The sequence below is a fragment of the Molossus molossus genome, unplaced genomic scaffold (assembly GCF_014108415.1).
Source record: "Molossus molossus isolate mMolMol1 unplaced genomic scaffold, mMolMol1.p scaffold_m16_p_29, whole genome shotgun sequence".
NCBI lineage: Eukaryota > Metazoa > Chordata > Mammalia > Chiroptera > Molossidae > Molossus > Molossus molossus.
Genome location: NW_023425365.1, coordinates 53,464 through 124,686, shown reverse-complemented (window position 1 = coordinate 124,686; position 71,223 = coordinate 53,464). Strand labels below are relative to the sequence as shown.

The 71,223-nt window shown below is 52.6% G+C and overlaps 1 protein-coding gene across 1 annotated transcript; it reads right to left on the bottom strand.

The window, feature by feature from the left end:
• Positions 1-46,415: 46,415 nt before the first annotated feature.
• LOC118641337 (serine/threonine-protein kinase WNK2-like) lies at positions 46,416-66,422 on the bottom strand. The gene is made up of 14 exons (XM_036278468.1): positions 66,370-66,422; positions 64,707-64,926; positions 58,357-58,791; positions 58,211-58,298; positions 57,398-57,708; positions 55,188-55,319; positions 54,298-54,507; positions 49,527-49,946; positions 49,014-49,063; positions 48,139-48,307; positions 47,947-48,063; positions 47,491-47,661; positions 47,179-47,224; positions 46,416-46,738 (listed from the first exon to the last, which is right to left on the bottom strand). The coding sequence occupies exons 1-14, from the start codon at positions 66,420-66,422 to the stop codon at positions 46,416-46,418; spliced, it is 2,745 nt and encodes a 914-aa protein (XP_036134361.1).
• Positions 66,423-71,223: the final 4,801 nt, after the last annotated feature.

Below are 71,223 nucleotides of genomic sequence, written 5' to 3'. Positions count from 1 at the left end.
CCAACCAGGGGAGGAAGACGAGGAAGAGCATCACGCCACACACGATGACGAAGACGGTCTCAATCACCCAGGGAGGAGAGGTGTTCTGCCAGGTTGCAATAACTCTTTCCAGAGAGAAGAGAGGGTTCTCCATCCTCTGAATCACTCTGCTGCCCTCAGGGAACAGCCCTGGGAACAGCTTGTGGCCTGGAGGCCCAGGGTCGCATCACAGAGCTGTGGTCTGGTCACAAAGGGCTCCTGGGTGTGGGGAGGGGGCAGAGGGCGTGGGCTGGACCACAGCCCGTCCACCCACCCAGCCTAGCAAGCCTCCATCCCTCCACTCTGCTGGCCCTTGTACGCCTTTCTGTTTTCTGTTCATGTCTCTGGAAGCCAGGATTTCCCTGTTTCCTGTATCTCTCAGAGATCTTGGCTGGAACCCAACAATCTCCAGTTTCGTAGCTTTCAAAAGTCTGACATTCTCTCAGGAATTTCTGCTGTTTCCCAGGGATTGACTGACACTCTCAGAATCCCCTCTGTCCTCAACTCCTTTTATTTTTTCCCAGCACACGTTTTCTTTTATGTATTCTTCTGTGAGAACATTGAAGGTCCTCTCGGCAAGTTTCAGATACCCGCAGTGTGTCCCCTCTTCGGTCCTCGTTCTCACGGTGCAGCTGGAGGTGTGTAACCGGATCGCAGCCTCTGCTGTTCCCCAACCACCTTGCACTTTTTCTGTGGGGTCACCTTTGCTTTGGGGCTGTTTTGTTTTTTTTATTCTTGTACAAGTGACAATATGCAGTATTTTTCTTTCTGTCTGTCTTATTTCACTCCATGTAATACCCTCAGTTTCATCGACATTGTTGCAAATCTCAGCCTCTTTTTCCCACATAATAACACAGAAGTAAAACTTTTTAGACTTATTTAAACTTGACTGTTGAATGTCATTGTTTTCATCAACCTTTGCCATCTCACTCCAAACAAGAAGCACGACATTGAAATGAATGGGTTATCACTCAGAATCCACAAAATGTAATACGCTTAATAAAAATGCAAAAATTAAACCTCCAAATGAAATGTTTTATGTTAGCAGCTTTTATGCTTCTGAAGTTGAAAAAGCTTCATAGACACTTTGTGGAAATGCCGTATACACACATACACATATGCACACACACATTAAATTTTTTTTTCTTTATTGATTTTAGAGAGAGAAGAAGTGAGAAGGAGAGAGAAATAGAAACATCAATGAGAGAGAACATGGATGGGCCACCTCCTGCATGCCCCCACAGGGGATCAGGCCCACAACCTGGGCACGTGCCCTGACTGGGAATCGAACCAATGACCTCTTGGTGCAGGGTCAACGCCCAACCACTGAGCCACACGGGCTGGACCACACACACACTTTATTGAGTATTCTCACAGTAAATAATTGTTTCTTCCTTTTCTTTCAATCATTTATGGTTTGTCTTGGCCCTATCTGCTCTTCCTCTGCCCCAAATAGACATTCTTCTTCCTCCAGAGGCCAGAGACATGTGTGGTACCCCCAGAAGCCAGGAATGGGTCCGTGGAGCCCAAGTTCTGATCTTTGGAGTGGACACTGGGGCTGGGGACCGTGACTCGGGTTCGAGTGTCATCTGAAGTAGTCTTTTCTGATATTCCTAGAGCGTTCTAAACCTGTTCCCTTTTCTGGAACATTCCTACCTTCCCTACCTGTCCCCTGCAGACCTGTGGGACCTCAGTTCTCACCTGTACCTTACGGAGAGAGCAGTTGGAGTCCTGTAGGCAATTCCCTTGTGACATCACTGAACACACCTTTTGGAAGCAGGGACTGGGGACTTACTTAGGGATGGCACTTTTTCATCACTGCATGGTTAATTGTTCTTACTCCTTGAAATGTGGGCTTGAGAATAACATGTATTCTCTGTTGGGCATCGCGTTTCTTACAGCTTACGGGGAGTGGCGCCCCGCGTGGGTGTGCTGGACTGCCTGGCTGCGAGCTGCGGCGGTGTCGTCAGCGCCAGCTGTGCTTTCCTGTCTGCGGTCTCTTCACCCTTCGTGATGCTGTCGCTGGGGCCTGACAGTCCCCAGCGTGGACAGGCAGGATGCCTGGGGAGCACGGGGGCTCCCAATCGGGACAACAGACCAGGGCTGACCCTGATTCCCTCTACATTTTCAAGGTCTTATGATAACCATAATCCTGGACTTAGCCCTGACCCTAACAGATGCTTGTCATCATTTCAGTGTCTTCACTATTATGTAAGAATATTATCCTGAGAACAATGTTCTATTAAAAAATAGAGTAATAACTTCCTTTTTCCATATTATTTTTTTTGCCATTTAGAAAAACTGAAGTATGTGTATCATCACCGACAGACGGAATGATGTGTATGATTCAGCAAGACATTAACAATTGTTTGGAAGTAACTGCCCTTAATTCTAGTCCATAAACTAAAAACTCAATCATTTCTGTTACTAGTTTTCAGGTCACAAGGAAACAAATGATTGTCCTTCAACTGAATCTTAGAAAGCAATTTATATTTAAAATGTGATCGTTTCCTTTTATAAAATTAAAAATCCTTTTCGCTTACAGCCTACAATCAGAGATACACACAGGGAAAGCGAACACATCTGAAATCCCAATAATAAGATCAATGTTACAGGCTAATTAGAATCTGTAAATTATTTGGTAAAAAACATTGCATTTTGCTGCCCCGTAAGACAAATATTTTAAATGCAGAATGTCAAAAAAACAATAAAAACAAAATCCATAAATTTCCGCCAGTAATGAACATATTTTGCTTTTCTTTATGAATTCTCAAGTGTCGCCTCCAAGCTTCGTGCCAGCTTCTTTGCACTGTCCGGGGGTAATTCTCGGCCAACATGGGGTAAGTGGTCAGAAAACACCTGTGAAACCAAATTACGACTAGAAAAGTAATACTAAGCAGCAAGATGTTTCCTCCATTGCCGACCTCTTTTGGTTCTTGACAGACAAAGGCTGGAGATCATCATGTCTCCAGATTTCAGAATAAGCCATATTGGGCACAGCCCAAAATGTTCCCAATTTGCTGAATTTTTTTTTTTTTTTAATTTCACTTAGATACACTTCAGGATCATCTGTGATTAGAAGAGGCAAGATTATATACTCCAAAGATAGAAATTCAGAAAATTAAATCAACAAGAAAACATACCACAAAAGAGGAGGCAATGGGCAAAGTTCAGAGCATGTGTTCATTTAGGGGGGGGGGGGGAGTAAGATGTTGAGGAGAGGTTCTCATGTCCCACTGAGCACCCAGGAGTTCCAGACAGCCCTCCCCTGGGAGAGTGGGAGACCACTGGGCCCTCAGGACATTTGGTCACAGTGACAGCCAACAGTGGTTCAGTACACCCACCCTCATCAAGCTACGTTCCAAGGAACTGTCCCCAAGGAAACAGGTAAATGTCACTCACCCTCTCCTCTGGGTGGTGGCACTGTCTTGTGATTTGGGGGGGTTTTGTTTGTTTGTTTGTTGACAAGTATTGTTCTATTTGCCCAAGGTTGTCTTTGGGGGAATACTTTTCACTCCATCTATCTGTGCATTCTGTTTACTCTTGCACCCACTCCACCTGCATGACCTCTACACATGGTGAGTGTCCTCTGCCACACCTGCGATCCATCCAGGGATGAGTGCCTGACCCAAGGTGGGACCATCGGAATTCTTGCCTAGAAATGTGAGGTGGGATTAAAATGGTTCCCTGACCTCTCCCATCTGATTCAGCCCCTGAGCAAGTAACAGAAACTCAGGCAGGCACATTCTCAGAAGAATTAAGAAAGCTATTTCACCCAGAGGGACGGGAATACAGCACACTCGCAGAAGGACACTTTTGTGGCAAGACTACTACTGTGAGCATGGGGGGTTGGTGGATGAACGATTTGTAACCTTGTGATGTGCATTCTCACAACCTGGCCAGCCTAGGATCAAAGGTGTGTGGACAAACAGGTTTGACTGATAGGCAGGAAAACCACCTTGGATGCATATGAATGCTTCGTTCACATGTGTCTAAGATAAGATTTGCATGAAAGGCTGGAACACCACCTAGAGTGGACAAATGAGTTGTAGGACTCAAAAATATCTGGGTTTGTTATTTTTTAGCTTTAAAGTCTTTTACTGCCATAAAAAGCAAGAGACAAGGCTAGGCTGTATGGTTTCAAAGATGCTATCTCAAGGAAATAATTTACATAAATCCACATGTAACTTGGGGAACCAACCTGCAAATAAATTGGGCTGCATCCAGAGATCTGGAGCATTTGCTCCCTTGTAATGCTCCCTCTCACTCCTACCAGCATGTGCTTGTAGTTCATTGCATTGTGCTGACCCTGGCAGGCTGAGAGAGATAGCATATTACCTGACATGTTTCTAATACCAAGAGTATCATTGTAGTAAATGACCATTGGGCTTATCCCTCTTGTTGTAGGTAGAAGGTATTCACTTTAAGCTTAAAACTTAAACTGTGTTCTCTTGATCTAAATATTCAAGTCAATTTCATGCTGAGGCACACACTTTACTGCTATTGAGATGCTTACATGATTTATGCATGGAAGAACACAGCTCTCAGGGAATGAATGTTAGACAAATGCCACCCCTCTCAGATAACATTTTAAAAAGTCACATGATAGCACACCTTTTCTCAACAACTGAATGAGATTTTGCCTCCCTGCCCTGGCCAACTTGTATTTGATATATCATGTCAATAAGAAAGAACTTCAGTTGTTGAACATGGTATGATTTTTGGAGGGTTTTTTTTTTTTTCTACCCACAGCATAATCTTACCTCTCCTCACTGGCATACATATTTACTTAGTTTTATATATTTTTTACTTTTAATTACATAAAACTTGTTTTGTGGATATTTTGTATGCAAACATATAAAAGTGTGGCTTTCTATAGCTGTTTTAAATAAAATTTCATTTCATCACCACACAGTTACATAATGCAAAGTTGATTGGTTTTGTCTAGATATATATCTCAAGAAGAATTAAGAGCAAAATTATGGCCCAGCTGGTGTGGCTCAGTGGTTGAACATCGACCCATGCATGAAGAGGTCACCAGTTCAATTTCCAATCAGGACACATGCCCAGGTTGTGGGTCCCATCCCCAGCGTGGGGCATGTAGGAGGTGGCCAATCCATGTTCTCTCTCATCGATGTTTCTATCTCTCTTTTTTCTCCCTTTCTCTCTCTCTAAAAATCAATAAAGAAAAAAATAAAATAAAATAACTTATTTAGCTGCTTATTTCATGAAATGTTGAGAAAGGGCAGGTTAAATACAAACAGCCATACTGAGGCTACCAGTGTGATCTTAGACCTCGTGATAAGGTCTAATCTGAAGAGAAACAGATGAGAGGAGCCTGGAGCCCGCATTAGTGGGCCGAGATCACATAACCAGCGCGCACCTGAGATGCCACATGCAGCCGTCTTGCACCCCACAGGGCGACTCAGAGAAGCAGAAATGGAAGTGTGCACACCAATGAAGCACAGCACATTGGGAGGAAAAACTGGACTCAGGAAATAAAAGTAACACAAATTATTGAAAATCATTTCATTGTGAATAAACTTGCAGCTGAGATTCTTATTTTCTTTGAATAAATACCCAGAAGTGAAATTGCTGGGTCAGGTGGTAGTTCTATTTTTAATTTTCTGAGGAACCTCCATACTGTTTTCCATAGTGGCTGCACCAATTTACATTTTCACCAACAGTGTGCCAGAGTTCCCTGTTCTCCACATCCTTGCTGACACTTGTAATTTGTTGTCTCTTTGATAATAGCCCATCTGAGAGGTGTGAACTAGTATTTCATTATGGTTTTGATTTGCATTTTTCTGATGATCAGTGCATTCAGTTTCTTTCCTATTTTTTATTTTTATTTTTTCCTTTATTGATTTTAGAGAAAGGGGAAGAGAAAGAGAGTTAGAAACATTGATGAGAGAGAACACTGATTGGCTGCCTCCTGCATGCCCCCCCCATTGGGGATTTGGCCCACAACCTGGGCATGTGCCCTGACCAGGAATCAAAATTGTGACCTCTTGGTGCATGAGTTAATGCTCAACCACTGAGCCACACTGGCTAAAATATCTGGTACATTCTTAATCTCTCTTGTTTTGAATGACAACTTACTGGGTGGGGAATCCTTGGTTGTAAAATTTTTTTCTTTCAGCACTTTAGTATATCATGCCACTTCATTCTGTCCTGGAAAGTTTCTGGGGAAAATCTGCTAATAGCCATATGGGGTTTTCTTTATACCTGACAAATTATTTTTCTTTTGATGCTTGTGCTCTCTTTAATCCTTACCTGTTACCTTTTAAATTATAATGTTCCTTGATGTGGATCTCTGGATTCATCTTGTTTGGAAGTCTCTGATCTTTCTGAACCTAGATGTCTGTTTTCTTCTCCATGTTAGGAAAGTTTCAGCCATTATTTCTTCGATTATTTTTCTGGCCCTTCTCTCTTTCTGGGACCCCTATAATATAAATGTTGTTTCAAAGAACATATAATGTGTTTTTTTTTTTTTTTTGTTCTTGTTTCTCTCTCTCTCTCTCTTTCTTTCTTTCTTTAATTTCTTCTTTCTTCTTTCTTCCTTTCTTTTTTTCTTTCTTCTCTCTTTTTCTTTTGTAGAGAGAGAGGAATGGATAGGGAGAGAGAGATAGAAACATCAATGAAAGAGAACATTGATTGGCCACCTTCTGCATTCCCCCTATTGGAGATTGAGCCCACAACCTGGGCATATGCTCTGACGGGGAATCAAATCGGTGACCTCTTGGTGCTCGGGTCGACACTCAACCACTGAGCCACAGCGGCTGGGCTGTTTTAACTTTCTAAATTGTTTTCATATTTTGCTGCTTTCTGTGGTACTGTCATTGCTTTTTCCTCAGTTTGCTGCCTCATCTTTCTCCTCCAGTCTGCGCTGGGCCCCTGCGATGCGCTTTTCGTGCAGTTCTCTCTTGGCTTAGCACATTCTCATACTTTCTTCCTCTTTGTTGAGTTCTCTCTGGGTTCATCCATCCTTCTCCTGAGTCTTGTGAGCATTTCTATGGCCATTACTTTGAATTTTTTCTCACGTTTACTTATCTCTGTATTCTTAAGTTTTTCTTCTTCTTCTTTTTCTGGGGTTTTGTTTCCTTATCTCTTTCAGAACATATTTATCTATCTTCTTATTTTGCCTGATTCTGTTTGTTTCAATGTAGTAGACAAAATAGCTCCTTTTTCAGTCTTGAAGAAGTTGCCTTGTGATGATCCTTCTTATCCATCACCCTTGCCCTGGCTTGAACCTTTGTGATTATCTAGTCTGCCTGAGCTTTCCTTGACATGCCCCTATGGTTGAAGGTGGGCCAAGACTCATCCGTGTTCCTAGGGTGGAAATCTCATTTTACAATTAGTTGCAGACTGATTGGCAGCAGCTTCTATAGTGTGCAAGTTTACACAGCCCTCGGGCCATCATCATCATTGCTGCTGGACTTCTGAACAGATGCCTGGAGGTGTCCCCTCCATGGCCATTGCCCGAATCAGCACTCCAGTCAAGCGTCTGAGTGTTGTCAAGCTGGATGCACAGGGTGGGTCTCCCTGCCTTCCTTCCCTGAGAGCACCTCCTTGGCCTTGAGGAACGTGAGACTCCTGAAGCCTGTGCCTCAGGCTGGAGCTCCAGGGTCAGTAAATACGTCTTTTGTAGGACATAGTCTACTGTTTGCAGAGTGCCCTGGGGGCAGGGGTGGCCTGCTAAGAACTGTCTTTTGGATTGTTACAGACTCATGACTCATTTACACTGTCTCCCTCAGCATCAGGGTTAGGCAATCAAAGGTGGCCCTGTGTATATTGGGTGTGCCCCCCAGCAAGGCAGCTGTTGACTGTAAGGATGGGGCTTGCTGTTGTTTCAGAAAGCAGGCAGAAATGCTCTGGAATGTGTATGCTCCCGAGCTTCAGCCATGCAGTGGGAGGGCGCCCTGTCCCTGCATGCACACCCACCCCAGGAAACACACCGTGCCTCTTGCACTGTCAGGTCTAGCCAGGGGTGGGGTTAGCCACCACTGTGCTCATAGACTAGCTATGGAGCAGGCAGTGTTGCAACCATATACCTGACCAGTTTTAGCAAGGCAGGGAGGTGGCACCCTGAGCACCCCACCCCAACTGTCTTAGCAGGGCTGCAGGAGGCTACCATGTCAGAGCTCTCCTGCTGATGCTAGCAGGCTAGATAGAGAGTGCAACAATGACATTTGCCAGCTGGACTGGTGTGGCTCAGTGGATTGCGCATCGTCCCATGGGCTGAGAAGCCCAGGTTCAATTCCCAGTCAGGGCAAATGCCCAGGTTGCTGGCTCAATCCCCAGTAGAGGGCGTGTAGGAGGAAGCTGATGAATGTTTTTCTCTCCCTATCTCTTCCTCTCTCTCTAAAAAATCAATGACTATATATTAAAAATAAATAAATAAAGTGTTAAAAAAAATTTTCTTGAAACCTCTCCTTAACCCATTGGTTACTTAAGGGAGTATTATTTAATATTCATATATTTGTAGTATTCCCAGTGATGGGGTTCAGGACATGCGATTCCAAATTATTTTAAGTCGAAGAAATTTGCAAAAATAAGTTTGAGAAGCAGGAGGGTACCTTTGACACTCTCCCAGCCCTCGTCTCCTGAGACAGGACGTGGATCCCTAAGGTGAGAGGTTCCTCCCCTATCCCCAGGGGAAAGAAGCAGTCTTGTCTCCAAAGACAAGGGGCACAGAAAAATCTACACAGATAGGCCTTGCCAGACTTTCTGCAGATTACTACAATCGCCTCCTACTATTTTATTTAATCTATTCTGTTTCTCCATCACTGTCTACTCTTGAACAAACCTAGCATGAACATATCAAATCTAATGATCTCTTTGAGCCTTTATTACCTGGTGGAGGCTTTGTGTCCCATAAAACTTACGTCAAATAAATCGATGTGCTTTTCTTCTGGTATTTCTCAGACCCAGCTACGGACCTTAAGAGGCTTGAGAAAAAAATTCCCTACTCTATGACAGCATTTTTTTGTTATTGATTTCTATCTGTGTATATAACTTCATTTCAGGCTTCTTATGGTATGTTTTGTAGCTCAGAATATTGTCTATGATTTGTATTCTGATGTTTTTATTTGGGATGTTTTATAAATGTCAGCTTGTTTAAGCTGGTTCATAGTGCTGTTCAATTCACCTATATTATACCTGATTTTTTGCCTACTCTTTCTCTTTACTGAGGGAGGGCTGCTTTAAATTGCCAACTAAATGTCTGGATTTGCCCACTTTCTCTTTAAGACATCAGATTTTGCCTTATGTATTTAAAAAATTGAGGTGACATTCATATAACATAAAATTAATGACTTTACAGTGAACAATTCTATGGAATTTAGTACATTCACAGTGTTGGACAATGAGTACCTCTATGTAGTTCCAGCACATTTTCATCACCCCCAAAGGAAACTCCTAAGGTTACCTGTGAAGCAGTTACTTCCCATCCTTCCTTCTCCTCAGCCCCTAACAGCCATGAACATGCTTTCTGTTTCTTCAGATTTGCTCATTCTGGATGTTTCTTATAAATGGGAGCATGCTGTGGGGTTGGAGGGTTGGCAGATGGACGTTTTTTAACATTGTTGTTAATGCACTCTTAACCTTGTGTTAATGTATTCTCAGAAACCTGGTCCACCCAGGTGCTTTGGGGGCTTCATTTGCATGTGAATAAGGGTTTGTTATCTTTTGGCTTCAAAGGCTTTTCCCTTAAAAAACAAGAGACAAAGCTAGGGTGTATGGTTTGCACAAACACCATCTCAAGGACATAATTTACATAAATTTGCTTGTAACCTGGGGGTACCAATCTGCAAATAAATGGGACTGCATCCAAAGATCGAGAACATTTGCTCTCTTGCAAAGCTCCCTCTTATTCCAAGCAGCCTGCACTTGTAGTTTCATTGTATTGCACCGATCCCAGCAGGCTGAGAGATGGCAGCATGCAATCCACCCTTCTGTGGCTCACTCTGTCCACTTAGCGTATGTTGTCAGGAATCATAGGCACAGCTGGATGTGTTGGTCCATGACTGCTAATTCAATCTCCTTTCTTGAGATATGTCTATTCAGAGTTTCTATTTCTTCTTGAGTCAGTTTTGGAAGTTTGTGTTTGTAGAAATGTTTCCACTTCATCTAAATTATCCAATGCGTTGGTGTATAGTTATTCATACCACTCTATATTGATTTATTTTTTATTTTATTTTATTTATTTATTTATTTATTTATTTATTTATTTATTTATTTTTGAGAGAGGAAGGGAGAATATAGTACTCTATTATACTCTTATTTTATTTAGGTAAGGAAGATACTATGGCACAATTTTCACATCAGTGATTATTTTATCTTTTTTCAGAATCAGTCAACCATAAAAGGTTTTCAGTTCTGTCAGTTCTGTTGATCTTTTCAAAAAATCAAGTTGGGTTGTGTTTTTTGTTTTTTGTTTTTGGTATGTGCCCTTAGTGGGAACCAAACCTGGGACTTTCTGGACTATCGGCCAATGCTCCAACTGCTGAGGCAAACCGGCCAGGGCCAAATTGGGTTTTTTTCATTCATTTTCTATATTATTTCTCTTGTATTTCATGAATCTCTGCTTTTAATTACTATTTGTATGAGATATGTTTTCCATATTTTCCCTTTAAACATATATAGTGAGTCTGTTGTAGACAGCCTACAGTTAATGCTTTTCAAAAAATCTATTCTGCCAATCTCTAAATTTTGATTAAAGTAAGTAATCCAAATACCTTTAAAGTAATAATGATATAAAAAAAAACCTATTTCTTCCACTTTTCTATTTAATTTCTGTATGTCATACATTTTTTTTGTAGCTCATTTTCTCCATGACTGCCTATTTTGTTTTTAATTGAGTTCTTATGGGGTATCACATGCATTCCTTTCACATTAATCATGTATATATTTTTAGATAATTTCTCGATGGTTAATATGGGGATTACAATTAACATTCTAAATTTATAAAATTGATGACAATTTAGCTTTAGTAGGATACAAACACTCTGATTCTATGTAGCTCTGCCTTTATTTCTTGTCATATTACACTTATTAGATTTTCCAGCACAATGTTGAATAGAGTAGCGATTGTGGGCATTCTTGTCATGGTCCCAATTTTAAAGGGTATAGTCAAAATATTTCACCATTGTGTATGATGTTTGTTTTATCTTCTTCTTTGTTGTTGTTGTTGTTTTATCAGTTTAAATAAGTCTCCTATTTCTAATCTGCGAAGGTATATGCTGTTATTCTTGGAACTATGGAAAGATGTTAAATCGTTTTATGTACATTTTTCTGTAAGTATTGAGATTATTATGTGGTTTTGTGTTTTTTCTCTTGTCATATGTTAACAGTGGTGTATATAAATAATGTCTATATGTTTTATCCTTTTCATTCCTGGGACAATATTCATCCTTGTTTCTATTAGGTGTTGATCCCTAGTAAACATTCTATGCACCAAACTTCGTCTCAGCATCTACTTCCAGAGAACCCAGCCAGGCCCAGGCCCTACTGGTTGATTATTGCATGTTGTCACAGTGTGAAGCCACCTCGTCTGACATTCTTAAATATCGTGCCGGCCTGCTCCTATCACCTTGTCCTGACTAAATACACAAAAGGCCAACTATGGAGCTTTCAGAGGCAAACTGAGGAAGGACCAGCTGGCCTGGTCTCCTCTAAGTGATGTGTCCTCTAAGCGAATTTGTTAGTTTTTAGAACTTAGGAAATAGAAGGAATAGCGGCGGACCAGTGCTGACCCAGTTCACCCAGTTCCCTTCCGCCTCAGCTCCCTCCCTCCTCGGTTCCCTCCCGCTTATCGCCAACTGCCTCCGCTTCTGTACTTGCTCGCTCATCCCAAGGCCAACAAGAAATGCCAGTTGCAGAAGTTTGTAACAAACCCCCTTTAAAATAAAAAAATCAGCTGAAAGTCGGGGCTGGTCTCTGAGAACCGGGGATCAGTCGCTGGCCGGCGTTGCTCTCTATTTGGCTCTCACGTGGCTCTGGTGGGCTCTGGGTTCTGGCGCCACAACAATATCCCTGGTCCTGCGGGCTCCACACTCCCTGCAGACCCTCGTCTTTGCCCCTTATCACCTCACCTGCAGGTGTGGTCAGGCCGAAAGTTCACTTTTCCACAAAATCTCTTTCTAGTGCCCAAACTTCCTTATCTGCATGACTTGCCACTCTGCTCCCAAAGTGCTTTGTTGTGATATGTAAGTTAGATATAAGAAGTAATTAAAATCAAATACAATTTCCATCATCATAAATTTGTGTCACGTTTTGGAGACCAGAGAAAACGGACAGGAGAGGGATTGGCCTGGAGAGAACACAGTAAACGAGGGAGGAGCAATCAGGCACTCGGCAGTGAGCACGTCTACAGACTCATCGCGCTGATGGCACCTTAGCCTGGAGCGTCAGAAAACGCCACGTGGCCAAGGGAACTGGGAGAGCAGGACGAGCAGGACTAGGACTAAGACTGTGTCACAGCTGCATGGCGCAGGGTGACGCTGGCCTCCGGCCTCGCTGCCGAAATGCTGCTGAGCGATCTGCTGTGGGAAGCAGGGCCCGCTCCCTCCGGAGGGCAGCGACCAGCAGGGACAGGACCCGCTTCTGCGCAGTGCTACTATCCGGTGCCCCTGACTGCGATCTGTGCGCAGTCCTGGGGGCTGGTGTGCTCCCAGGTGCAGGTGGGGCTCTAACCTCGGCTGGGGCAACGTGAGAGCATTAAGTGACTGTCAGAGGACACACATGGGGGCGCGCAGAAAGGTCTTTGGAATACAGGGCACAGTGGGACGGGCTTCCCCCGGCGATTGTCCTGATGCTTCCTGCCCCCCTCCCTGCCCCCGGGCTCGGGCACTTTCCCGGGAACTATGAAGCAAAAACAAGCAACAAAACTCACCTCACACCCAAGTTCTGCCCTAGTGTCCCTGCAGCGTGCGGACTGCGTCACCTGTTTACATCCAGGGAATTCTCTCTGTCCATGTTGCTTGAATAGTATTGGAATCTCATACAGGGCCTCTCTCTTTCGCGCGTGGTCTTGTTTCTTATTTCTCCCCGAATCCTTTGCTCAGCCACCGTGAAAATTCTTACCATTTCCTGCAGCGATGTTTTATTTTGTGGATCACGTTCTTCTCCTGCTCTGTTCTCGCTCGTCTTTCTTCAGGGATATCTTTCCTCTTCATCTGGTGAGGCCCCCCTGCAATGCTCAGGAGACCCACGGAGTGTTCAGGGGACCCCGCCGCAATGTTCAGGACAGTGCAAGTATCACCTCACCTGAACGCCTTCTCCAGCTCCCTCCGTCGGGGCAGGGGCCACCAGTGCCTGTGTTTTAGAAACTTCCAAGGAACTCTGGTTGTCTCCCCGCGTGGTTTATCTCTGTTCACCTGCTGACTGTGCCACCAGCCCCTCCCCACGGCAGCGTCCACACGGTCCGCATAGCGTGGTCAGTAAGTGGAGGCCTAGTACATCAGCAAGGGAATACATGAGCACACGGTGCCGAAGGGCGTTCTTAAAATCAAATACTATTGTCGATCACAAAATTCTTTCCCACTTTCAGTATAGTCTTTCTTCTTGTCTATTTCAGAGAAAGAAGGTGGACTTTCTCCTCTAAGAAAGTCTTTGACCTGCCTTTTTTGCATCAAGAATGTGGACTGACGCATGGCTGGTGTGGTTCAGTGGCTGATTGTCAACCCTGCACCAAGAGGTCACCAGTTCGATTCCCGGTCAGGGCACATGCCCAGGTTGTGGGCCCGTCCCCAGTGGGGGGCGTGCAGGAGGCAGCCAATCGATGTTCTCTCTCATGGATGTTTTTACCTCCTCTCTCCCTCTCCCTGTCTCAACAAGAGGAATGTAGTGTCTTGAATCCAATCACAGTGTCACCTTGTCACTCCCAATGCCTCAGTGGCAGGTCTCCTGCGCAATGAGAAATGTGAGTGCAGCACCCGCTGGGACGTGGCCAGGACACTGTGAAGAACACTGCCCGTGTGCTCCAGCAGCAGACAAAGCCTGCGGGCCTCACAGCCGACAAAGGTGTCTGTGCATCGTGTAGGCACGAGATTCAGCACAGGAATAATTGCCCCGCCTGCTTTGTTAGGGGACAGAACCCTGGTGGAGGAGACAGAGCAACCATGAGCCCTGCAGGAGGCCCCCATGTGGGGAACCACCTACTTTTTCCCCAGAAAAAGGAATGGGGGGGAGTCAGCCCTCATAGGACCCTCACCCCTGCAGGTGGTTCCCTCCAGGGGTCTGAGCACTGCCCAGCTGCCTCCTCCCGACCTCAGCTCCTGCCCTTGGCCCTGTTCTCTTTCTCCCTTCCTGCCCTTTCCTTCCAGGGCTCACCCTGTGCCACCTGCCTCCTTCCTGCCTCCTTCCTGCCTCCTTCCTGCCTCCTTCCTGCCTCCTTCCTGCCTCCTTCCTGCCTCCTTCCTGCTCCCTTCCTGCCTCCTTCCTGCCTCCTTCCTGCTCCCTTCCTGCTCCCTTCCTGCCTCCTTCCTGCTCCCTTCCTGCTCCTTCCTGCTCCCTTCCTGCCTCCTTCCTGCTCCCTTCCTGCCTCCTTCCTGCTCCCTTCCTGCCTCCTTCCTGCTCCCTTCCTGCCTCCTTCCTGCCTCCTTCCTGCCTCCTTCCTGCCCCCTTCCTGCCTCCTTCCTGCCTCCTTCCTGCTCCCTTCCTGCTCCCTTCCTGCCTCCTTCCTGCTCCCTTCCTGCTCCTTCCTGCTCCCTTCCTGCCTCCTTCCTGCTCCCTTCCTGCCTCCTTCCTGCTCCCTTCCTGCCTCCTTCCTGCTCCCTTCCTGCCTCCTTCCTGCTCCCTTCCTGCTCCCTTCCTGCTCCCTTCCTGCTCCCTTCCTGCTCCCTTCCTGCTCCCTTCCTGCCTCCTTCCTGCTCCCTTCCTGCCTCCTTCCTGCTCCCTTCCTGCCTCCTTCCTGCTCCCTTCCTGCCTCCTTCCTGCTCCCTTCCTGCTCCCTTCCTGCTCCCTTCCTGCCTCCTTCCTGCCCCCTTCCTGCTCCCTTCCTGCTCCCTTCCTGCCTCCTTCCTGCTCCCTTCCTGCCTCCTTCCTGCTCCCTTCCTGCCTCCTTCCTGCCTCCTTCCTGCTCCCTTCCTGCCTCCTTCCTGCTCCCTTCCTGCTCCCTTCCTGCTCCCTTCCTGCCTCCTTCCTGCTCCCTTCCTGCTCCCTTCCTGCTGCCTTCCTGCTCCCTTCCTGCCTCCTTCCTGCTCCCTTCCTGCCTCCTTCCTGCCCCCTTCCTGCTCCCTTCCTGCCTCCTTCCTGCTCCCTTCCTGCTCCCTTCCTGCCTCCTTCCTGTTCCCTTCCTGCTCCTTCCTGCTCCCTTCCTGCCCCTCTCCTGCTCCCTACCGTGGAGTTCCCTGCCTTCCGCCTCCCTTCCTGCTCCCTCTGCCTCCTTCCTGTTCCCTTCCTGCTCCTCCTGCTCCCTTCCTGCTCCCCTTCCTGCCTCCTTCCTGCTCCCTTCCTGCCTCCTTCCTGCTCCTTCCTGCCTCCTTCCTGCCTCCTTCCTGCTCCCCTTCCTGCCCCCTTCCTGCTCCCTTCCTGCTCCCTTCCTGCTCCCTTCCTGCCTCCTTCCTGCTCCCTTCCTGCTGCCTTCCTGCTCCCTTCCTGCCTCCTTCCTGCTCCCTTCCTGCCTCCTTCCTGCCCCCTTCCTGCTCCCTTCCTGCTCCCTTCCTGCCTCCTTCCTGCTCCCTTCCTGCTCCCTTCCTGCCTCCTTCCTGTTCCCTTCCTGCTCCCTTCCTGCTCCCTTCCTGCTCCCTTCCTGCCTCCTTCCTGCTCCCTTCCTGCTCCCTTCCTGCCTCCTTCCTGCTCCCTTCCTGCCTCCTTCCTGCTCCCTTCCTGCTCCCTTCCTGCCTCCTTCCTGCCTCCTTCCTGCTCCCTTCCTGCCTCCTTCCTGCTCCCTTCCTGCTCCCTTCCTGTCAGAGTTGAGGACTCTCTTCCATCAGGTCAACCCGACTAGGAATAGGGGGTGTAGGGGGCCTGAGGATCGGATGGGAGCTGTGTTCCCTGAAAAGGTCCCCTCATCTTTCCAGTTTTGGGGGTTGGGTGTTTTGAGATGGTCTCTTTGAGGAGGCCACAGGCGTTTAGAAAAGGATGCCGGTGGAGGGGAGATACGGGGACCCTCTTACAAGATGCCGGTGCGGGGTGTGCTCTGACCCTTCTCCTGTGGCAGTTCAGAGACGGGGTGCGGCCTCTGTTCCCAATGCAAAGTTGGACCCTCCTGCGGGAAAGGCTGGGGTTTAGTACCCATGTGAGGCAAGAAAATCTTAGTTTTACTTTTTTTGGCAACCCACCACCTTCACACACAATCACCCGAAAATGAGCACCGGGACCTTCTGACGCACCTGGACTGACTGATGGACACACAGAGCCCGCCGGGCTGCACGCTCCTGGAGGTGGACTGGGTGGCTGCTCTTCCTTTGCAAATGGCCAGGTAACAGCGGGCCCGTTGGCCGTCCCATCAGAGGCCCGTCCGAATGTCTCCGTGGCCCCTGAGTACAGGCACAGAGGAGGCCACCTGCAGCAGCCGGCCTCCCCAGCACCACCTGCGCCCCGTGCTCCCCACCAGCCCAGCCCACCCTCCAGGCTGCTGCACCCCGACACCCTGTGTAGCACCCCGTTGCGGTGCGCCCGTGCCCTGGGCAGCGCCAGCCTGGTTCCCACTGCAGGGCTCGGCCCTGAGCAGCCGCCACAGGCCCGGCCCAGGCCCGGGAGTCACACCTGCCGCGCGCCCTCCGCCCCACGATGTGCAGCCCTGGCGTCTCCTCGGGCTCTGGGCACCCAGGCGGGTCTCTGTGGGCACCGTAAACAAGCACAGCGGACTCCGGGTCTGCCCAGTGAAAAGGGAAGGGCACATTGCTTGTGCGAAAGGAGGAAGGTGGAAATCTAGATCATTCCTTTAACTGCAAATGAACACCCTGGAGAAACTGCGGGATCCCGGTCACCGAGCAGAGGCAGCTCAGAGAGTGTGTGGGTCAAGTACCCACTCTGAGGCCACGGACTGAGCCATGGGGATGGAGACCGGATGGAGACTTGCCGGCTGTGACGTTGGAGTCACTTTCTACTTGGCTCCCAACACGACGACCCAAAGTATAGTCAGCAACCCAAATAAAACCACAACACAACGAAAGACATTGCTTTGTTCTTGGAGAAAATGTCATGTTATACCACTGAATATCAGCTTAGAAGAAAAATCAGAATTTTCTTTAAAAAGATATTTTATAAAGAATTGCCATTTTGCCTGGCCAGTGTGGCTCAGTGGTTGAGCGTCCACCCACGCACCAAGAGGTCGCCAGTTCGATTCCCGGTCAGGGCACATGCCCAGGTTGTGGGCCCATCCCCAGTGGGGGGTGTGCAGGAGGCGTCCAGTCGATGTTCTCTCTCATTGGTTTCTATCTCTCCCTCTTACCTCCTCTCTCTCTAAAATCAATAAAGAAAAAAATTATAAAAAGAGTTGCCTTTTCAACCAAGTTACAATATTCTTCAAAATTCCATGCAACCTTCAGCCAGCGGCACCATGGAGCGGGCCCGAGGGAAGGCGGGGGCAGGTGGACCCCTCCGTCTCTGCCAGGGGACGCCTCTGCAGAAGGCACTAAGAACACACATTTGCATCGGAGTCCGGGGTCACCCTCACACATGGACACCGCAGCGATGCTGTTCCTGATGCAAAAGGCCACCCTCTGGGAGGAGGAGAATCTCATTGTCTCCACAGCCTGCAACCTGCGCCATTGCCCTTTCACCCACCTCTGTACTTCAGAACTGAGCAGCTATTCTGGGTGGTAGGGGAGGGGAAGGGGAAAGGGAGGGGAGGAAGGGAAAGGGTGAGGGGAGTGAGGGGGAGGGGAGTGGAGGAAGGGGGAGGGGAAAGGGAGGGAGGGGAGGAGGGGGAGGGGAGGGGGAGGGGTAAAGAAGGGAAGGGTGTCTGGACTGGCTCCTTCCTGTTTCTTGCTGTCCCATCAGCCTCCAGTCTCTCTGCAGCCCTTCTCCTGACAGGACCTTGGGGTCCCATTCCAGCTCCCTCGGCTCCCAGATCTCACCTCCACTCTCGGTCTCCCTGTGAGGCCCCGCAGCAGCCAGGCTCAGGGTCTCCACACTGTGCCACACCCTCCTGAGCTCCTGGGGCACAGGGCACCCTCTGACCTGGGTCCCACCCTCACAGTCCTGGCTGCTCCGTCACTGCTGTGGGCCCACCTGGAGGCAGCCCTGGGCCAGGGCCCGAAGGCAGGACCTGGCTGCAGGGAGACCCTGGAATGAGGGGGCCTGTGCCGTCCCCTGCGCCCCCGCCCTGTCATGGTTCCCCTGGGCCACACTGTAGGTAAGGTCACTGTGCCCTCCCCTGCCCCACCCCGTCCTGGTTCCCCTGGGCCACACTGTAGGTAAGGTCACTGTGCCCTCCCCTGCCCCCCACCCCATCCTGGTTACCCTGGGCTACACTGTAGGGAAGGTCACTGTGCCCTCCCCTGCCCCACCCCGTCCTGGTTCCCCTGGGCCACACTGTAGGTAAGGTCACTGTGCCCTCCCCTGCCCCCCACCCCATCCTGGTTACCCTGGGCTACACTGTAGGGAAGGTCACTGTGCCCTCCCCTGCCCCACCCCGTCCTGGTTCCCCTGGGCCACACTGTAGGTAAGGTCACTGTGCCCTCCCCTGCCCTCCACCCCATCCTGGTTCCCCTGGGCTACACTGTAGGGAAGGTCACTGTGCCCTCCCCTGCCCCACCCCGTCCTGGTTCCCCTGGGCCACACTGTAGGTAAGGTCACTGTGCCCTCCCCTGCCCCACCCCGTCCTGGTTCCCCTGGGCTACACTGTAGGGAAGGTCACTGTGCCCTCCCTTGCCCCACCCCGTCCTGGTTCCCCTGGGCCACACTGTAGGTAAGGTCACTGTGCCCTCCCCTGCCCCCCACCCCATCCTGGTTCCCCTGGGCCACACTGTAGGGAAGGTCACTGTGCCCTCCCCTGCCCCACCCCGTCCTAGTTGCCCTGGGCCACACTGTAGGTAAGGTCACTGTGCCCTCCCCTGCCCCACCCCGTCCTGGTTCCCCTGGGCCACACTGTAGGTAAGGTCACCACACTCTGTGACACTTCCTGGAGACTGACCGTATGTCAACCTCTGAGTCCCCTCCCCTGCAGCCCACAAGTTCCAGGGGACACTCCTGACCGCTTTCACTTCCTTCGTGGTGGGGAAGGATGTGACAAGGTGCACTGAGGACGGGTGAGGGTGGGGCTGCCTCAGGGAGCTCACCTCCCTCCATGGCCCTTCTTCTGGAGTCACAGATGGCACCTGGGCAGAGCGAACCCATCCCTCTCTCCCCTGCAGGGCACAGACAGGCCACCCGCTCTCACGAGGAAGATGACATAATTTGGAAACAAATAAATATGGGGTCAGAAGAAGCATCAGTGCACAGAGGATGCGCTAGTGAGATTGAACAGGTTTTCTCTGTCTGAACTGAATCTTTAAAATGTTTTCTACCAGGAAAAGCGTGAGCAGAACCTTCGGTTGACCAGAGGAGAGAAAGTTTTATTTTCGTTTATTTCCTCCACCCCATTTATCTCCGCCACCTCCCCTCCACCCCGCAGTAGCCTGGGCACAGCGGGCCGAGTCCCCGTGAGCCGACACGGTCCCGAAGCATCGTGGGTAACGAGGGGGGTGTGACAGCTCGACATACCAGGGTCTCTCTCTGCAGCGTGTGACTTTCTCTCTGTAGGAACGTCCTGCAGGGAAAGCCGTGCCCAGTGCAGTAAGGCTGCCCACAGGAGACATACCTTCGAAAGGGACAGTGCCTGGGACAGTGGCAGGGGCGGACTGAGGGCCCTGCCACCCTCTGCTCATACTGGCTGGGTCTGCCAGGGGCCCCTGGCTCCCTGGGTGGGAAGGCCCACCTGCCGTTCCTGTCTCTGGTGCACCTGCTCTTGTTAAAACCAGTGTGGTCATTGCCAATGGCTTGGTGTCCATCGGCCATATCCTGTGTCGCTCTTCTCTGCTCCTCGTAGCGGAGATCCCTTTGTTGGCAGAGATGCGGACCTCCCGGAGCCTGGGGTTCTCCTTTGTGGCAGTTTAACCGTGGGGTGTGGAGCCCCTGGTGGATGGTTACTGTCTCCTCCACACTGTGACTCACAGCTGTCACGAGCACCTGGGCCTCAGCAGGCCTGCGGTCCACAGCTGACCTGCCGCTGGCCGAGTCGCAGCTGAGGGCAGGGGCCGATGCGGGCGGGCCTTTCTGTGGGCCTTTCTGCCCTCGGCCGTTCCGAGGCAGCACGAGCTGCAGAAAGTGCCTAGTCCTGTTCTCCAACGGCCCCTCTGGGGGTGCCCGTCTCTCCCGCCCCAGCTGGCAGGACCTGCTTCCTGAGGACGTGGACGAGCTCCGATCCCGGGCCGTGCTCGACCCAGTGGCTGGAGAGGTGCTCCGTGCTAGTCTGGGCCTCCTGTTGTCCTCCCTCTCTGGGGGGGCCCGTCTCTCCTGCCCCAGCTGGCAGGACCTGCTTCCTGAGGACGTGGACGAGCTCCGATCCCGGGCCGTGCTCGGCCCAGTGGCTGGAGAGGTGCTCCGTGCTACTCTGGGCCTCCTGTTGTCCTCCCTCTCATCAGCGTGGACACACATCTTGCTCTGGCTGGTACGTTGGTCCTCCAGGCTGTGGGACCCCTGCTGGCAGCTCCCTCCACTTGGCACAGGATCATGCAACTCCTGGGAGGCTGACGTGTCCCCACTGGAAATGCTCTGGGAACCAAACGGAGACCTCTGAGAAGCCGAGAGGTCTGCCGCGAGGAACACATCCGAGTTGCGGTCTCCCAGAAGTGTGTCCGTGGCGGAGTTTCGAAGGAGCGCACCGGTCTCACGGTCTTCAAGGAGCACACCCGTGGCCGGGCCTGGAGGCCGCTGTTCTGACTCTACCAACTCTCGGACCTCACGGTCACTGAGCTGGGCATCAGAGTCGAAGCATGGTTCTCCTGGGTCTCGGGGAACCGACACTGTCGATGGTGAGGAGTGCGTGCAGGGTCCTGGAGACCGTGATCTCAGGTTGGCGTGAATTGTTCGGGGCTTGGCCGGCGCGTGAGTTTCGGAGGTGACTTCCCAATCAGGGACTTTCCCGGCCTCCACGACCTCTCTGGCCTCTTCAGACCTTGACGACGGGAACTTGGAGTCAACCTCAAACGCGGTCACACCTTGCAGGGACTTTTCTGACGTCCCGCCTGCACTCTCTGTGCTTGAACCCTTCCGGGTCACCGCTGAAGCTGGGCCTGACCCCCGGCTGCCTGTCCCTGACTCGGCGGCAGGCTCTCTGTGCCAGGTTCTGCCCACAGAGACAGACGTGAGGGGCCTAGAGGGCAGCGTGCCCTCCTGCCCAATCAGAGGGGCCTTGGCGGGCTCCTGCCGACCACCAGGCGGGGTCCCCCCCGGGGCCCTCTGCATGTTCTCACAGGCCGGTGGGGGCGCGGGGAGGGGACTTGCCAGGCTGGGGACTGACTGTTCCATCACCTTCTCTCTTGGAGGGGGCGGAGCAGGGTCTCCCAAGAACTTGGCAGCGTTGGCTTTCAGGTGGGCCCTGTGGACGCACGTGCCGGGGCAGGTGAGGAGGGACCATAGCGCGGAGGAGCGAGGAGCCTTTGTCAGCTTAGAGGGTCTTAGGGGCTTGAGGAGCCCCCCGCACCTCCCTGGACACTTCTTAGGCATTTCCTGTTGAGTGTGCGGGCTGTGGGCGGAAGTCGCATGGGGGGCGCTCACGCGCGGGTGCCAGTCCTTCAGAGACACTGGGTTCCGTGACTCTCCGGGGACACCCAGGGCAGGGCTGGGAGCAAGCCTGGAACGACAGTCCTCCGCAGGGATCCGACTCTCATTCATCGGCCCCAAGTTTCTGTCCGAATGGACTCTCCCGGCATCTTTGTCTGGGACTCTTGTCAAGGACGACTGCAAATCTGGTGCCTTCTCGCACCTCATTTCCAGAACCTTCACCGGGAGGCCGGCTAAGCCAGAGCATATTCCCTTGAGGACCCTCCCCACGTTGTGGGCCATGTCCTCGTCCTGGTCCATCATCCCTGGGACCCTGGCCGGGCAGCTGAGCCCCACCATCTTGCGTGCCAGGCTGCTGGAGCCTGCGGGCCCCGACAGCGGCCCGGGACCCTGCTGGCCCGGCGCCGGGCATTGGCCTGGGAGCCGGCCGCCAGGCTGCATCAGTTCCACGGACAGGTGGACCCTGCAGGGCGGGCCGCCCTCGTGCCGGTGCCGCTGCAGCGCGGCCCGCTGCCGAAGGTGCCGCTCCAGGCGCTCCCGGAGCTCGGGGGTGAGCAGGGCCCCAGGAACAGCGGGGTCGGCGCGGGGCCTGTGGGAGGGCCCGCGGTCCTGAAGAAGGGTAGGAGTCAGCTGGCTAAGGACCTTCCGAGATTGTTTTCACCTGACAGGTTAACTATCTCCCACTTTATCATTGCTTCTTCACAATGTGGCATTCCTGCCCGGCCAGAGTGGCTCAGTGGTTGAGCGTCGACCCTGCACCAAGAGGTCAGGGCACATGCCCAGGTGTGGGATCGATCCCCAGTGGGGGGCGTGCAGGAGGCGGCCAATCGATGTTCTCTCTCATCCATGTTTCTCTCTCTCTCTCTCTCTCTAATATCAACAAAGAAAAAAGAGTGGCGTTCCAGCCCTGGCCAGGTTGGCTCAGCGGTTAGAGTGTCAGCCGCGGACCAGAGAGACCCGGGTTCGGTTCCCGCTAAGGGCAGGTACCTCGACTGCAGTTTGTCCCTGGACTCAGTTGGGGTTGTGGGGGTGGCGACCACTCGTTGTGTCTCTCTCACATCGATGTTTCTCTCTCTCCCTCCCTCCCTTCTGCTCTCCCTAAGAATCAATTGAAAAAATATCCTCAAATAAGGATTCACAAAAAATTTAAAAGGTGGCATTCCAAGTTTTGAATTGCATTTGTTATGAAAGATTATTTTCCCTTATTTTTCTGGGATGCAGGCAAAACCCTCCCGAGGTCCTCTGGGGAGGAGAAGGTGGCTGGATTGGGGGGTGTAAGATGGGTCAGGATCTGGATCTGAGCCAAAGCAGGGGCACAGGTGGAGTCCAGAGCTGGGCTGGTCCATGGGGTGGGCAAGGGCTGGGGCAGTAGAAGATGTGAAGTCACTGCTTCTGCCGCACGGGGAACGGTAAGGCCTGAGAGCTCATTGCCTGTGACAGGAACTCTCAGGTGAGGAGCCAGCTCTCCCGACAGTAGCCACCAGAAAGGGGGACCTCAGAAGAGCTGGCAGTGCGCCCCGTGTCTCAGAGTATGGGTACGTCTCAGGGCCGAGCACCGGCTCTGGTTTGCCATTCGTGCCCCAGCGGGGTGGGTGACTCACCGTATCCGGCTCAGCACGCAGTGACGGGAACTTATTTTCCAGAGAATTCAGGGGATAGGCTGACCCCTCCTTTGCCTTCTCCCCCCACATCTCCGGCGCTGCTGTCCTGGAGGGCCGCGTCTCCAGCAGCTTCTGGACACCAGGGTGGACCAGTGAGGGGCTACCGGCCTCGGCCTGCCTGTCCGTCGGGTCTCCCTGGAGCGAGGCCCCTGGGGGGCGGTGGGACGGGTGCTCTTGCTGGGACTCGCACTGGGAGGAGGCCGAGGGGCACAGGGCACTGGCGGTCATCTGCCACCAGGACAGGGCCCGAATGGGACAGCTGGCACGGCCATGGGCTGAGATGCGAGGGCTGGGAGAAGCGAAGCGAGGGTGCAGTGGGCATGAGCTGTGTGGGACGGTGCCCAGGGGCAGTGCCACTGAGACCCACCGGGGAAGAGTCCAAGTGGGGTTCGGTGTTGGGGACACAGAGGAGGCTGTGGGAGGTGGAGGGTGGGCCTCTGAGTCAGGGGGACACGGGGGGGAATGGGAGAGGGCAGGTGGCGGGGGCGGAAGGCCGTCCAGGGGAAGGAGGGGCCCTGGTGGCCGAGAGGCACTCGGGGATGCCTGTGGACGACGGGAAACCGAGGAGACTGTCCGGCCTGGAGACAAGGCGGAGGCCAGAGGTAGAAGACACTGTGTCGGAGGAGCTGGGGAAGCCGACGGGGACGTGGCAGGAGCAGCATCTCCCACAGGCTCCCCGCAGGGCAGGGCGGCTCCCTCGGGTGCTGCTCTGCACACCTCACCGGGGGGGTCTCGACAGGAGAGCTGACGAAAGCCGCGCTGGTCAGGGGGCCTCCCCAGGTGGCTGCAGGGATGGAGCACAGGCTGCAGCCGGGAGCAGGAGGCAGGCCAGGGGTGGGCACCTGGGCCCAGGTCCTCCATGGCCCGAGACTGACTTCCCAGTGCCCCTGCTGCCCCCACCCCAGGGCCATCCCCACACCCCGTCCCCATGGCCCTGCTCCCAGGTCAGTCCAAGGCGGCCTGGAGGCCTGGGTCACATCACAGACTCGGGAGGGTGAGGACCCTGGGGGGAGGGACGATTTCCTACCTTCGCAGCAGAGTAATCAGTTCCCGAGCTTTCTCCAGTTCTTGCAGGCACACTCTGCGGGCTGGAAAGAGGACACGGTCACACGGTGGAGCAGGGCTGGGCGCCTACCGGAGTCTGGGTTCAATGGCCCTTCAGGGGAGACACCTGGGAGAGGACTCAGGAGCCCAAGCATCAGGGTCACGGCCCCATGACCGCTGGCAGTGATGACGAGGCTCGTGACAGGTGGCAGCTTGTCACTCACAGAGCTTCCACATCCACTACCCCTGGGGCCGCCCAACGTCCCTGTAGGAAGGGACAGGACCCTCAGAGGGACCTGAGCGCAGGGACACAACATGCCTGCGGTTGGACCCGAGGTCCCAGCTTCCAGTCGGGCACTATTGGTCTCCGACACCAATAATAACCCTGCTGGGACACCCCCAACCTCCCTGCTGGGACACCCCAAACGTCCCTGCTGGGACAGCCCTGCTGGGGAAACACCCCCTTCCAGGCCCTGGAGGCTTCCTCCCTGCACGGAATCTGGGGAGTGTCCGGGTCTGACCTCCTTCCCAGCAGAGACCCCAGGGCTCTGCTTCCGGAGAGACATCTCTGCCGCAGCCACCCTCGGGACCTGGCCCTGGGCCCTCAGGCAGGCAGACGGAGGCAAACTCTCCGGCGAGGGCCGAGGGGCAGAGGCTCACCTCTCAAATCCCTACCTTTCTTCCTGCTCCTGCTCCTCCTCCTGGCCTCCACCGGACACTGAGAGACAAGAGAAAATGAGGGGCTGGGACCCTCCTCACTCCCCGCTCGACAAGGGGCAGATGCTCAGTGTTCGTGCTCAACATGGCTTTCTGCCCTTACTAATGGGGCTCTCTGGTGTTTACACCCCATGGTATGAAGTGAAAAAAATTAACATTTTCTTTGAAAAGGGTAAAGAAAGATTTTCTATATGATGCCAACCATGAAATTCTTCCATTGCTGCTCCTCTGCTCGAGAAACACACACACGCTCAGACCTACAGCCCGTGGGAGCTCCCTCAGGTGGGACTCTGCTTCCTGGGGCCACAGCCCCGCCTCTGCTCAGGGGCTCCCAGGGGCTCCCCACTGCCCTCCATCAGCCCCACAGAGGGGAGGCTCCCGAGACACCTGCTGTGGGAGCTGGTTGGTGAACCAGGGCTCTGGGCCTGTCCCCCACGGAGATCCAGCTCCTAGCATCCAGTCCTCGGCCACTGGTCACTGCACTGGGGGCTGTGCCCTGGAGCCCCCCCACTGGACTCCTGGTCAGAAGTGGAGTCCGGTGGAGGCCAGGAGGAGGAGCAGGAGCAGGAAGAAAGGTAGGGATTCGAGAGGTGAGCCTCTGCCCCTCGGCCCTCCCCGGAGAGTTTGCCTCCATCTGCCTGTGGATAGAAGTCTTCGTGCCCACTCTAGCCCTGCCCCGCCCGGCTTGTTCCTAGAAGGATGAAGTGCTATTGTTTTCTGAGCACAGTCGTTCTAGTCTTTCCCAGCTCGGGACTCTGTCTGGGCGAATCAGGAAAGTGGACAGAAGAATAGAAAAACGCCCTGGCCAGTTTGGCTCAGCAGTTAAAGTGTCAGCCTGTGGACCAGAGAGTCCCAGGTTCGGTTCCCGCTAAGGGCACGCACCTCAGTTGCAGTTTGTCCCCAGCCCCCGTTGGGGTCGGTCGTGTAGGTGGCAACCACTCAATGTGCCTCTCTCACATTGATGTTTCTCTCTCTGTCTTTGTACCTCTCTCCCTCTCCCTCTATCCAAAAATAAATGCAAAAGTGTCCTCGGGTGAGGATATAAAAAAGAATAGAAAGAAGGTATCTCTGGTGGGTGTGGCCCAGGGCCCCTTACCCGCCCGATGTGCCTGTGTCTCCTCGGGGGTGGTAAGGATGGGTCTTTCTCCAGCCAGGGGAGCAACACGAGGCAGAGCAGTTCTCCACACACGATGGTAAAGATGGTCACCAGCACCCAGGAAGGGGTGGTCGTCTGCAGTGTATCAATCAGGCTTTTCAGAGAGCAGAGAGGGTTCTCCATCTTCTGAATTGCACCGCTGCCCTGAGGCAACTGAGCCCTGGGGGTGGCCGGCGGCCTAAAGGCCCAGGGTCACATCACAGAGCTGCGGTCTGGTCACAAAGGGCTCCTGAGTGTGGGGAAGAGGGCAGAGGGCGTGGGCTGGACCACAGCCTGTCCACCCACCCAGCCCCACAGACCCCTCTGCCCTTCCCTGAGCCACCCAGCACCAGGCTCCCCTTCCTGTTAGAATAGACCTTGTCACCTTTCTGTTCATCCCACCTGCGGCTCAGACAGCACCTGCTCCTCGAGACCTCTCCCTGAGCCTCTGTCCACTCCAAACCCGTAAGAGACGTAGAGCTGTCCCTGGAATCTCGGTCAATTCCCAGGGATTTTACTCTCAGAATGCCCTCTATCTGCAGCACCTTCTTTGCTACATACGTTTTTGCCTTGCATCAACCCAGGCGTGGGACTTACATTTCTTTTATACGTATTTAGCTGTGTGCATTTTGATTATATTTCAAATATTGTATTTCAAATATTCCTTGAAATAAACTATCTTCAGCAAGGAAGACTTAAAATTTTTATAGTTACTCAAAATTTACAAAGCTGAATCGGTATAAAACAAATTGAAATCGTTCAACCTTCAAAGTATATTTTTAATAAGATTTTAACATTTTACTTCTGGCATTAATAAAGGTTAACCTGCACAGAAATATGTGGACACATACACCCTTTAACGAATCAATCCAGCACTTTTATATTGAAGAATCAAGCATTTCATGGCCAGCCGGTGTGACTCAGTGGTTGAGAATCGACCCATGAACCAAGAGGTCGCTGGTTCTATTCTTGGTCAGGGTACATGCCCGGGTTGTGGGCCTGATCCCCAGTGGGGGGCATGCAGGAGGCGGCCAGTCGATGTGTCTCTCTCACCTCCCCCCCCCCGCCCTCTCTCTCTCTCTCTCTCTCTCTCACTCTGTGTGAAAATAAATGGGAAAATGTCCTCAGGTGAGGATTTAAAATAAATAAAATGAAAAGTCATTCATTAAAAAAAAGAAGAAGAAGAAACTCTTACCCTTTGCTACAGCATAGATGGACCTGGAGAGTATTATGCTAAGTGAGATAAGCCAGCCCGAGAAAGACAAACACCACATGACCTCACTTATAAGTGGAATCTAATGAACAAAATACACTGGCGAACACAACAGACACAGAGGCATGGGGACATGGAACGGACTGACAGATCTCAGAGAGAGGCAGGAGGGGACTGGATGAAAGAAAGTGTAGGGATTAGGCAAAAACATGTGTAACCCACAGACACAGACAACAGTGTGGTGTTGGCCAGAGGAAAGGGGGTGGTGAGGGCTGGGTGGAAGGGGGCAACGGGGGTGGGTGGGGGAATGGAGACATCTGTCATAGAGTGAACGATAAAAATAAAGTTCAATAACTAAACTAAAAAATAGAACTACCGTATGATCTATCAAGTCCTCTTCTGGGTATTTATCTGAACAATATGAAAACAGTAATTCAAGCCTTGGCCAGTTTGGCTCAGTGGTTAGAGCGTCGGCCCTCGGACCAGTGAGGCATGGGTTTGATTCCGGCCAAGGGCACGTACCTCGGTTGTGGTTCATCCCCGGCCCTGCTCAGGGTGTGTGGGAGGCAGCTGGTCGATGTGGCTCCATCACATAGATGTTTCTCTCTGTCTCTCTCTCCCTCCCTCCCACTCTATCTGATGATAAATGGGAAAAATCCTTGAGTGAGGAATAAAAAAAATCAACACTAATTCAAAAGCTATGTGCACCTCTGTGCTCATTTCAGCATTATTTACAATAGTCAAAATTTGGAAACTACTGAAGTGTCCATCAGCAGATGCGTGGATAAAGAACACACACACATACACACACACACATAAAAGAATTTTAGCCATAAAAATGAATGAAATCTTGCCATTTGCAACAATGTGGATGGATCTTGAGGGCACCGTGGTAAGTAAAGTAAGTCGAATGGAAAAGGACCAGATGTGTGTGTTTTCTCTCATGTGCAGAATATAAAACAAAAGAAGCAAATAAATAAACAGAACAAAAACTCATCAATGTAGACGGCAGAACGGCGGTTACAAAGGGAAGAAGTGGGTAAAGGGGATCAAACAGATGGTGACAGAGGAGGCTAGACTTTTGATGGTGAGCCCACAATGGAGTATACAAATGTCGAATTATTATGTTGTACACATGAAACGTATATGATGTTATTAACAACATATAAAAAAATAGGCAAAAATTGAATATTTATCACCAAAGAAATGATCATGATGGTAAATTGCCATGTGGAAAGATTCTGAAAATTATTGACCAATAGAGAAATGCAAATCGAAACAAGACTATGCCCTGGACGGTTTGGCTCAGAGGTTAGAGTGTTGGCCTGTGGTCCAGAGAGACCCGGGATCAGGTCCCGCTAAGGGCACGTACCTCGGTTGCAGTTTGTCCCTGGTCCTGGTTGGGTTTTGTGGGTGGCAGCCCCTCAATGTGTCCCTTTCATGTTGATGTTTCTCCCTCTTTCTCCCTCCCACTCTACCTGAACAAAAAATGGAAAAATGTCCTCGGGTGAGGATAAAAACAAAACCAAAAACCAAGACTTCATGTCACACCCACTAGGATGGTTATAATTATAACCAGAAAATAACAGATGTCGGTGAGGATGTTCAAAAGTATAACCCTCACACATTGCTGTGGGACTATAACATGGCTCAGCCACTTTAAAAACCAAACAAGCAAAAAACAGCTTAACGTGTCCTCAAAGGTTAAACATACAATGGACACATGGCCCAGCCACCTCACTGCTAGATGTACAGCCAAAGGGTTGCAAACAAATCCTTGATCACTACCGTTCACAGCCAGCAGGTGGAAGCAACCCAATGGCAACAGATGAATGATGAGCAAATGTGGTGTACCCATTCAGGGACATATCGGTCATGCATAAAGGAAATGAATTAGTCATCCATAAATCCCACAGCGTAAATGAACCTCAAAAATATGCGAAGCCCTGGCCAGTTTGGTTCAACTGTTAAAGCGTCAGCCCGTGGACCAATGAGTTGCGGGTTCGATTCTGGCCAAGGGCACTACCCCAGTTGCGGTTTGTTCCTGGCCCTGGTCGGGGTCGTGAGGGAGGCAACCAGTCGATGTGTCCCTCTCACGTCAATGTTTCTCTCTCTCTCTCTCCCTCTCTCTCCTTCTCTCTCCTTCTCTCTCCCTCCCACTCTATCTGAAGATAAATGGAAAAATGTCCTTGGGTGAGGATTAAAAAAAAAAAAAATACATATATTATGCTAGGTGAAAGAGTCAGACACAAAAGGCCAAATAGCATACAGCCCTGTTCGTATGAAGTGTCTGGAATACGTAAACCCGCAGGGAGAGAACGCAGACGGCGTGCCGCCAGGGGCTGGGGCAGAGGGACTGACCGCTCAGGTGCGGGCTTTGTTTGCAGTGAGAATGTTCTGGAACTAGACAGCGGCAGTGGTTGCACATTGTGAATGTACAAAATACCCCTGAATTGTTTGTTTCAAAATGGTTAACTTTATATTCTATGAATTTTACCTCAACAACAAATAATTTTGAAAGCAAAAAACAAAAACAAAAAACCACCACATACCATTACACACCCATTGGAATGGCTCAACACAAAAAGACTGACCATACTAATTCTGGGTGAGAACGTGAAAAAACTTGATCCTCACTCACAGCTGGTGGGGATATACAAACACTTGGGGAAAACAATTTGAATGTTTCTGAAAAGGTTAGACATCATCTCCCGCACGACCCATCACAGTAACCCTAAGTATTTAGCCAATCCCTTGAGAGACACATCTTCTTACCAGACTTGCACATGACTGTTCACAGTCATGTTTCTTGTAACAACCAAGATCTGGGAACAGCCCAAATGTCCATCAGTAGACGAATGGATAAAAAAGCTGTGGTACATATACACAATGGAGTAGTATGGAGCTGTAAGAAAGAAAGATCTATTATCCTTTGAGATGACATGGAGGGACCTGGAAAGTGTCATCCTAAGCGAAACAAACCAAACAGAGAAAGACAAGTATCATATGATCTCACTTATTTGTGGAATATAATGAACATAACAGTCTGAAGAATGGGGTAGTCCCAGAGACATGGAAGTGGGGTACAGACTGACAATCCCCAGAAGAGAGGGTGGTGGGGGAGAGATAAACCACAGAACTTGTATGCATGTATACATGAACAGTGGACATGGACAACAAAGCTGGGGACAGGGCGGGGAGGAAGGTGGAGAGGGGAATCATTGGGGGGGGGTAAGAGAAATATCTGTAACAAAAATAAATTAATTAATTAAATAAAATATAAAACAACAACAACAAAAGAATAATTTTTATAGTCTCTTAAGGAAAAAAATGCCAGGTATCATTATGTTTGAATTGGTTTAAAACCCATATAAAGTAGTGTGGCTACCATTCTCAATATTCTTTGCATGGAGGGCCGTTACTTCCCCAAATCTCCAAAACACTCTCTTTTTCTATCAGACCAAAGCCCTCCTTGAAAAACCAAACACAGCCCTGGCCGGTTCAGCTCAGCAATTGGAGTGTCAGCCTGCAGACCTGAGATTCATTGGTTCGATTCTGGTCAAGGACATGCACCTCAGTTGCAGTCCGGTCCCCGGCCCTGCTTGGGGTCGTGAGGGAGGCAACCAGTCGATGTGTCTCTCTCACTATGTATCTTTCTCTCTTCCCCCTTCCCACTCAGTCTGAAAATAAATGGCAAAATATCCTCGGGTGAGGATTGAAAAACAAAAACAAAAACAAAAAAAACCCCAAACCCATATCTCTTCTCTTTCATTCACATCTTTCTTCCGTTTGTGTTCTTCCTACTTGCTCTTAAATAAACACCAGACATTTGTAATGCAATCTGTTCATCTTTTCATTACAAGCCCTGTCTATGTCATCTCTTTCCTTTACTTATTATATCCTAAAATCCCAAGAAACAAGCCTCACACAATAGAAAGTTCTGTTCAGGCATCAATGCTGCTGGTGATGTTTACTTTCACCTGGCTCTAGCCCTATTCAGTCCCGGCATTAACTACGTCATCATTCAGTCTTAGCCCTACCGAGCTCTCTGTTCCTGTGCTACTCATTCATTATGTGAATCAACGTAAGTTCATAGCGAAAAGCTTTCACCCTGCGTGACACCAGTTCCATTGACCGTGGTTACAGCTTGTTGAAAATGGTTCTGAGTCGCATCCTCGGTACAATAGGGTTATAAAATGTCATGAGTAAAGTCTTTCATAATCACAGGCAAGAAGATTGGTCAAATAGTTTTCATTACTAATTCAGAGATAACCTTTATTAGAGTTATAAATATTACCAAATGAAAATATCCCTGAGTAACGAGGAGTTTTATGCATGTACAGGGTGTACCAAAACTGTATACAAGGTATCTGTAATTCTATTATACTTTAAAAGTGAAATGTATTTTAATAAACACTGGCTTTATAATTATTTAAAACCTTGTACACATTTTTGATACTCTTATTTTTTTCCAATTACTTTTGATGCATAATGTGAAAATCAACAAGTTTCTCTCAAATCCTAGTATTTACTCTAAAGACATCTTCTGTATGTATTATTTGCTTATATGTAAAAATGAAGTTTTTATCATATAATAAAGTATGGCTATTATTTAAAAAAAAAAAGTCTTCAGGTGAGGGTAAAAATAAATAAATGAATAAAGCTGAGCAACTGCAGACAACAATGCTGCCCCTCCCTTGGTCACTCAGTCCCGTAGGGCCGGGCCCTTTACCAGGAGTTTGTGGCTCCATGAGGGGTTATTAGGCCGACCTTTTCTGTGTGGGAATACATCTCCACAGATACAATGGAAGCCACTGGAAACATATGATAAAAAATTCAAAATGATTAACAGAGATGTTTCTTAAATGTACAGTAGTTGCACTGCATGGGACATGTCACAAGCCCCCCAGTGCACGCCTGAATCTGCAGAGAGTACCAAACCCCAGACATACTATGTTATTTCCTATATGCAACAAACCTATGATAAAATGCAACTTATAATTAGGTGTACAAAGAGATGAAAAACAACAGCTTAATAAAGTAGAATTAAAACAATACACTGTAATAAACTATACACTGTAACAAAAGTTATGGGAATTTGCTCTCAGCAAACTAGCACTAATGTCTTTTTCCTTCTCACAATTTCTTGAATAGAAGATCTGTTCCTACCAAAGACATTAGCAACCTAACCATATCATCCTTATTCTTTCCCTATCAAGTCCAGAACGTTCACCTTGACACTTAAAGGACATTTACAGCTTTTCTTCAGAATACCTGAATCCGCAGCATCACTACGCTCTCAATTTGAGGCCGTTAGGAAGTAAAACGAGGGTCACTTGAACACAAGCACTGCGATACCCCAACAGGGGATCTGACCACCCAGACAGCTCAGGGACTAAGCGGCAGGGAACACCGAAAGCATGGAGACACTGGACAAAGGGATGATTCACACCCCACGTGGGATGGAGCAGGACAGTGCAAGATTTCATCACGCTACTAAGAACGTCACGCAACTTAAAACTTACGGATTTTAGGGGACGGCCTCGATGACAGCAGAGTAGGTGGAAGCTACACTGACCTCCTCCCAGGACTAAACAGGAATTACAAAATATAAAACAACCAACCGGAATAACCAACCTAACTAAGACTAGCTGAGCAGAAGTCTTATAAACGAGGACTTATAGAAGTAGCCACATCGAAACTGGTAAGAAGGGCGGACATGCGGAAAGAGCTGGCCCTGCTCCCACGGGCCACACTAGGATATCCAAGGTTCCCTGAGGAGCACGGGGACTCAACCCCATGCTGGCCAGGCTCCCCATCCCAGAGCACGAGAGCCGGGAAGAAGCACCCACATAACATCCAGCTGTGAAAATCAGTGGGAACTCTGTCCACTAGGGAGAGACGGGGATCTTCCAGACACTGGTGCTTCCCTAAAGGGCCAACGCAAAAAATCTCACTTGCAGCCACTCATCCTGGGTTCCTGCAAAGGGAGGGCAGAGCAGAGCAGGGTTTTGTGAGGAGACTGGGGTTTGTGACTCTGGGGAGGGAGCTGAAGGGACAGCTGCCAGGGTTCCTGTGCTGTGTCCCTCCCACACCGCAAATGCCATGTTTCTAGGGTGGAGCACTCCCCTCCTGCGGCACCAGCCTGAGGAAACAGAATAGGGCCAACCCCTGGACTCCCAGTCGCTCCACCCTGTGGAGCTCACACCCTGCTGAGGAGCTCACATCTATTGAGGAGTCAGCTGCCTGGGCAGGTGTATAGAGGTTCAGGTGGGCTCAGGGAGTGGCAGGGACTGAGTTGTGTGGCTCTGGAGCAAGGGCTGCCCCTCCATCATTCCCCCAAGTCTGAACAGCACTCCACTTCACAGGAGATCCACTAGTCTCCCCACCCCGACTCTCAGCAGCTCCACCCAGCTGAGCTCAGACTCCTAACAAAGTCGGCAATAGACTGGGTTATGTGGCTCCTGGATAGGGGCCATTTTTCCCTCACACACACAACCAATGCAGAGCCCTCCCTTCACAGGGCAACATCTTGGTCTGTTTGGGCCAGATAAACTCTGCTGGCCTCACCCTGATGATTTCCTGAGACCCTAAACCACCAAAAATTTTCCAGGCACCTGGCAAGTAGAAGCTAGACTTGGTATACCCTGGGACTTTTGATGAGAGGCCTCAGACCCAGCACTGGCACCGAGAGTGAACATATATCAATCTGGTGAACACCACTCGCTCCTGCCTGGTGTTGGCTCTCTGAGAACCTTCCTCATGCAACTCGAGTACCACAAGAGGCTCTTTCAGTAACTGAGCCTCACAGGCAGCCAGCAGGTGGAGACAGAAAGAGGCAAATCTAGGGGAGCCTTGGGCCTTTTGCTGACCTGCCTCCAGACTCACTGAACTTGGTGAACAGCTTGGTTCTTCTCATGAACCTCAGGCCCAATAAAGGCAGCTACAAACTGTGGATCGCTTTGTAGCTCCAAACAGGTTCCCCAGGCCCAGTCATAGACTGCCTATGACTGATATTGTACTGCACCACAGTCCCTCCCAAGAGGCCCCAGAACCAAGATACCCAGTGGTGAGTTTCAGACAACATCACAGTGGGATCTAGTTAGTTCTACAAGCATCATATTCAAAGGAAGATCTTGGCAGACACCAGACTGTGTTGGGGCCAATTCTGCTTTGTACCATCAGCAGCTCATACCCCTGTGGTCAGGGCTGACCCTCAGAGTCAGCCAACCTGACAGTCAAACACATGCATGAATGGGCCAATATCAATCATGGCTCAATTACAACAGGAGGGTTCACATAATCCACACAAGGGATATTCCTTGAGAACCCAGCTCCAGTGATCAAGAAGCCTGTGCCACCAAATCCCAAAGGACACCTACTACAGAAAGCCACACTACCCAGATCTACCTCACACACAGAAACAAACACAAAGAGGCAGCCAATATACGGAGACAAAGAAACAGGTCCCAAAAGAAAAAACAAACAAACAAACAAAAAACACAGGAGAAATCTCCAGAGAAAGCTAAATGAAATGGAGGCAAGCAATTTACCAGTAAAAGAGTTCAAAAGAATGGTTATAAGGATAATCAAGGAACTTAATGAGAACTACAAGGAACTTAGTGAGAACTATGACAGCATGATAAAAAGACAAAGAAACCATAAAACAGAACAAGTCAGAAGTGGAGAATATCATACCTGAAATGAAGAATAAGTAAAAGGAATAAACAGCAGGTTGGATGAAGCAGAAGACTGAATCAGCGATTTGGAAGACAAGGTAGCAGAAAAGATCCAATCAGAGGCATCAAAAAAAAAGGATTAAAAAAAAAAATGAGTATAGTTTGCCCTGGCTGGCTTCACTCAGTGGTTAGAGTATCAGCCTGCAGACCAGAGAGTCCCGGGTTCAGTTCCCACTAAGGGCACGTATCTCAGTTTCAGTTTATCCTCACCCTGGGTTGCGTCGTGTGTGTGGCAACGACCGATGTGTCTCTCTCGCATAGATGTTTCTCTCTCTCTCTCTTCCTCCTGCTCTATCTGAAGATAAATGCAGAAATGTCCTCGGGTGAGAATAAAAAAAAAATGAGCATAGTTTAAGGAACTGTTGGGACAATATGAAACATAACAACATCTTCAACATAGGGGTACCAGAGGAGAAGAGAGAGCAAGGGGTTGAGAACCTATTTGACAAAATAATGTCAGAAAACTTCCCTAACCTGGTGAAGGAAAAAGACACATAAGTCCAGAAAGCAAAGAGAGTCCCAAATAAGATGATCCCTAAGATGCCCACACCAAGACACATCATTTTTAAAATGGCAAAGGTTAAGGACAAAGAGAGAATCTTAAAAGCACAGAGAGAAAGACAATTAGTACCTACAAGGGAGCTCCTATAAGACTGTCAGCTAATTTCTAAATAGAACAATTTCAGCCCAGAAGAAAGTAGAGGGAGAAGGGGAAGAGGAGAAGGAATAGGAACAAGAAGAGGAAGAAGAAAGAAAAGAAAGAGGAAGGAGGGAAAAGAGGAGGAAGAGAAAGAATAGCAACAACAAAGGAACATAAGTAAAAGTATAAAAGGGTAATGAATAAATATCTATCAATAATCACTTTAATGTAAAGGGCTTAAATGCTCCAATAAAAAGACATAAGGCAGCAGAATGTATTAAAAAACAAGCCCGAAAAAATGGCGGCGGGTGAATGGAGCTACACAGACCATCTCCCAGGACCAAATTGGATTTACAACAAAACTAAAGACAAATTATCAGGAAGGGGCAACCAAAAGGCAGGCTGGAGGACCACATAACCAGGGACACTGACTCAATCCTGGTAGGCTTGCGAGGATGCAAGAAGGGGCTGGGAGCCCATGGTCCGCAGCGGCCTGGGCTGGGACCAGCAGACTCGGCTGGGACCAGAGGAGTCAGCTGGAAGCTGCTGCCGCCTTGGCTGCGACCACGGTTGAGGCCTGCAAACTCGGCTGAGGGCTATGCCCTCGGCTGGTGCCGCACACTCGGCCGCCCTTAGCTGGGAGCAGCGCCCTTGGGTTAAAAGTCCCAGGCGGCTCCATGACGCAGAGTCTGGCGAGAGGCTAAATTGGCAGCAGCCACTCACCTTGGGCTCCGGCAGAGGGAAGGCAGACTGGACTGGAACTGTGTGAGGACACTCAGGATTTGGAGGGTGCTCAGAGCTTTTGCTGAGTGCAGCCACGCAGGACTGTAGTCATCTTACTCCTTCCCAGGGCCCTGCGGAGAGGCGGTGGCCACTCCCTGGGAGATTCAACCCCACCTGGTGGCCGCTGAAATGCTAATTGAGGCCCATTACCAACCAGCATCTGCCCCACCCTCGAGAAATCCTCTTACACTGAGCACCTGAGGGAGTTTTTCAGGCAATTCAGAAACCAAGGTTCTTCAGGTGACCTCTACTAATACCCTCCAGGCAAAAAAAAAAAAAAAAAGCTAGAGGAAAGTTAAGAATTGACAGGGGTGGTTAAAGTGAGTCCTCCCTGCCTCATCCAAACCCAGGAGAGGGAGCCACAAACAGCAGAACACCAACACCCACAGGGAAAATTTGGCAGACTCCAAAGCCCACTGTGATAGCCAAAATGGTGAAAAACAGAAACAAAAGCCAAATGAAAGAACAAGAGACCTCTATCAAAGATGAGATAAATGAGGTGCAGTTAAGCACATTAACAGAACTAGAATTCAAAGCCATGATCTTGAGGAAGCTCAACAGCATGTGTAAGGACATGAGCACAATGAGTAAAGACATAGAAATGTTGAAAATCAACCAGTTGGAAACTAAAAATGACATATGAGAAATGAAAAACACATTGAAAGGTCTAAAAAGCATAGTAGAGGAAGCTGAGGACTGGATCAGTGAATTAGAAGACAGGGTAGAAAAAATCAACCAATCAGAAAACCAAAAGGAAATAACGATTAAAAAACAGGAAGACAGCTTAAGAGAACTGTGGGACAACTGGAAACATAATAATTCGCATCATAGGAGTCCCCGAAGAAGAAGAAAATGAGCAAGGGTTAGAGAATATATTCGAAGAAATAGTGACAGAAAACTTTCATCATTTGGTGAAAGAAGAAGGCATTCAAGTTCAAGAAGCACAGAGAGCCTCAAGTAAGAAGAACCCAGACAGTCTCACACCAAGACACATAGTAACCAAAGTGCCAAAACTTATTATTTTATTTTATTTTTTTTATCCTCACCCGAGGACATTTTTCCATTTTTTGTTCAGGTAGAGTGGGAGGGAGAGAGAGGAAAAGAGAGAGAGAGAGAAACATCGACGTGAAAGGAACACATCGAGTGGCTGCCACCCGCACAACCGACCAGGGCCGGGGACAAACTGCAACCGAGGTACGCGCCCTTAGCGGGAACCGAACCCGGGTCTCTCAGGACCGCAGGCCGACGCTCTAACCGCTGAGCCAAACCGGCCAGGGCCCAAAGTGCCAAAAATTAAAGACAAAGAGAGAATCCTAAAAGCAGCAAGAGATAAGCAACAGGTTACTTACAAAGGAACCCCCATAAGGCTCTCAGCTGACTTCTCACAAGAAACACTACAGGCCAGAAGGGAATGGCATGAGGTAATCAAGGTCATGAAAAACAAGGATCTGAATCCAAGACTACTCTACCCAGCAAGGATATCATTCAAAATAGAAGGTCAAATAAATAGCTTCCCAGACCAAAAAAGTCTAAGGGAATACATTAGCACCAAACCAACACTGCAAGAAATGTTAAAAGTACATGTACTGCTGTAATTAGCAGGAGAAATGGGAAGAAAAATAGTACCACACTAAACAAAAATGGCAATAAATAAGTACATATCAATAATCACCTTAAATGTAAATGGATTGAATGCTCCCATAAAAAGACACGGAGTAGCTGATTGGATAAGAAAGTATGACTCATCTATATGTTGTTTACAAGAGACCCACCTCACAACAAAAGGCTCTCATAGATTCAAAGTGAAGAGATGGAAAAAAATATTCCAAGCAAATGGAAAGGAAAACAAAGCTGGGGTAGCAATACTAATATCTGATAAAATAGACTTCCAAATGAAGGCCATAACAAGAGACAAAAAAGGCCATTACATAATATTGAAAGGATCTATCCAACAGGAAGATATAACCTTGATAAACATATATGCACCCAATATAGGAGCACCAAAATATATTACAAATCTTCTGGAGGACTTCAAAGGAGAAATTGATAGCAACACAATCATAGCAGGGGACTTCAACACCCCGCTGACATCACTGGATAGATCTGCTAGACAAAAACTTAGCAAGGAAACAGAGACTCTAAATGAAGCACTAGACCAAATGGGTTTAATAGATATCTACAGAGAATTACACCCCACAACTACAGAATTCACATTTTTCTCAAGAGCACATGGGACATTCTCAAAGATAGACCACATGTTAGGATACAAACTAAGTCTCTACAAATTCAAGAAGACTGACATCATATCAAGCATCTTCTCAGATCACAATGACATGAAACTAGAAATCAATTGCAAGAAGAACATACAAAGACATTTGAACACATGGAAGCTAAATAGCATGTTATTAAACAATGAATGGGTCACCGAGGAGATCAAGGAAGAAATCAAACTTCCTGGAAACCAATGAAAATGAAGACACAACAATACAAAATCTATGGGATGCAGCGAAAGCAGTTCTGAGAGGGAAGTTCATAGCACTACAGGCCTACCTCAAAAAACAAGAAAAATTTCTAATAGACTATTTAACCTCACAACTTAAAGAACTAGAGAGTAAACAAAACGAAAACCCCAGACCAAGTAGAAGAAAGGAAATAGTAACGATCAAAGCAGAAATAAAGGACATAGAGACCAAAAAAACAATTCAAAGGATCAATGAAACAAAGAGCTGGTTTTTCGAAAAGATAAACAAGATTGATGGACCCTTAGCTAGACTCACCAATAAACAAAGAGAGAGAACCCAAATACACAAAATCAGAAATGAAACAGGAGAAGTAACGACTGAAACCACAGAAATACAAAAGATCGTTAACAACTACTATGAACAATTATATGGCAACAAATTTGACAATCTAAGCGAAATGGATGAATTTCTAGAAACAGATAGTCTACCAAAACTGGACCAGGAAGAGATAGAAAACTTGAACAGACCAATATCAACAGAGGAAATTGAAGATGTAATCAAGACTCTCCCAGCAAACAAAAACCCAGATCCAGATGGCTTTATGGGGGAGTTATACCGAACATTCAAAGAAGAACTAACACCCATTCTCCTCAAACTATTTCAAAAAATTCAAGAAGAAGGAAGACTTCCAAACTCGTTTTATGAAGCCAGCATAATTCTAATTCCAAAACCAGAAAAAGACACTGCAAAGAAAGAAAACTACAGGTCAATATCCCTGATGAACATAGACGCCAATATCCTGAACAAAATATTAACAAATCGGCTCCAGCAATACACCAAAAAAATTATCCACCATGACCAAGTGGGTCATCCCCGGGATGCAAGGCTGGTAAAATACTCGCAAAACAATAATCGTGATACACCACATAAATAAAATGAAGAATAAAAAACACATGATCATATCAATAGATCCAAAAAAAGCCTTTGACAAAATCCAGCATCCATTTCTGATAAAAACGCTCAGCAATGTGAGCATAGAGGGATCATATCTACACATAATAAACGCCATATATGAAAGACCTACAGCCAAAATCATACTCAATGGGCAAAAACTAAAAGCACTTCCCTTAAGAACAGGAACAAGGCAAGGATGCCCACTTTTGCCACTCTTATTTAACATAGTACTGGAAGTCTTAGCCACAGCAATCAGACAGGAAGAAAAAATAAAAGGATCCAAATTGGAAAGGAGGAAGGGAAACTGTCATTATTTGCAGATGACATGATACTATACGTAGAACACCCCAAAGACGCCATCAAAAATTTACTAGACTTAATAAATGAATTTGGCAAAGTAGCAGGATACAAAATTAATGTCAAGAAATTGATGGCATTCTTATACACCAAGGATGAACTCACAGAAAGAGAAACTAAGAAAACAATCCCGTTTACCATTGCAGCAAAAAAATTAAGATACGTAGGAAGAAACTTAACCGAAGAAATGAAGGACCTATTCGCAGAAAACTACAGGTCATTGAAAAAAGAAATAGAGGAAGATATAAAAAAAGTGGAAGCACATACCCTGTGCATGGATTGGAAGAATTAACATCATTAAAATGTTCATATTACCCAAAGCAATCTAGAGATTCAATGCAATCCCCATCAAAATACCAACGGCACACTTCACAGAATTAGAACAATTACTTCAAAAGTTCATATGGAACCAAAAGAAGGCCTTGAATAGCCACACCAATCTTGAAAAGAAAGAACAAAGTTGGAGGGATCATATTACCAGATTTCAGGTTATACTACAGAGCCACCAGAATCAAAACAGCTGGTACTGGCACAAGAATAGGCATATAGACCAGTGGAACAGAACAGAGAACCCAGAAATGGACCCAAGGCAATATGCTCAATTAATATTTGACAAAGGAGGCAAGAGCACACAGTGGAATAAGGACAGCCTCTTTAATAAATGGTGCTGGGAAAATTGGACAGCTACATACAGAAAAATGAAACTAGACCATCAACTTACACCCTACACAAGAATAAACTCAAAATGAATAAAGGACTTAAATGTGACTCATGAATCCATAAAAATCCTAGAAGATACTGTAGGCAACAAAATTTCAGACATCATACGCAGCAGAATTTTCACTGATACATCATCTAAGGCAATAGAAACAAAGGAGAAAATGAACACATGGGACTACATCAAAGTCAAAAGCTTCTGCACAGCGAAAGATACAATCATCAAAACGGAAAGGCTACTCACTGTATGGGAGAGCATAATTGCCAATGATATATCAGATAAGGGGTTAATTTCCAATATATATAGAGTGGTCATACAACTCCACAAAAGGAAGACAAAGAACCCAATTATGAAATGAGCAGAGGAACTAAATAGACACCTCTCCAAACAGGACATACAAATGGCTAAGAGTCATAGGAAGAAATGCTCAACATCACTAATCATCAGAGAGATGCAAATTAAAACAACAATGAGGTATCACCTCACACCTGTCAGAATGGCTGCCATCAACAAATCATGAAACAACAAGTGTTGGCAAGGGTGTGGAAAAAAGGGGACTCTAGTACACTGCTGGTGGGAATGCAGACTGGTGCAGCCACTATGGAAAACAATATGGTGTTACCTCAAAAAATTAAAAAGCCATTTGACCCAATCATCCTACTTCTAGGAATATACCCTAAGAAGAGTGAAACACCAATCAGAAAGAATATATGTACCCCCATGTTTGTAGCAGCACTATTTACAATAGCTTAGATCTGGAAACAGCCCAGTAGACGAATGGATAAAAAAGCGGTGGTACATATACACAATGGAGTACTACGCAGCTGTAAGAAAGAAAGTTCTCTATCCTTTGAGACTACATGGAGGGACCTGGAAAGTATCATCCTAATTGAAACAAGCCAAACAGAGAAAAACAAGTAGTGTATGATCTCATTCATTTTTAGAATATAGTGAACATAATAGTCTGAGGAATGGGGTAGTCCCAGAGATGTGGAAGTGGGGTACAGACTGACAATCCCCAGAAGAGGGGATGGTGGGGGAGAGATAAACCACAGAACTTATATGCATGTATGCATGAACAGTGGACATGGACAACAAACTGGGGACAGGGCAGGGAGGGTGGGGGGAGGGGGGAATCAGTGGGGGAAAAAGGAGAAACATCTGTAACAAAAATTAATTAATAAAAAAGAAAAAATAAATAAATACAATAAAAAACAAGACCCATATATATGTAGTCAGAAAGAAACCCACTTCAGAACAGAAGATACATTCAAACTAAAATGATTGAAAAAGGATATTTTATGCAAATAAAAATGAAAAAAAAAGCAGAGGTAGCAATTTTTATATCTCACTAAATACACTTTAAACAAAGGCTATAATAAGAGACAAAGAAAGACACACTGTAATGATAAAGGATCAATCCAACAAGAGGATATAACTCTTGTAAACATTTATGCATTTAACATAGGAGCACCTAAATACATAAAGCAAACCTTTTCTTAAATTTTCTTTTAAACTGATTTTTAGAGAGAGAGGAAAGAAGAGGGAGAGAGATAGAAACACTGATGAGAGAGAAACATCAATTACTTGTGTCCTGCATGCCTACTCTGAGAATCAAGCCCACATCCTGGGTGGGCATGTGCCCTTACTGGGCACTGAACCAGCAACCTTTTGGTGCATGGGTCAATGCTCAACCACTGAGCCACACTGGCCGGGCTACAAAGCAAATATTGATGGAGAGTCGACAGTAATTCAGTCATTGTAGGAAATTTTAACATTCCACTGATATCAGTGGATAGATCTTCCAGACAGAACATCAACAAGGAGACGGCAGACACACTACATCAGATGGATTTGATTGACAGCTTCAGTGCATCTCAACCGAAAGTAACAGAATGTACATTCTTTTCAAGTGCACATGGAAAATTTTCTAGGGTAGACCACATGTTAGGACACAAAACAAGTGTCCATAAATTTAAGAAGACTGAAATCCTTATCTTCTCTATAATGATATGAAACTAGAAATCAATCACCAGAAAAAAACTGAAAGACACACAAAGTCATGGAGGTTGAACAACGTTACTGTACAATGAATGGGTTAGCAACGAGATCAAGGAGGAAATCTAAAGATACCCTGAAACAAATGAAAGTGAACGCACAACAACCCAAAACCTATAGGACACAGCAAAAGCAGTCCTGAGAGGAAAGTTCATAGCATTATAGGCCTACCTGAAACAAAAAAAAAATCTCAAGTCAACAATCTAACTTTACACTTAAATAAACAAAAAATAGAACAACAAACAAAGCCCAAATTGAGCAGAAGAAAGAAAATAATAGCCCTGGCCGGTTTGGTTCAGCAGTTAGAACGTCGGCCGGTGGACCAAAGAGTTGCCGGTTCGATTCTGGTCAAGGGCACGTACCTTGGTTGTGGTTTGATCCCTGGCCCTAGTCATGGTTGTGTGGGAGGCAACCAATCGACCTCTCTCTCTCTCCCCCACTCTATCTGAAGATAAATAAAAAATATCCTCAGGAAAGGCGTAAAAAAAAAGGAAATAATAAAGATCATAGCAGAAATAAACAAAATAATTTTTAAAAATCATACAAAAGATCAATGAAACCAAGAGCTGCTTCTTTGAAACAATAAACAAGGCTGACAAACCTTTAACCAGACTCATCATAAATAAAATGAAATGAAAGAGGAGAAGAAATGAAAGAGGAGAAGTAATAACTGACACCAAAGAAAATCAAAGGATTGTAAGAAAAGATTACAAACAGGTTATGCCAACAAATTGAAAAATCTGGATGAAATAGATAAATTCCTAGAACTATACAATCTTCCAAAACTAGATCAAGAAGAAACAGAAGATCTGAATTAGACTGATTACAACTAATGAAATCAAAGCAGTAATAAAAAAACTTCCAACAAAATCCTGCATTGGATGGCTTCACAGGTGAGTTTTACCAAACATTCAAAAAACTAACACCTATCCTTCTCAAACTATTCCATAAAATTCAAGAGGAGGGATGACTACCAAGCTCATTTTACAAGACCAGCATTATCCTAATTCCAAAATCAGATAAAGACACTACAAAGAAAGAAAATTATAGGCCAATATCACTGATGAACATAGATGCTAAAACTCTCAACAAAATATTAGCAAACCAGATCCAGTGATACATTAAAAAGATCATACACAGTGATCAAGTGGGATTTATTTCGGGGATGCAAGGTTAGTACAATACCCACAAATCAATAAGCATGATACATCACATAAACAAAGTGAAGGATAAAAATCACATGATCATATTCATGGACAAAGAAAAAGCATTTGATAAAATCCAACACCCATTTATGAAAAAAAAAAACTCTCAGCAAAGTAGTAATAGAGGAAACATACCTCAACATAATGAAGGCCATATATGACAAACCCACAGCCAAAAACTTAGAGTGTTTCCCTTAAAATCAGGAACAAGACAGGGAAGTATGCTTATTCAACATAGTACTGAAAGTCCCAACCACAGCAATCAGACAAAAAGAAGAAATATAAGGCATCCAAATGGCAAAGGAAGAAGTAAAACTGTCACCATTTGTAGATGACATGATGCTGTATATAGAGAACCCTAAATAATTCACCAAAAAGTCCTGGCCAGTTTGGTTCAGCAGTTGGAGCATCAGTCTGTGGACCAGAGAGTCCTGGGTTTGGTTCCCACGAGGGGCATGTGCCTCGGTTGCAGTTTGTCCCCGGCCCTGGTTGGGGTCATGTGGGTGCCGACCAATCAATGTGTCTTTCTCACATCGATGTTTCTCTTTCTGTCTCTTCCAACACCTCCTTCACACTCTATCTGAAGAAAAATGCAAAATAAAAAAATAAATAAATAAAAAAGATACAATTAAGTGGAAGCATATACCATGCTCATGGATAGGGACAATTAACATCACTAAAATGTCCATACTCCCCAAAGCAATGTGTAGATTCAACACAATTCCTATCAAGATACCAAGTGCATATTTCACAGAATTACAACAAATATTCCAAAAATGTATACAGAACCACAAAAGAGCTCAAATAACAATAGCAATCTTGGGGAAAAAAAGAACAAAATTGGAGGAATCATGCTACCTGATATCCAATTATACTACAAAGCCATAGTAATCAAAATAGCATGGTACTGGCATAAAAACAGACATAGAGATCAATGGGACAGAATAGAGAACGAAAAAATAAGCCCATTCCTTATGGTCAATTAACATATGACGAAGGAGACAAGAACACACAATGGGGTAAAGATAGTCTATCAGTAAATGGTGTTGGGCCCTGACCAGTTTGGCTCAGCAGTTAGAGTGTTAGCCCGCAGACCTGAGGGACCCAGGTTCGGTTTCTGCTAAGGGCACGTATTTCGGTTGCAGTTTGCCCCTGACCCCGGCTGGGGTAGTGTGGGTGGCAACCAGTCTATGTGTCTCTCTCACATCGATGTTTCTCTTTCTCTCTTCCTTCCTCTCTATCTGAAGATGAATGCAAAAATATCCTCGCATAAGGATTAAAAAAATAAATAAATAAACAGTGTTGGGAAAACTGGAGAATGAACACAAAATAGATTAAGGACTTAAATGTAAGACTTGAAACCATAAAAATCCTAGGAGAAAACATAGGTGGTAAAATCTCAGACATTTCTCACGGCAATATTTTATTCTGATATGTCTCCTCGGGCGAGGGAAACAAAAGGAAAAGTAAAGAAATGGGACTACATCCAACTGAAAAGTTTTTGTCTGGGATTTCCGTCTAATAGTCTGGACCACCGCGGACGACGGCACCTGAGAACTCGGAAAATGAAACTGGAGAACTACTGCACCGCCCGCTAGGTCAGGTTACATAATCACAGCTTGGCCCTGCCGGCTCACAGGGAGTTAAACCTTAAGTCTGCTTAAGTGATTATTTTCAGCCTCTCAAGGGACCACAAGAATCAGGACTTCACCGACAGCCCAAGGCAAGCTTGCTGCACCTGTGCACACGGGGCCATCAAGGTCCGAGTGTCAGTCTCGACATTACAAGGGAGTTCCCACCCCACAAACAAGCAGAACCAGCAGGCACCCCTGCAGGGCCACACGGCGGAGGGTAGGGCGTCGGGAGCTGCACAATGACTCTGGCAAGAACAGGTACCGGCAAAGCCCTTTAGCACACACATGTGCAGCTCAGGTGCGGCCCCTGCAGAGCGAAGGTGACCAGCAGCCCCGAGCCAAAGTGCTCCCTGACCTGGCTCACTGGGCAGACGTCCGGGGAGGAACACAGCCCGCCTCCAGGCGGCTCTGGGCCTCAGGGTAACAGTGCGCGCCCGTCCCTTGCCCATAGCTGGGCACACAGCCCCGGCCGGCGAGCCGTGAGCACGAGTCACGCCAGGCGATGCCCGGGTCAGAGCCACGCTGTAGCCAGGCAGCAGGACTGGCGCTCTGGCTGTTCCTACCTGGGCCGACTTCGGGCTTCAGGGAGCTCGGAGGAAGTGGGGGCGAGGATTCGGGGGCCTCTGCAGCTGGGTGTTCAGCCACTGGACAGATGATGAACCACCTCTTCCCGGTGTGCAGGACTGCAGGGCAGGACAAGAGCAGCTGGTGAGGGCAAGCTCGTGTCTCCGCGGGGCCCTCACTGCTGGCACCAGACTCACCACAGACGCCCTGAGGATCTGCCTCCCCAGGGAGGAGTGTGCACCCGCTCACGGAGCCCTGACAAGCACCCCCAACAATGGCTTAGCTCCCAGGACGCCCGAGGCATGGAAGGCAAGGCCGGCTGGGGACTAGCAGGCAGGGGGTTCATGCCATGCTCAGGGGACACCTGGGCCAGACAGGGAGGACATCTGTGAGGGACGGGAGGTCAGCACCCAGTCCAGCAACCCCTCGTGAGATGGCCTACCCCTAATAATACACTCAATGGGGCTCTTATCAAATGCCTGCTGCAGACAAGGGACACGGACAGAAACGCCTCCTCTAAGGTGAGTCTGGTGGGGGGTGGCCTAGGAGGCAGACGTACCGTTCTGTTGATACACTGGGGCATTTGCTTGGGACTGGCGACTCTCCTGAGGGAGGTAAAGGGTCAGAAATGAGTAGACGGCATGGACAGAGAGCTGGGAGCACACAGAAGCCTCAGAGCCTCTGAGAGCCGAGGCCCGAGGGCCCGGTATTTCCAAGGCAGCTGAAGGTGCCCTGCTCCGGGCCACGTCGCCCAGCACTGCACACCCCGCAGGCTCCCCGAACAGGCAGGCAGCCTCCCAGAGCTGTCCTCGGGGCCTGCAGCTGGGGATGAGCGGGCCCTGGCCCCCCAGGACCCAGCATCCCAGCTCACCTCTCCGGCACCCAGGCTGCAGGTGCTCAGGGGCGGCGGGCTGGCCCCAGTGTCGGAGCCATGGTCCACGTCCGTGTCCTCACTGAGCATGTCCTCCGCCTTGTCCATGACGTCCTTCATCTGCTCAATGAACGTTTCCCGCTCGGCCGGCAGGATGAAGTCGTGCTCCACCTGCGGCGGCACACACAGCCAGGCTGCACTTGCGGGTTTGCTTGGTCTCTGCTCTGTCCTAAACCCCACGGGGAGACGCGGCAGGGCTGGCCCCAGAGCCCAGGGCTGCACGGTCAGCAAGAGGGGCCACGGCTGGAGCAGCAGCCCGCCGGGTGTCTGGTGTGGGCAGTCACCTGCTGGAGCTGCAGGACAGGAAGGGCTGGCGGCCAAGTGCCCGAAGGACACAGAGGAGACAGCCTACCCAAGAGAAGTGCCCTCCAGTCCACCGGACAGACACCCACTCACCATGTAGGTGGCAATCTCGTCGGGCGCATCCCCGTCCAGGTCGAACTTGAATGTGACCATTTTGTGGTTGTGCGTCTCCAGTTGGCACTCCACCATCTTGTCGCCCATGTTGCACACCTAGGGACACAGGTGATGAGAGCCGGAGGAGATGGGACCAGGGCCCTGCCCCCACCCTCCACGCCTGTGGCTCACATTCAGGATGGTCAGCCGGGGTCGGCTGGCCCTCTCCTGGCGGGAGCGTGTGCGCGTGGACCGGCGGTGGTGTCTCCGGGCAGGCTTGCCGTCCAGCTTCCCGCCCCCGAAGGTGCCTTCGCAGCTGTCACTCAGCTCCCTTCCGGAAGTGGCATCAGACCCTCCGTAGCTGTTGGGAAACCAGGGATGTTCCCGCGCCCACGAAAATGACCTGCAAACTGTCCTTACGCGGGAAGCTTAGCTTTTCAGGAAACAGCCAGAGGCGCTGGCGTGTGCCCAGCCAGAGAACCCTGAGCAGCCGCGTGTGCCCAGCAGAGAAATCCCGGGACCTGCAACCCCTCCCCCGTCCTGGGCAGCCCGGAGGCTGGGGAGGCCATGGGCTCTCGGGGCCAGCACCTTGGTCCTCGTGACCATGTGGCCCGTTAAGGCCCAGCTATCTCGTGGTAAACATCAAAATTAAGAAACAACCCTCACCGGTGCCTCAGTTTCCCTTTCTGTGCACAAGGACATGCCAACCACAGGGGGTTGTTGCCAGGACTGAGGACCTGCAGAGCAGCAAGCTGTGGCTGACACACCGGGAGGGAGGACACGGTCCCTCTCCACACTCAATGTGCCCAGGACCAGGAGACTGCAGGGAGACGGGGTGTGCCCAGGCCTCCTGGTCCCCGCCCAGCCCCGGACCTGGAGAGCCCTCAGCACACAACCAGCACCAAGCCCCAGAACGCGCCCGGAGCATCAGACAACCCATCTCAGGGAGCGCGGACACAGACCCCGGAGGAGCTCCCTGAGGCTCCGCTGAGGTCAGGAGAAGCCTGGACACAGGGCGGGGAGCTAGATGGGGTCCCCCGACAGCCCCACCCCAGCTGCGCCATTACCTCTCACAGCTCTGCAGGGTGCCAGGCTGCTTGTCCTGGGAGGCCTGCTCCTGAAATACAACCATGGAGAGGAGGGGGGCCAGGCCCCTCCCCCACAGCACCCCGCAGGCTGTCCAGCCCAGCCACGCCCGCTCCCTCTGCCTTTGCCAGCAGACCGCACAGGGCAGCGGGCCTGAGGGTTTTCTCTTGCTGGAGCCAAGCCGATTCCTAAAAGCGGACCCTCCCCTTCCACACACTAACCCACTCTGATCATCCTCACAAGGAAGCACAGGCCCAGGAAGGCTCCTCACAGGCCTCACCGTCACTTCCAAAGGAAAGTCCCCGAAATCTACGTGTAAAAGGAGTATCACACCTTCCCCTGGAAATGCACTGAAGGGAAGGGACACCTGGGGCCAGCGGAGGGAGGGCCCAGGTCTGTCCCAAGGCCCAGGACTCACTCCAGCTTCCTCGCTTCTAGGGCTGAGACCCAGCACAGGGGCCAGGTAGCAGGGGGACATGCTGGGGGGCACACACCTCCGGAGCCAACTCCACAGTCAGCTGGACGGCTGGGCAGGGGCTGGAGGCCCCAGGCCCCCTGGGCAGCGGCAGGCTAGCAGGAGGCAACGCGGCAGTCTGGACAGGCCAGCCCTGAGGAGCAGCCAGCACCGTGGGGGCCAGGGAACTGGGGGGCTGAGGTGGGAGCTCGGGGGCGGTGGGCGGCAGCACTTCGGGCGGAGGTGGGGAGAGGACGGCGGCAGGAGCGGGCACCGTGGGCACCTGGGCAGAAACGTCCACAGTGTAGGGAGGCGGGTGGCCCAGCAGGATCTGCGGGCACAGAAGACGGGCAGCAGGCTGAGGTGCCAGCGCCACCCCTGAGGGCCCTGGGCATCCTGGCACAGCGGGCGCTCCCCGTCCCCGCGGGCAGCGCATGTGGGGTGCGGTGCTGAGGTGTCCCTATCTAGGGCACCCACTCCTGCCACAGGCAAGTCCCGGCCTGAGAACACGTGTATAGACTTAGAGAACAAACACACAAAAAGCAGTCTCGAGTTCCCACCTGGGAAAACCTCCCCTGAAACCACACTTCCCTCATGCGCGTCTGGCTGAGCCCGAGCTCGAGGCCTGGACCCAGCCCTGGACCCTGCCTCCTGAGGGAGGAGCTCTGGACGCTGACCTTCCTCGGCGGCCTGGAGCCAGGCCTGACCCCCGGTTCCCTCTCAGTGGGGCCCGGCCGGTGTGGCTCAGCGGCTGAGCATCGACCCTGCACCAACAGGTCGTTGGTTCGATTCCCGGTCAGGGCACATGCCCAGGTTGTGGGCCCATCCCCAGTGGGGGCCTGCAGGAGGCGGCCAGTCGATGTTCTCTCTCATCGATGTTTCTCTCTCTCCCTCCCCTTCCTCTCTCTCTAAAATCAATAAAGAAAAAAATATTAAAAAAAAAAATAGTGTCCCCAGACACAGGGCTGTTGAGATTTAGGGCCAGGTGGGAGGGCACTCAGGTGAGAAGTTGCCCGGGTGAGAAGCCCCCAGCTGAGAAGCCCCCCAGGTGAGAAGCCCCCATGTGAGAAGCCCCCCAGGAGAGAAGCACCCAAGGTGAGAAGCCCCCAGGTGAGAAGCCCCCCAGGTGAGAAGCCCCCAGGTGAGAAGCCCCCCGGGTGAGAAGTTGCCCAGGTGAGAAGCCCCCAGGTGAGAAGCCCCCCAGGTGAGAAGCCCCCAGGTGAGAAGCCCCCCGGGTGAGAAGTTGCCCAGGTGAGAAGCCCCCAGGTGAGAAGCCCCCCAGGTGAGAAGCCCCCATGTGAGAAGCCCCCCAGGTGAGAGGCCCCCAGGTGAGAAGCCCCCATGTGAGAAGCCCCCCAGGTGAGAGGCCCCCAGGTGAGAAGCCCCCATGTGAGAAGCCCCCCAGGAGAGAAGCCCCCCAGGTGAGAAGCCCCCAGGTGAGAAGCCCCCCAGGAGAGAAGCACCCAAGGTGAGAAGCCCCCAGGTGAGAAGCCCCCCAGGTGAGAAGCCCCCAGGTGAGAAGCCCCCCGGGTGAGAAGTTGCCCAGGTGAGAAGCCCCCAGGTGAGAAGCCCCCCAAGTGAGAAGCCCCCATGTGAGAAGCCCCCCAGGAGAGAAGCACCCAAGGTGAGAAGCCCCCCAGGTGAGAAGCCCCCAGGTGAGAAGCCCCCCGGGTGAGAAGTTGCCCAGGTGAGAAGCCCCCAGGTGAGAAGCCCCCCAGGTGAGAAGCCCCCATGTGAGAAGCCCCCCAGGTGAGAGGCCCCCAGGTGAGAAGCCCCCATGTGAGAAGCCCCCCAGGTGAGAGGCCCCCAGGTGAGAAGCCCCCATGTGAGAAGCCCCCCAGGAGAGAAGCACCCAAGGTGAGAAGCCCCCAGGTGAGAAGCCCCCAGGTGAGAAGCCCCCCAGGTGAGAAGCCCCCAGGTGAGAAGCCCCCAGGTGAGAAGCCTCCCCTGGTGAGAAGCCCCCAGGTCAGAAGCCCCCAGGTGAGAAGCCCCCACGCCACCCTCTCCTCACAGGGTGGGTGGCAGCCCTGGGCTCTACATGCCGGGCCATGTAGGTATGTAGAACCCCTGGGGGGGAGACTTGCCCCCGCCAGCACGGTGCATCTCCCCGAGTCCCTCCACTGTCCGCTGGGGAGCTGCCTGAGAGGTCCCCCTGACTCTGGGGCATCATCCTCATCTGCCATGACCACCTTGGAACCAGCAGCCTGGACCACAGCTGACAGACCCTGGAACCCCGGTGCCCCGTCCCCCTGCTGACGGGTTATCCACCTACCGTATTTGGACAGGTGACAAGAGGGGCAGTGTGAGCCCCCTGGTACCCACAGAGGGGCTGACAGAGCTCCTTGGAGGCTGCCAGGCCCCACCTAGGTGAGGGCAGGTGCCATGGCATCTAGCACGCCTGGGAACCCCCCACGAGCAGCTGCTACGGAGCCCCCAGGAAGGGCCCACAGTGGAACATTTGGCTCCTGACATGTGCTGGGGGTGGGAGGAGGCAGCAGACACCCCCAGGATGAGAAGCCAAGCCTGTGGGACGTGCTGTTTGCCCGCCTGAGCCCACTCTGCCCCCCGCCTCCAGCCAGGGGCGGAGAAGGAGCAGTATCCTCAGGTGAGGATTAAAACAAAAAGAAGGTCAGGATGGTCAGAGGCACCAGGCAGGCCCCAAACATCTGAAATTACTTTGCCTGACTCCCCGACCTGTGTAACTTCTGACAGACCAATTCTTTGTCGGGGCCTGTTGGGGAGAGCATACGCCGAGTCCCCCCGTTGGCCGTGCCGTGAGGACTGGGGAGGACGGCCTCTCCCCACAGTGGGAGCCCCCAACCCTTCTGGTCAGAGACCCCCAGTATCTGACCGCGTGGAATCCACACTGGGAACACTGCAGACGGTTCTCTGACAGTTTTCTCTCTAACACCTTTCACCTGGCGGGATGAAGTGTTTTAAACTACGCAGTACTGACCATCAATCCAGGGGCACGGACCACTTCCCCCCTAGACTGTCACATAAAACAATGACAACAGCCTACACAGTAATAGCCAACTGGTATACACAAACGTTCTCAGTGACCTTGGGAAGCGGGATCGAAAGGGCGTCGTGCTTATGGCTGAGGAATGATTTGTAAGCCTGGTAGAGGAAGTGGAAATGGCTTTCTGAGGGGGTCACAGTTGGCGTTTATTTTTTATTTTGATCTCGATGCTAAAGAAGGAGAAGCAGATGCTCCTTCCCAGCCCTAGCCCCTTGGAGTGGGCAGTGGGTGGCCCCGAGGGAGAGGGAGCCCTGAGGCCCGGGAGTGCTCTCCCAGGTCTTGCCTATTTACGCAGAAACAGCCTGGACAGAGGTGGGCATCGGAGGGGCCCCCAGGGTGTACTCGGCTGTCCTAGGGAGGGTGATGGTGGTGACGTGCCCTTGAAACCCAGTGAAGGAGGAGAATAGGGCGGAGGGTTGGGGGCAGAGCCACTCGGGGTGCGGCTGGAGGAGCAGGTGCATGGCCCCTTGTCTCACCCTGGCTGCTGGTGAATGCACAAGACGGGTCGCCCACCATGCTGCCTTGCACAGTGTCTTCACTGTGGAAGACGGAATGACTGATGGCAGGTTCAGATGACCAGGGACTGTCCCATGACCCATCCAGAAAAGCTCAGTGAGAGCGATCTCCCTTGGCGGTGATAGCCGAGCTCTTTCCTGCTTCCTCCATCCCCCCACTGCTCCTCGCTTCCCCTTATTTCAAAGTAAATCCCAAACAGAAAGATCTTTTGCCCATAAGTATGTCAGTCTGTATCTCTGCAGGATCGACACTTTCGAAACAAAACCCAACACCCTGATGGCACCTAAAAATGAGCCAGTGGGCAGCGGTTTTGACTGGCATCCCATGGGGAGGGGTCTCTGACCACACCCCTTGTCTCCGCCATGGCCCCCAGTGAGGGCTCCGCCCGCGGCCCCGTTTTCCTGACCGAGCTCTGGAAACTCCTCTGCGCAGGTGTGGTCGCTGTTTCCGTGTCTGCCGTGTGCACACAAGTGTGTGTGTCAGACTGTCCTGTGGACAACAAGCATTTGCACTGCTGTCAGAACACACATTTCTCCATGACGCCACAAAGTTGTAGTGGTCTTTTCTCGTGGCTGCGTGGCGGTCGGTGGACTGGCGGCAGAACATGCCTTGGTGAGCGTTATGACTATTTTTGTCAGACTGGCAAACAATGTCCTTTGTGCCGCGCCGCGGGGTAGAGGGCACAAGGGCGCGAGGGCCAGGCCTGCTGGCGGCAGGCACGCGGTGTCGCATCAGCAGCGCCTCCGGTTCTCAGGCAGGGAGGGCGCCGACCGGCTCCCGTGTGTTGGAACCAGCTGAGTGCCGTGGCCACCAAGCAAGGCGGCGGGTTTGCTTGATGGTGAGTCGACTGACAGGGCGTGACGAGGACGAGGGCGGGTGAGGGTGACAGCTGACAGGTAAGAACTTCTGGGTTGAGGGGTGAGCCTGGGGGACACGCACGCCTTCCACAGGAAGCAGCACTTCCCACCATAGCCCCGGGACACCGCGTGAGGTGGAAGCTGTCCCCATACTGGCCATGACAGGAGCCCAGGCTCCTGGGCACCAACCACACGCTGTCAGGTGTCACAGGCAACATGATGTCTGACCCCACCCCAAGGAGCCACAGTCAACACGGCCTCAGATGGCTGGATGGACAGACAGTGGCCGCAGCTGCGTACTCACAGCCCTGCCCTGGCTCCTCCTCATCCAGACGCACCTGAGACAGACACACAGGCCGGCAGCACCAAAGCCCCACGAGGGAGGAGGCTGGAGGACAGGAGGGCGAGGTAGGTACCTGTGGAGGGACCTGGGTGAGTGGCTGCAGGGGCGCTGGCGGCATCTGGACGGGCTTCGGCGGCACTGGGGCCACCTGGGAGGTGGGAGGCAGGTATGGAGGCAGGTGTGGGGGCACCGGCTGAAGAGGGCCCGCAGGCTTTAGGGCCAGGACCTGTGGCAGGGGTGCTGGCTGGGCCAGTGGAGGAGGCTGCAGGGAGAAGGGGCTTCTCTTAGACCAGTGTCCTTCCAAGAGACGCCTCGGGCACTTAGACATGACAGAAAATCAGTGAGCATGAGCACATGCATGTACATGCATGCATACCCACCCCACAGACATGTGCACACCTCACACATGTGCACACATACCCACAAACATGCATGCACACAGACATGCACACCCTCTCCCACATGTGTGCACCCACATGCATGCATACATGCACATACATGCACATGCACCCACGCACTTGCATGCATACCCCACACATGCATGCCCACGCACGTGCACCCCCCACACATGTGCATGCATACCCTACACATGCATGCATGCCCTCACACATGCACACACACATGTGCACATGAATACACACCCACCCACCCACACATGCCCACACATTTGTGCATGCACACTTGCAAGCATACCCCACACATGCATGCATGCCTTCACACATGCACACACACGTGTGCACATGAATACACACCCACCCACACGTGTGCACACACACATATGCACACCCAGCAGGGAGCCCAGGATGCACAGCTCTTTGAGAACTGCTGTGTGTGAATGAGGCCCTCCAAGTGCTGTGGGACTTCATTCCACAAACACAAGTGACCCCCCCCCCCACCAGCACGCTGGGCTGGGACCTGGCTGGCAGGGGAGACGGAGGCCTGGAGGAGGCGCAGCCCACTCACCTGGTGTCCCGAGGGCATAGGCAAGGCGGGGCCAGTCAGCACAGGGGCAAAGCTGGTGGCAGGCTCTGGGAAATGCTGCGGCGGGAGCGAGGTACGGGTGGGAGGTGGAACGGAGCCCACCGACAGGCCAGGCTGCAGAGAGTGCCGGGGGCACGCTCAGTGGCTGCCCCAGGACCCCCCAGCCACGAGCTTGACGGCCACAGAGAGCCATCTCACCCCTGCCCACTGTCCTGCCAGGGACCGTTTCCCAGGAACAGACTCGCAGAAGCAAGGAGTGGGCACTACACTGAGACCAGCCACAACGCTCACCAAGGCATGTTCTACCGCCAGTCCACCGACTGCCACGCAGCCACGAGAAAAGACCACTACAACTTTGTGGCGTCATGGAGAAATGTGTGTTCTGACAGCAGTGCAAATGCTTGTTGTCCACAGGACAGTCTGACACACACACTTGCGTGCACACGGCAGACACGGAAACAGCGACCACACCTGCGCAGCGGAGTTTCCAGAGCTCGGTCAGGAAAATGGGGCCGCGGGCGGAGCCCTCACTGGGGGCCAGGGCGGAGACAAGGGGTGTGGTCAGAGACCCCTCCCCATGGGATGCCAGTCAAAACCGCTGTCCCCTGGCTCATTTTTAGGTACCATCAGGGCGTTGGGTTTTGTTTCGAAAGTCTCGATCCTGCAGAGAGACAGACTGACATACTTATGGGCAAAAGATCTTTCTGTTTGGGATTTACTTCAAAATAAGGGGGAAGCGAGGAGCAGTGGGGGATGGAGGAAACAGGAAAGAGCTCGGCTATCACCGCCAAGGGAGATCGCTCTCACTGAGCTTCTCTGGATGGGTCATGGGACAGTCCCTGGTCATCTGAACCTGCCATCAGTCATTCCGTCTTCCACAGTGAAGACACTGTGCAAGGCAGCATGGTGGGCGACCCCTGTCTTGTGCATTCACCAGCAGCCAGGGTGAGACAAGGGGCCATGCACCTGCTCCTCCAGCCGCACCCCGAGTGGCTCTGCCCCCAACCCTCCGCCCTATTCTCCTCCTTCACTGGGTTTCAAGGGCACGTCACCACCATCACCCTCCCTAGGACAGCTGAGTACACCCTGGGGGCCCCTCCGATGCCCACCTCTGTCCAGGCTGTTTCTGCGTAAATAGGCAAGACCTGGGAGAGCACTCCCGGGCCTCAGGGCTCCCTCTCCCTCGGGGCCACCCACTGCCCACTCCAAGGGGCTAGGGCTTCGAAGCCAGCATCCGCTTCTCCTTCTTTAGCATCAAAATAAAAAATAAACGCCAACTGTGACCCCCTCAGAGAGCCATTTCCACTTCCTCTACCAGGCTTACAAATCATTCCTCAGCCATAAGCACGACGCTCTTTCGATCCCGCTTCCCAAGGTCACTGAGAACGTTTCTCACGACAGCCACTCCCACACCTGGGACCTGCAGTGGCCACGGCACACCCAGCAGAGGGCCGCGGCCCCAGCGATGCTGGACACTCAAACCTGCCCCGGCACCCGGCAGCACGGGGCCCGCCAGCGACCACAGCTTTGCAAGCCGGGCTGTCGCTGGGCTCTGCCTGCACGTTCTCATCAATCGGCCTCCCAGGGTCGGTCACAGGCCGCTGCAGCCCGCAGCCCTGCAGCCCTGACGAGGACGGACCGTCTGGGCACCTGCCTTTGCATGGCCAGCGCAGCCTGGACGGCCGGTCAGACCCTCGGCTGTGGGGACAGGGCCCCTGCGGCCAGCGCAGCCTGGACGGCCGGTCAGACCCCCGGCTGTGGGTACAGGGCCCCTGCGGCCAGCGCAGCCTAGACGGCCGGTCAGACCCCCGGCTGTGGGGACAGGGACCCTGCGGCCAGCGCAGCCTGGACGGCCTGTCAGACCCCGGCTGTGGGGACAGGGCCCCTGCGGCCAGCGCAGCCTAGACGGCCTGTCAGACCCCCGGCTGTGGGGACAGGGCCCCTGCGGCCAGCGCAGCCTAGACGGCCTGTCAGACCCCGGCTGTGGGGACAGGGCCCCTGCGGCCAGCGCAGCCTGGACGGCCTGTCAGACCCCGGCTGTGGGGACAGGGCCCCTGCGGCCAGCGCAGCCTAGACGGCCTGTCAGACCCCCGGCTGTGGGGACAGGGCCCCTGCAGACAGCGCAGCCTAGACGGCCTGTCAGACCCCGGCTGTGGGGACAGGGCCCCTGCGGGAGGACCGAGCGGACTCACCGTGGCAGGCTGCTGGTGGGCCCCCAGCGAGGGCAGGCTGTGCGACAGGACAGGCCCCTCGCCTGCGCTGACCGGGGGGCTGCACACGCTCTGGGCGGCGAGCGGGGCCGCGTCCGCCAGCGAGCCCAGCACCACACTCTGCTGGCTGCTCTGCGAGTCCGAGTATACGGTGGAGCCCTGGCCGCTGTCAAAGGTGCTGTCCGCTGCGGAGGCAAAGGCACGGCTCAGAGCGGGTTCCCCGGCACCCCACAGCATTCCACACGAGGCCCGGGGGACCCCGGTGTGGGCCACGCAGGGACGCTCCGCCCGCCCTCACGGTCTCTTCTGTAGAACAAAGGCTGGTTGTTTCCAGATCACGTAAATAATGACAGTGGTCACTCTACACAGTCAATACGGAGCAGGGCGGGGGGCAAACTGCACCACCCAGACACGGCCCTGGCCGCCCACACTGCTTGACACCCTAGGAGGCTGCCACGGGCCACCCCATTTCCCAGGGGGCTCCTCACACCGTCTTCACAAGCTGCTTCCACCCTGGCTGAGACGGGGACCTCACAGGGCGCCCAACCTGGCCTTGACAGTGAGCCCTGCCCATTTCTGCAAAGGCACAGGAGCCCTGGGGGCTGGGACGTCCAAGCTAGGAAAAGCTCCGGTCTACTGTCACCGGTGTGTGATGATGGGGGGCCGGGTCCCGAGACCCCGACCTCCTTCAGTGGAAGAGTCTGCAGCGGGGGATCTGGTCCATCGCCGGCCTCTCAAGGCACAGGCTGGGTCCACCTGGGCTGGAACACGGGCTGACCTGCCTCCACCCCGTACGGACGCCATGAGAGGGCCCCGGGCTCCCCGCCTGCCCCCACTCAGCCCCGCACGGCAGCGAGACTGCCCAGGGGACGAGCTGCCACATCTGGGGAGGGTGGAGGAGGGAGCAGACCGCACCCACGGGGCCCGGCTCATGGGAAGACAGGTGACCGTGGCTGTGCCAGCAACAGGTGAACAGCAAGACCTTTTAAAAGGGCACTCCCGGTGCATTGTTTCCAGACCCCAAAGCTACACCAGCAGGACACGGGGGCCCTCTGACCACCAAGCTGTTCCCATGGGGCCCCTCTCAGGCTGTCAGCAGAGTGGCCACTCGCAATGTAGACAAAGGTGGGGAGGAGGTGCTGATCCGCCTCGGGCTCCTCGGGCTCCGGGGGCCCGGCCTGCGCACGGTAGGTCACCTGGACCTGCAGGGGCACGTGCAGGCCCCTGGCCTTGTCGGGGCTGCCCGGGTCCGGCGGCTCCTGCGGCTGCAGCGCCGGCCAGATCCTCTCCCGCCGCCACTGGATCAAGGCCACGCGGTCGCGGATGGACTTGGCCACTATCTTCACATCGCTCTCGTGGAAGAAGCCAGACTCGACCTGCAAAGGAAGTCACCTGTCGTCTCCGCGACCGTCCCCGCCTGCACATCCCACCGCCACCCCCGATCACGGCGCCTCTGCCGAGTCCCCCTTAGGCCCCTCACTCCCTCCTTCAGGGACGCTCTCGTCACCCCGTAGGGAGGCAACTTCCAGCCACGACCATAACTCCGCAGGGAGGGGACCTCTGAGCCTGCACCAGCACAGCTGGGACTGAGGGAGCAGACCCTGGCCTGCCCCCCACCCGGACAGCCCGTCATCCCAACACTCGAGCTGCCGGGAGCCCCGCGCCCAGGCCGCCCGGGTGGGAAGGTGCTCCTGGCCGAGTGTGGGTGCTCGGGGACAGGCGGCGTCCGTGGCCAGCGGCGTCCTCAGCTCCCACTCTCCGTGGAGCCGTGGAGGCCGGAGAGAGGCGCGTTCTGTAGCCTGAGACCAGGAAGGTGGGCACCGTGCCTGGCGACCTCACGGCCCTGAGGTACCCGAGTGTCGGACGGCGTCTGTGAAGGCGCCGAGGCCCCGGGACATATCACGGCTCTGTCCACGGAGATGCGTGGCCCAACCACAGAACAGGGGAAACCAGGCTCCTCGCCATCACCGTGGCATCCCCGTGAGGAAGGGGGAGAAGCAGAGAAGAACCCCTGCAGTGCTGGCCGGGAACCGTGTGAACCCGCAGATTTCCACGTACAACAGTCACACACGCAAATGTTGCCACGAGTACACGCGTGTGTGTGCATGTGACTGACAGCACACGCATGCTGGCTCTCGGGCACTGAGGGGGGGCTTCCACGAAACAGCGGGTCCAGGTCAGCAGGAGGAGGGCAAGGAGGCCTGGGTGTCTCCCTCTGCCGCAACGGGAGGTCGTGTGTGGAGAAGGCAGGAGCCGCCCAGGGCTGCCCAGGGTGCATCTGGGACGCTGAGCACCAAGAGGCACAGAGCTGCCCTGGGGGCACAAGGCTACGTCCTCAGACGCATGCCGGAGGATCACAGGGACCACACGGCAGGACTGTCCTTCCGGTACGCGGTCCCACAAAGGGGGCCACACACCTGCACGCCGTCTGTCTCTCCCGTCCCTCTCCTTCTGTCTCCGTCTCTCTCTGTGTGCCTGTCTGTTTCTGAGTCGGTCTGTCTCACTGTCTGTCGGTCTCTCAGCCCCTCAGTGTCTCTGTCTGTGTCTCTCCCTCCTGTAGGTCACTGGCTCCCACGAAGCCACATCATGCATCCACCTGGCTAGAAACTCAGTGTCCCACCAGCAGCAGGTGAGTGAGCTCAGCTGCGGATCCCCAGCCCTAATGAGCCCCACCAGCCAAGCTCAGCCCTGGCCGACACCCAGCCACACTCACGAGGGGCCCCGATCCCACATCGCCTGCTAAGCCACTCCTGACACTAGGGGGACAGTGTGAGCACAGCGCGAAGCTGGGTCACTTGCAACACGGTGACAGGCACCTCACCAACGGAGCCTACAACCCAGTGAATGAAACCAAACAGCCCACAGACACAGGAACAGATAGAAAATCTGGGGGAACCAGGACATCCGCATGGTCCCAAAGTCCCTCCCACAGAGTTAATTAGCACTGCATTCCTGACCCCTGGAGCCGCCCTGGGCCATGTGACCACGGGGAAGCCCCTGGCGGGCGGGGCCCAGGGACAGGGCAGGCTGGCCGCACCCTCCACCGCAGGACCCCTGAAGCAGACACACCCTCGCAGGCCAGAGCGCTGAGCGGGGGGCTGGGTTGCCCTCTGGTCTGGGGTCCGCACATCCACCGCCCAGGGGCCCACGCGGCTGCCTGACCAGAGGCGGCTGGAAAGAGGGCGCCGATCTCCTGCCTCTGCTGCTCTCTGCCCGTGACCCACTTTCCCTTCTGTCTCCACCGCACAGACGCCACCCCTCCCCGGCCAGCGAGCCTCTCCCGGCGGTTCTTCTATTTTTCCCAGTCAGGAGGGAGTTTAGCTCACTGCCTGTCGGGCGGGGCGCCCCTGCTCCGGAGGCCCTGAAGGCAGGGGGACAGGAGCAGGGCCTGGTGAACTCCCTCCCTCCCTGGGTCCACACTGAGGGGACAGCTCAGGTCAGAGCCAGCCCAGGCCCCTCTCAGGCCCCCAGGCGTCCTCTCTGAGCCACTGCCCCACCCGCGGCCCTGCCCCAGGACCTGTGGGAGCAGCCTCAGGGGTGGACCCAGAGGACAGCAGAGCTGGGAGGCGGCCTCCCGGATGAACACAGGCTCTGGAACATCCCCACACCCAGTCCTCAGGGACCTGGGGCCCAGGGGCCAGGCAGCCCAGACACGGCCCCAGGCCCCAGGCCCACAGGCGGTGACACTGCTGCTGTCAGAGTCTCCCTGTGAAGTCACTTCTGCTGCGACAACCCACAGGGCTCATTCGTGAGCGTCTGGGCCACTCTGAGTGGGAAGAGCGATGTACCCCGAGTTAAAGTGATGGATGCGTGACGCCGCCCCGAACAGCCAGGAGCTGCCCCAGGGACAGCTCAGGAGGGGCCCAGGGACGGCTAGAGGCCCCGGATCCTGGTGTCCCCTCTAGTGTTTTTGGGGGGTGGGGAGGTCAGAACCGGGCCAATAGCCACAGGACCCAGCATCGACCACCAGGACCAGCCAGGAGCCTGGGAGCCTAGGCCAGGCCAGGCCGAGGCTCATGCTGAACGAGACCCTGCAGGGACAGGCCGGGGCTCACGCTGGAGGAGACCCTACAGGGACAGGCCGGGCTCACACTGGACGAGACCCTGCAGGATCAGGCCGGGGCTCACGCTGGAGGAGACCCTGCAGGATCAGGCCGGGGCTCACACTGGAGGAGACCCTGCAGGATCAGGCCGGGGCTCACACCAGACGAGACCCTGCAGGGACAGGCCGGGGCTCACACCAGACGAGACCCTGCAGGATCAGGCCGGGGCTCACGCTGGAGGAGACCCTGCAGGATCAGGCCGGGGCTCAGGCTGGACGAGACCCTGCAGGATCAGGCCGGGGCTCACGCTGGAGGAGACCCTGCAGGGACAGGCCGGGCTCACACCGGACGAGACCCTGCAGGATCAGGCCGGGGCTCACACCAGACGAGACCCTGCAGGATCAGGCCGGGCTCACACCAGACGAGACCCTGCAGGGACAGGCCGGGGCTCATGCTGGAGGAGACCCTGCAGGGTCAGGCCGGGGCTCACGCCGGAGGAGATCCTGCAGGATCAGGCCGGGCTCACACCAGACGAGACCCTGCAGGATCAGGCCGGGCTCACACCAGACGAGACCCTGCAGGATCAGGCCGGGCTCACACCAGACGAGACCCTGCAGGGACAGGCCGGGGCTCACACCAGACGAGACCCTGCAGGGACAGGCCGGGGCTCACACCAGACGAGACCCTGCAGGATCAGGCCGGGGCTCACGCTGGACGAGACCCTGCAGGATCAGGCTGGGCTCACGCTGGAGGAGACCCTGCAGGATCAGGCCGGGGCTCACGCTGGAGGAGACCCTGCAGGATCAGGCCGGGGCTCACGCTGGAGGAGACCCTGCAGGTTCAGGCCGGGGCTCACGCTGGACGAGACCCTGCAGGATCAGGCCGGGGCTCACACCAGACGAGACCCTGCAGGTTCAGGCCTGGGCTCACACCAGAGAGACCCTGCAGGGACAGGGCGGTGCTCTTGGGTCAGCACAGCAGCTCCGTCCAGGCACCGGGCTCCCGTCCCCTACGCAGGGTGGCGGAGACACACTGTTCTGTTTATTTTGGGACTGAACACAGTGACGCGCCTTCTCCTGCTGGATGCCACATGCACGGAAGATGTCCGCGTGAAAAGCAGTTCTGAGGAGTGGGGGAGGGGGCCGAGGGGGGAGGGGAACACTGGGCCGGGGCCTCTGCTGGGAGCTGGCAGAGACACCGCCTGCCCACCCATTCAGCCACGTGCTGGGGACCGTGAGGATGGGCCTGGGCGGGCAGCTGTGCTGGGGGGCCGGGCATTCTAGGTGAGGAAGCATTGTCCAGGGGGTGGGCAGGTCCCAGGAAGAGCAGTGGAGTCCAAAGCCTGAGCAGGGGAGGCGTCCGGCAGGGTGAGGCGCAGACAGCACTGGGAAACAGCCACGGAAGCACCACGCGGGGTCCCTGTGCACCGACCCCCGATGTCCTTCCCCTTGCACACTTGACCCAGCTGGGCCCCCACCGAGTCCCCACACCCAGGAAGTCCTGAGACCCTCCTGGGGCAGGAAGGCTCCCCTGGCGCAGAGGGCACAGGTGGGTCCAGGCTGTCCCAGGGACCCACCTCCTGTGCACCAGGGGCTGTCCCCCTCTTCCTGGTCAGTGTGCACTGCTGGCCAGGAAGGTCCTGCCGCTCCTGAACCCGGCTCACGGGCTAAAGCTGCACACCGCTTCACTCATCATGTGCGTTTTATTTTTATTTTTTATCCTCACCTAAGGACATTTTTGCACTTATCTTCAGATAGAGCGGGAGGGAGAGAGGGAGGAAGAGAGAGAGAAACATCGATGTGAGAGAGACACATCGACTGGTTGCCACCCACACAACCCCAACCGGGATCCGGGACAAACTGCAACTGAGGTACATGCCCTTAGTGGGAACCGAACCCGGGACTCGCTGAGCCAAACCGGCCAGGGCTGTGTGTGTGCTTTTATGCCAGCAGAAAGCACTCAGGGACCGCGGTGCGGCATGAGGAGAAAGGGTGCCCGACACCCACTGGACAGCCGGGCTGGTGACTATTACTGACGCCACTCAGTCAGCCTAGCGGCTCAACAGTGCACCAGGCACACGGAGCCGGAAGACCCACTCAGTCTGCTCAGAGAGTCTGTTTCCAGGACCAGGGACAGGACTGGCGGCAGGAAGGTGCCTATGGTCCCGACCTGGGCTCCAGGCCATCAACAGGATGTCACAGCCACTGCAAATGCCGGCTCCGTCCCGCGCCGACCTACTGCACCACCGAGCCCTGCATGGGCCCCAGTGAGCTCACCGACCAGCCCTCGGCTGTGGCTCCCACACCTTACATGGCCCGGCCGGCCTGTTTCCTCGGCTCAGCAGGGCCTGCTGCCCACAGGAGTCTGCTCAGGTGGGCTCCCTCCAGCTCTCCCAGGCCACCCCCAGCACCCAGCCCACTCCCCACTCTTAAAACCCACCAGGGCTGGGGCGCCCAGCCGAGAAGAATCTGTGGTCATACCCTCGTGGCTTAGATACACTTTTAAAAGATGTGCTCTATTCAGTAAAACATTTTAAAAAGAGAAAAAGGGTCCAGCTGGTGTGGCTCAGTGGTTGAGTGTCGAACCAGCACCAAGAGGTCGCCGGTTCAATTCCCGGTCAGGACACATGCCCAGGTTCTGGGCCCAATGCACAGGGGGGCGTGCAGGAGGCAGCCAGTCAATGTTCTCTCTCATCAATGTTTCCATCTACCCTCTCCCTTTCTCTCTCTAAAATCAATAAAGGAAAAAAAAATTTAAATGAGAAAGGACACGCACTTTCTGTGGTTATGACAGCCACACACCAGCCCTTTCACAGTGACCAGGCTCATTTTTACTTCTGCTCAGTTTTCCCAGTCAAAATCGTTCTCATTAATGTCTAATGGGTACTTTTCCTCTCTCTGCAACATGGAACATCCCTGTACCCCTGTTCCCGCCGGGCCTTTGGGGGCCACACACCACTTGACAACAAAATAAAACAAAGATCCAAAGGTCCACATTTACACAAAGTCGGCAAGAATCTGGTCAAAACAGGGCCTCTGCTGACTCACGGGAGCCCGTCTGCGCGGGATCTGAGCAGACGCCCCACCTCCGCAGCAGGGAGCATGCACTCAGCACACGGTCCTCGGTCCAGACCCAGCTCTCGGCGGGGAGCACGCGCCTTCCTGACTGTTCTCATCTCTGGCTTCGCAGCCACACACAGGACTGGCCCCCACCCACCTGCCACCCGCCACCAGCGGGCATCACTTTACCATCTCCTGTGCCACATCATCTGGTGTCTCCCGCTTCAGGTCAAAGGTAAACTCAATGGCCCCATAGTCCTTGGGTTTGCCCTTCAGCTTTTTGGAGTCCTCGACCCATAGCCTCAGGGCAATGGTGGACTTCCTGCCGTGGTCCTCCTCAGCCAGCTCCACACTCACGCCCGTGTCCTCTGCAAAGAAGGCGTGGTTGAGCAGGTCCTTGATCTCGTACCTGGGGAGAGAGCAGCTGAAGAGCACACCTGCCGGGCCTGAGACCACCCGGCTCGCTCCAGAAAGCTCTGACTGCACCACACGCTGGACGGGCCCTGAGCTCCAGGGGCACATGGCAGGTGCAATCCCCAATTCCTGGGGGAAGAGAAAAAATGACTCCGGGCACATCTCACTGCGTACTGTTTGCGAGCTTTTTCTCTGATTATAAAAAGAAAACATGCCCATCAGTGGTTGAGTGTGGACCCTGCACCAAGAGGTCACTGGTTCAATTGCCGGTCAGGGCACATGCCCAGGTTCTGGGCCCGATCCCCAGTGGGGGGCATGCAGGAAGCAGCCCATCAATGTTCTCTCTCATCGATGTTTTCTCTCATCGATGTTTCTATCTCTCTCCCCCTCTTTTTTTCTCTTTCTCTAAAAATAAAGAAGAATAAAAAATAAAATAAAGGCACCGTTACTAAAACAAGTAGCCCTCCAGAGGCCTCCGGCCGCTGCTGCCACGTAAGACATGCCCCAGCCCCTCCCATGGGAGGCAGAGCACCGGGGGGAGGACCCCACTGGGCAGGGGCTGTGGGTAAAATCCCCTGGACAGGCAGCCCCGGGAGTGTAAGGCGCTCACTCACTCATATCGTCCCTGTCACCGGGGCCAACGAGGTTGTCATTCCCTGAGGAGGACACAGATCATGTTGCTGCGCAGCCCCTCACAGCTTTTATTACCACTCTCTGCAGAGGGGAGGTGCACACTCCCCTGGGAGCCAGTGTCTTTAAGGGGCCTTTGCCCTTTGACAGGCCACGCTGGGCCCCCTGCTCGCCCCTCGAGAGGCAGAGCCGCCCGCAGCCAGCCTGGTGGGCCAGCCTGGCTGCCACCTACAGGAGACGGTAAACCGAGGTGCCCTGGCCACCTGCGCGCTGGGATCTGGACCACGGAGTCGTCAGTGTGCTCGTGCTGAAGGGCATCAGCTCCAGCACACTGAACACTGACTGTGTGTTAATGCCCGGAAGTGGGCCCACGGCACTGGATGGCCCCTCTGGCCGTTTCACAGATGTGGGAATAAACTGAGGTGCGCTCCTACACGGCTAATGGAACAGTTTTCCAGAGAGTCTTCACTGACCACCTGGCCACACTTCTCTGCCCTGAGACAACGCATATTGGAATTTCAGCTTCTTTTCTAGATCACGCAGCTCAGAGGGTCAGCTTTTGCTGGATTGAGTTGCCTTCACAAATTCGTAGTTTGCAGTTGACGGATGAGATAACAAATGTGATGCATGTCTCCCAACTGTCCCACACACCATCCACGGTGAGCCATGACCCCAGAACGAGGCCAGGCCAGCACCCATCTCTGCGCCGTGGGCCCCGTCAGCCGGCACAGGGGGTGAGGGGGCCAGTACACCCCGGGGCAGAGCCCTCCAGGCTCGATCTGAGCGTGTTCCCAACCCACGGAAGCACCATCGGGCCTCCTCAGGTCCTTTGAGCACTGTGCGGTCTGTCATCCGGTCCATGGTGACCTCCCATCCCCAGGCTTCCACTGGGATCTGGGTGGGGTCCCCTGTGGAATGAGGTTCAATGGGGGTGGGGATGCCCCCTGCCTGCCTGTCAGAGAGACCCCATCCCTGGCGTGAATGCAGTGCGTCAGTTTGGGGACAGGCCCTCTGTGCAGGACAGCCCTGGGATGAAGGCCTCTGCCCATCCCCCACCCAAGCTCTACGTCATGAGCAAACTGCAGGGCCCTTCCCACCACCCTTATGAGGGGCGCAGACAGAGCCATGGTTGGCAGCCAACAGACGTTCTCAGCACAGTGGGGACAAGGCAGGAAGAAGCCAAGGGAAGGAAGAGGACCGAGTGAGTGGCAGGCTGCACATCTGGGGCAGGCAGCCTGGGGTGGGAGCAGCTGCTCAGAGGCACACAGGCCACGAGCATCCCCAGGGCAGGAGCAAGCTGGGCAGGCCCTGCACCCGACAAACCTCCCCAGGGACCTCAGCCTCACACAGGCCACGAGCATCCCCAGGGCAAGAGCAAGCTGGGCAGGCCCTGCACCCGACAAACCTCCCCAGGGACCTCAGCCTCACACAGGCCACGAGCATCCCCAGGGCAAGAGCAAGCTGGGCAGGCCCTGCACCCGACAAACCTCCCCAGGGACCTCAGCCTCACACAGGCCACGAGCATCCCCAGGGCAAGAGCAAGCTGGCCAGGCCCTCCACCCGACAAACCTCCCCAGGGACCTCAGCCTCACACAGGCCGTGGACAAACTGAACCAGCCCCAAACACAGTCGAGGGCAGGGTCAGAGTCATGGAGGGGCCAGGTTTCCTCCTGACCCCGCCCTCCCAGGTGGGACGAGAGAAACTGCGAGGCCAGGGCAATAGACAGCACACAGGATGTGGCACCAAGGAGGGCTTGGCTTTCCTCAGGGACGTGTGTCCTAACCCCAAGTGGGCCAGAGAAGCAGGTCATCATGGTGTGACATGCCCACTGGCCGTGGCCTCCTCGGACGAGCAAGAGCACATCCGGGACCCCCAAGCAAGAGCATGGGCACTCCCCCAAGGTGACCCCGAAGCCCAGCACACAAAGGCTGGCCGCAGCCACTCCTGCAGCTGACCACACCCCTATCTGGTTTCTAGGAAGGGCCAGCTGCCCCATGGGAACCCTAGAGATCAATGTGGACACACACGGACATGGTCAGCTGACAAACAGCCCACCCAAGGATGATACCTGTGGGGAGAGGAGGGACAGGACAGTAAATACCCCCACCCCCAGGGCCAGGCTGTTCACAGGTAAACCCCTTTGGGGTGGGGCCACTCAAGAGGCATCACAAGGGGTTCAAAGGCTGGGGCACCCCAGGGTAGCAAGGTCCTTGTGACACTCTGCTAAATTCTGTGGACCCTGCCCCAGAAAGAAGACCTCCCTCCCCCACACACCTCCCACCCCAGAGAAAGCCCAGCCTCGCCGCTCGGGGTGCTCAGGAACAGAGAGATGGGGGACCCTGATGACTCCTGCTGCGGAAGGCCCTGTCTGGCCAAGTCCTCCAAGTCCCACCCCCAGAGGAAAGTTACCGAGACCTCCCTGCTCTCCTGCCCAGAGGCCCCAGGCAGCCCGAGCAATCCCACCACCAGATCTAAGGTGACTTCCCAGGCCAGGCAGCAGGAGCTATGGCCACCGGTGGCCTCAGGCCAGTGTCTGCTGAGCAGAGATGCAGCCAGAGCTGAACATCCGACATGCCCCGTGGGGCAGGCACTGCACCAGAGCAAAAGACAGGGAGTCTCTCCCTGGGCAAGGCACTGGCCAGAGTGTGGGGCAGGGGTGTTGACATCAGCCAGCCCATGTGATCAGGGCCACAAAGGACCATGGGAGCCCAGGGCAGCCGGGGGCGAGGGAAGACCCTGCAGCTCACATGAGCCCCAATCATGTGAATTCACTTCCTGGTTCATCCCCAAGTTGGCAGCATGAGCCCTGGTGGCACAGTGCAGACTGGACAGCAAGCACACAGTGGACACTCACGTGGTGAGCCACCAGCTCCGCGTCTGGCTCCCCTGGAAAGAAGGGAGCCCCCACATTCAGCCCATGCTCCCTTAGAGCTGTGTTGTCTGAGACAATAGCTATGAGCACCTAGCATGCGGCTATTCCCAACTGAGACATACTCTAAGTGTGAGACACACTAGATTTCTACACGTCTGCAAGACAGTGCCGACTTAGAGTCAACACTGCATTAGAGTAGATGCTGGACAGTCTGACAGGGCCTTCTGCGGAAGGGAGGCCCTGGGTAACGCCCAGACTTTTCCTCTAGACCAGGAGACAAGCCCAAACAGTGAAAATCAAGAGGAAAAAACAGGCAATAGTAACAAACTTTTAGAGCCATGGTTCTCAACCTGGGGGTCAAAAGACCCTTTCACAGGGGTCACTTAGACCAACAGAAAACACATATTTCGGATGGTCTTAGGAACCGAGACAATGCTCCTCTGTCTCCAGGCGGGTCCGCCCACATGCAGATACGCCCACATGCAACATGAGGAACTGTATTAAAGGGTCACGGCATTAGGAAGGTTGAGAACCACTGCTCTAGAGGATCCAAATATTGTCATTTACAGACACAGACTTTAAATGACTGTGATTACTGTGGTCAAGAAAACAGATAGCAAGATGGATAATTTCACCAGAACTGAAATCTGAAATAAGAATCAAATGAAAGCTAGAACGAAGAAATGAAATCGAGAACTCAACATATGGGTTTGACAGTAGATAAGACACAGCTAAAAACAGGATCAGCAAACTGGAAGACAAGTCAGTAGAAAATATACAGAGCAAAACATGCAGAGGCAAATGCATGGAAAATAAAGAAATGAGGATAAAAATACTTGTAGAACACAATAAAAAGGTCCAACCTATGTGTAAATGGACTTTTGTAAGAACAGGGCATAAAGAAGAGAACAAATGCAATATTTAAAAATAATGCTTTAAAGTTTTGCAAAACAGAAACAAGAAATTCGGACATAGATTTAAGAAGTACTCTAGACTCCAAAAAGTTAAATACAAAAAAAAAAAAAAAACCCACACTAAGGCACATTACAGTAAAAACAAACAAACAAACAACCTCCTGAAAATTGAACACACAAAAAAAATCTTAGAAGCAAGATCTCAAAAAGCAGGCAGAGCGGGGGTGGGGTAGATAGAGTTCAATGTTCTAAGACCTAGGAATTGATATCAAACTTTAATAATCAAGGAAACATGCCATAATCTCTACCGAAACCACTAAGAAATCATAACAGAACCCATAAGAAGCTTTCTACTTTTTTTTCCTATTTATTGATTTTTAGAGAGAGAGGGAGCAGAAGGAGAGACAGAAACATCGATGAGAGAGAACATCAACTGGCCGCCTCCTACATGCCCCCCACTGGGGATCCAGCCCACAACCTTGGTGTATCAGGATGATGCTCTGACCACCGAAACTACCCGCCCAGGGCTCCATCATTACTGTCTGGAGTTCTACCAGTTTCCTATCATTTTGGAGCCTTGGAGCTGTCTTATTGTAGGATTTAAGATTCATTCCTGTTTGTTTCTGAGGCACAACAGCACCCTCCTCTCCTGTTCCACATCTTCCACCTCCCCTCCTTCCGTGTAGACGCGGTACCGTCTCAGGGGCGAGGGTCCTGATTTACTATCAGGTCAGCTGCACTTCCCGTCCCCCTGTGGCTCTGGCTCCTCCAGGTGGGTGCTAGGCAGGACCTGGAAACAGGAGGCACTGTTTCCCATGACCCTTCACCTGCTGGCAGCCTGCAGGCGCCCCTCCCCCATCCCCTTCCTACTGGCTCCAGTGATGCTCAAGCCTGGCAGCAGGCAGGCTCATGCACAGTGCTGGCCCTGGCCTGCAGGGGTCCCCTGGAGGTGCAGCCCAGGCTCTCTTTGGCCTGGCCAGTCACACACACTCCCAAAACTCCTGGTTGGAAATCTCTGGTGTGTTCAGCTGGGCAGGGTCTCTTCTGCACTCTGTGTGGCTGGAAGAAGTGAATGGCACATCTTTCCCCTGGCACATACCCACTGTCCCTCAGGGCCTCTGGCACAGGTGGGTCCACAGCCCTGCCCTCAGCAGTCTTCAGGCAACAGGTTGGCATCAGTGTTTGTGTTTGTGAGCAGGCCTCTGGGCTCCGGGACACGTGTCAGGTGCCCCTGAGAATTCCATCGCCACACACTCCTGCCGGTACAAGGGTGACGGCTGGCAGGAGGATGACTTTCAGATATTCAAACCCTTGTGATGGGACCTTCTCCACGGCATATCCACCCATTTGGAGCAATGCTGCCGTTTCCCGGACGGCCCCGCTCCTGCACAGGGAGTTCATGGAGTCCTGAGGCCCTGCCCCACTAGCTCGGCTGCAGCGTTAGAAAGGGAAATTGGCATTTACCACCTGTGCGCACATCCAGATGTTCTTCCTGGACACGTGGAAGCCCTGAGTTATGGTCGCACAGAAAACAAACCTAAAGAAATGCAGACCGTGGCTCACTGTGCTCCTGGGGTCTCAACCAGGAAACACTGACGTTCCTCAGTGCACCGGCCAATGTGCACACAGCACAGCTGAGGGTTAGAGGTGAATGTTGCTGAATTTCTAGCTACATGGACTCCTGCTAAGCCCTGGGTGTTGTCTTTATTCTTGTGTTTTTTCATGCTTAACAAGTCTTCCTTACAGAATCTTTACATCCAAATCAATCATTGCTGAGAATGTGTTAAGAAAGAAAAATACCACCATTTTTACTTTTACTTTTATTTTAGTTCTAGTGCACCATCTGCTGGCCATTTTTATTTATTTTTATTTACT

Coding starts and splice junctions, on each gene's coding strand:
- LOC118641337 (XM_036278468.1), bottom strand. CDS start 66,422: ATGGACCGGATGACAGACCGCACAGTGCTCAAAGGACCTGAGGAGGCC. Junction 64,927..66,369: donor GGACCTGAGGAGGCCCGATG/GTGCTTCCGTGG, acceptor CTCTCTCCCCAG/GTACGAGATCAAGGACCTGC. Junction 54,508..55,187: donor CTATGCCCTCGGGACACCAG/GTGAGTGGGCTG, acceptor CACTGGTCTAAG/AGAAGCCCCTTCTCCCTGCA.